Source organism: Triticum urartu, chromosome 6 (genome assembly GCF_003073215.2).
Source record: "Triticum urartu cultivar G1812 chromosome 6, Tu2.1, whole genome shotgun sequence".
Lineage (NCBI taxonomy): Eukaryota > Viridiplantae > Streptophyta > Magnoliopsida > Poales > Poaceae > Triticum > Triticum urartu.
Genome location: NC_053027.1, coordinates 450,150,400 through 450,222,488, shown reverse-complemented (window position 1 = coordinate 450,222,488; position 72,089 = coordinate 450,150,400). Strand labels below are relative to the sequence as shown.

The window sequence follows — 72,089 nt, the reverse complement described above, 5'->3', positions numbered from 1 at the left end:
GGTGAGATCCAGTGGTGCAGAGGAACTTGGTGCAGTGACGTCATGCGCTGAAGTTGGAGGAGGTGAAGTTGCATCATCTTGGTCATCGATGACTACGGTCGCAGCTGAGGACGAGTATTCAGAGTCTTCAAGTGAGGGAGTCCGACGCAAGTGAGCATTTCTGGGAGGAGTTGAGTCAAACTTGAAGCGTTCGGTGAAGCCATCGTCGTGCAGATCAGCTTCAGCACTCAGTAGGGTCAAACTCCTCCACGACCTCCGATAGGTTTCATGAGTGACAAAGGCATTCTTGGTGGCAAGATTGCGAATGCGGTTGACATCCACCAAGAGGCTTTGCATCTGACGCTTAAGCCAGTTGTGATGTTTGTCCTGTTTCTGATGCAGCGCGACAAGATGCTCTCGGCCATTGAGGACACGAGATTGTCTTTGAGGCCTTTGCGCAATGGTGCTACCAGTGGCATCAGTTTGAGCACGAGGGGCACGTGTGTTTCCAGCAAGGGGATAAACACGAGACAGTGCTGGAATTCCTTCAATGGGCTGGGTGAAGCTTTGGTGATCAGCAGAGTGAAGATACATGGGATCCTTAGCAGGCTCTGGGTAAATGGCTTCAACTGACAGATCAACCTCGGGCAAGAATATAAGATGATTGCGCGCGGACGGCTGATAGTTGAAGGCTGAGTGACGCTTGATCAGATGCATGACCCATGGAGCATAGAATTTCAACCCAAAGATGCCGGAGCCAGACGCAGCCAACTACCTGATGAAGAAGTCTTGAGCATTGAAGCTGATGCCATTGAAGATATAGAAAACCAAAGTCTTCATTGCTCCTTCAAGCTTCGCTGCAGATGAGTGTCCTTTGACAGGCCATAGAGTCTTCCTGATGATGTGGTAAATGGTGCGAGGCAAGTACTCTAGGTCTTCAACAAAGAACTCAGATGGGTATTCAGCGTCGTGAGGCAGAGGCTTCATCATGCTCAGCATTTGACTCATGTTGGGTTCTGGCTTCTGAAAGATGCTTTCCAAGGCATTTTGATGTTGTTGACAACCTGGTTCATAGTATTCACCAGGAGTGTGCAGGCCTGTGAGCTCAATGATATCAAGAGCTTTAGCTTCATGATGGACATTGCCTGTCATCCACTCAAGGACCCAAGTCTTCGGATCCCTGTTGTAGCCTCGAATATGAAGAGTGGCATAGAATTGAAGCAGCAATTCTTCATTCCAGTGCTCCTTGTCAGTGATGAACTGCAACAGACCAGCATCTCTGAAACAGTCCAATGCTTCTTCGAGGCAGGGCAGACCAGCTATAGCTTCAGAGTCAAGGTGCATATGTGGAAATATGCGCCCTTGATTGTATAGGACACGGGAATAGTAGCTGCGCTGCTGATAGCTCCAGAACCGATCTGAGGAAATGCGAGGTCTGGTATAAGGGTTCTTGGAGCTGTTGAAGAAGGTATTATGTGCCACGAAGCCATTCGCATTGAAGACCCCAGGTGAAGTGGCAGTGCCTGGGAAACGTGGAAGTCTTGGCTTGGGCTTTTGGACTTGAGGCCTGTGCTCGACGTGGTACTCAAGTTGTGGACCAACAGCAGGCGGAGGAGTCAGAATGGGCAATCGAACCATAACTGGCTGACCACGATCAAATGCTAGCTCCATTGTGTGAGGTCCTGGAGGGGGAACCGGGGCATTGGCATTGTCTTCATGGGCTTCAGGGGCCACATGTGCTTCAGGTGCATGGACTTCAGGTGCTGCATTGACTTCTGGTGCCACATTGGCTTCTGGCGTCGTACTGGCTTCGGCCATGACAATGTCATTGCCGTCAGCGGCGATATTGGTGGCCGCCTCAGGGTTCTTGACCTCCACTTCAGAAGCTGGAGGGTCGGTCACGTTCTCCTCGAGAACATCATCTTGGTGAGACGGGGGTGTAGCAACTCTTGGGGCTTCTTCTTCATCTTCTTCTTCATTGGCTGATGCAGCCGGAACATCTTCAGCCATTTTGGCTTAGGATTCAGACACGTGCATTGTGGGAGTGACTTGGGGCCTTGGTCCTTTGCGAAGCCTGCGTAATGCGGGCGACGCTTGTGGATATGGAGTGTGCTGGGCCACAAAGTCATCATCATCTTGCACTGTTGGGGTAGTTTGCGGTTGGGGAGAGCTTGGAGTGTCTTGTCTCTGTGGGTGATCAGCCCATGATGCATCCTGAGTAGTTGGCGTCAGAGGACGACCAATGCTGATGAGTTCGCTGTGCGTAAGCACAGGCGATGATACCAATTGGTGCTCGATCTGAGGAAGGACTTCATCATCTTCAACATTGTCATGGTGACCAATGTCTTCAGCAGCGGTGGGGTCAACTGCTGGAATGTCTTCAGCTTCAGGAGCCTTTGTGGAAGCAGGCTCATGAATTACCATCTGTCGTTCTTGATGCGAAGAGGTAGGACGAGCAACCGAGATGGTCTCAACAATAAGGGGCTCTATGGGAGCAGCCCGATCTTTCTTGGTTTTGCACTTCTTCTTGGAGGGAGCGACATCAGAAGCTTCAGGATGTTTCCTCTTTCTGGCTTCAGCCTCGGCAGCCCTTGTCTTCTTTAATTCTGAAGCCACTGTGGGGACCTTAGGGTTCGAGCCTGTCATACTGGCTGGGAAGACAATGGGATGTGCTTCCTGCCTTGTTGCTTCGGGTTTGACCACAGCTGGCTTCTTCTTCTTCTTTGCAGCCATCATGGGATAGATGCCAGGACGCCCAAGAGCCTTGCGCTTTTCAGCTTCATTGTAGGCTTGCACGCACTTGTCAGCCAGACTCTTCATGCGCTCACGAGAACCTTTAGCTTCTTCGCGTTTCTAGAGAAAGGCTTCCTTGAGCTCGTGCAGCATAGTCTTGAAGTTCTTGACATCTTGCACACTGAGCTTTGCCATGTGCTACTTGAACTGAGCTTTCTCATAGTCGATCTTTTGCTTCAGTTCAACGATGCGCTGAGCTAGAGCTAGCTCAGAAGCAATGGCGCCAGAGAAAGCGACGCTGAGGCCAATTGGAAGTTGCAGATCATCAAAGCTGAGATTGGGGGTTTCAAACCACTCATCAATGAAGTTGTGAAGGATTGCTACGTCAAAGATAGGCAAATCATTGAAGATTTCTGCATCTTCTTTGCTCTTGATCAGTTGCTCAAGAGCGTCATCTGCAAGATCTTCATCGCTGGACAGATCAATGGCGTCGTTGCGCAGAATAGCAGCAGCAGTCAGTTCTTGACTCGTGGGTTGCAAGGGCATCTTTACTCTCGAGGGCTTGGAGATGCGTGACAAATCTTCAGAATGCACACTGTGTTTAGGAGGTGCAGTGGCCAGAGGCTTCGCCTATAAGACCTTTGGTGCAGGAGCAGGCTTTGAAGCTTTAGGCTTCTTCAGTTTCTTTGGCTTCGGCGGTGCAGGCGCTTCATCAGATTCAGCGTCATCTGCAGGCTCATCCACGGCTGTCCCTTGAACCATGATATGAGTGATGAGACCTTCCAGGTTGTAGAAGGGCCCAACAAGATTGGGTTCAGCTTCGCGTGTGCCATCAGCACGAGGAGCAGAGGGGCCTGGATTGAAGTCCAAGCCTCGTGACTTCTTGTTCTCTTTGGCTGAGTTCCTGGCAAACTGAAGGTTGCGCTTGAACAGATTATCATCGCGGCACCACAGTAATGAAGATGGGTCTGCATCCGCAGGCTGCGGTCCACGGACCATGCAAGGATAGAAACCTTGTTCAATGGCTTCAGCTCTGGACTTGGGTTGAAGATTTCTGTATAGAATGTCTCCCCATGGTAGTTTGATGGCAGTCTTCTCAGCATACTCCTGGGTCACGAACCTGTACTTGAACCACTGTTCTGCCCAATATCTTCGAATCCATTGGATTCGAGTTTTTCGCTGATTGTAGTCCTACTCTGGATCTGTCTTGTACAGCTCATAGAGGTCAGGAGGCAAATCTCTTGAGGTGTTGCCACGGTGCTGTCTGCCACCCTTTCTTGTAGGTTTCTCTGGTGCCATGAAGCTTAAACTGAAGGGCTTCAACACGTTTAAAGGCTTCAAAGGCTTCCGCTTTCTGGTCAAACAGGAACTGGCTTTGGGATAGTTAATGTGATGCTGTAAGAATTCTGCAAACGAATGCAGACTATGAGAACCAAGGGATTCTCCCACGGACATGTACCTGTGACAGCATTAAGGTGCGGGGGAAGGGGAAGAGGTCATATGCATTCTTAGAAGATTTTGAAGATAAATCAGTTTAGAAGACATTGACCTCATAGTGCGAAGACATTTACTCATAGATAGAGAGTTGGTTCCAGATTTGTACGAATCCACAAATAAGTACAAGTGAGGAATCTAACTACTTTGTGAAGCATAAGTGAACATACTAGGCATATTATGAGATGCAGTATGAAATAGATCAAACTTGTGTGAATAGAAACTGCTTGTGGTAGAAAGTGATGAATCTATAGGATCGAAGGGGCCGTAAAAAGGAAGTTTTATTTACCACATGAAGAATTGCTAGACGCAGTGGGAGAGGAGGCCGAGCAGTTCGATCGTCCGTGCCCTAACTTGGCGACGGAGGACACCTACGGCGACGGCGGAGAAGACAATGTCTGCGGCCGGCGTGAAGACGGCGTTGGTGAGGTCGCGGCAGCTAAGCGCTTCGTCGTCGGCATCGTCGAGGGCTAGCGGTGGCGCTAGGGTTTGTGTGAGAGTGGAAGAAAGGATAATGACTGTGGTGAGGCGTGTATTTATAGGGACAGGGACGGCACAGTGTTCTTACACAGGTGCCCCTAGCGATTCACATCTGAAGGACACGTGGCCATGATGCAACATATCGGAGGTTGTTCCACATTCCCACGCACGCCTGTATTGTCGGGTGGTTGTTCCCACTTCTCCGGGTTTCAGGTGAAGGAATTAGCATTGAAAACGGACTTAATGTTTGTCTCTGTATCTTCTGCTGACTAGGACGCAGAGAAGACATTCGACAGTTTCAATAGAATGCATATGATTTGGACAGATTGAGTTTGAGATAGAAAGCATAGAGAGATTAGGGTCCGATCACATTCACTTAGTTCAAAAGATTCAACAAGGAAGACGTAGCTATAAGTGAATGCTGTAGAGGACAGAACACTAGTATGTATATATCAGAAGAAAATCAAGTCAACATAGTGAACATAATCATGAAGACAAGTTGAAAATGAAGACAAACAAAATGTGAAGACATAGCACATGTAACGCCATGGGTAAAACACTTCAAACAGAAGAATTTGGTGGTGGCGTTACCCACCGTATAGGAAGTATTAGACCCAGACACGGCGCACAATTATCGTGGCGCTCCGAAGTCAAATTCCACGTTAATGTATTCACACTCAGAATGTAAGTCTTCATTGATTGAAGATATACTTTACTTCATGTGTTGCACATCTAAGTCATCAACATGCATAAGTGTTAGGATATGTGCCCGATCACAGGACATTTGAGGATTCCAAGATATTTAGCTCACACCGTAACTTGCAAACCTCTTCTCATCCAAGGGCTTGGTGAAGATATCTGCCAATTGCTCTTCAGTGTTGACGTGTATGATATCAATGTCTTCCTTCACAACATGATCTCTGAGAAAGTGATGACGAATTTCAATGTGCTTTGTCTTCGAGTGCTGAACTGGATTGTTGGCAACCTTGATGGCGCTTTCGTTGTCGCAGTAGAGTGGCACTTGCTTTAAGTGAATGCCATAGTCTTTGAGTGTTTGCTTCATCCATAGAAGCTGAGTGCAGCAAGATCCACCAGCAATGTATTCAGATTCAGCAGTGGAGAGAGATACACAGTTCTGCTTCTTTGAAGACCAACATACAAGTGATCGTCCTAGAAAATGACATGTGCCTGATGTAGACTTGTGATCCACCTTGTCACCAGCATAATCAGCATCCGAGAATCCAACTAGATCAAACTCTGAGCCCTTTGGATACCATAATCCTAGTGCTGGGGTGTGAGCCAAATATCTGAGAATTCGCTTCACAGCTAAGTGATGCGATTCCTTTGGTGCCGCTTGGAACTGGGCACACATGCAAACACTAAGCATGATATCTGGCCTAGATGCACATAAATAAAGTAAGGAACCAATCATGGAGCGGTATACCTTTTGATCGAACTCTTTACCATTGTCGTCGGGACCCAGATGATGTTTGGCTGGCATTGGCATCGTGTAGCCTTTGCAATCTTGCATTCCAAATTTCTTCAGGCAATCTTTGAGGTATTTCTCTTGAGATATAAAGATGTCGTTGCGTTGCTGACGTATTTGAAGACCAAGGAAGAACTTCAGCTCACCCATCATGGACATCTGATATTGCTCTTGCATCATATATCCAAACTCGTCAGTGTATTTCTGATTGGTGCAGCCGAAGATAATGTCATCCACATATATTTGGCACACAAACAGTTCACCATCATATGTCTTCGTGAAGAGAGTGGGGTCGAGGGAACCAGGTTTGAAGCCTTTGCTCTTCAGGAAGTCTTTGAGTGTGTCATACCAAGCCCTAGGGACTTGTTTGAGGCCATACAGTATCTTGTTGGGCTTGTACACCATATCAGGATGTTTTGGATCTTCAAAGCCAAGCGGTTGTGCAACATACACTTCTTCATCAATCTTGCCATTGAGAAAAGCGCTCTTCACATCCATTTGATGCAGAAGAATGTTATGATGATTTGCATAGGCCATCAGTATGCGTATGGCTTCAAGTCTAGCCACATGAGCAAATGTCTCATCGAAGTCAATCCCTTCAACTTGAGTATATCCTTGAGCAACGAGACAAGCTTTGTTTCTGACAACTTGACCATGATATATCTTGCTTGTTGCGATATATCCATTTGGTGCCTATTATATTGTGCTTGCGAGGACCAGGACGCTTAACCAGTTCCCATACATTATTCAGCTCAAACTGTTGAAGCTCTTTTTGCATAGCTTGAATCCATTCAGGTTCCATGAAGGCTTCATCAACTTTCTTGGGTTCAGATATTGAGACAAATGCAAAGTGCCCACAGAAATTTGCTAGCTGTGTTGCCCTTGAACGAGTGAGTGGACCTGGTGTATTGATGCTATCAATTATTCTCTCAATCTGTACTTCATTTGCAACACGAGGATGTACAGGACGAAGATTTTGCTCTTGCTGATCATTGTCATCGTTAGAAGGATTGTCTTCAGGCTGAGCATTGTCTTCAGGTTGATCATTGTCTTCAGGTTGATCAGGTGTGAAGGTGATAATTTCCTCTTCAGGCTGAGCTTCAGAAGGTATGATTTCTCCAGTTCTCATAAGTTTGATTGATTCACTGGATGGAACTTCATCTAGCACATTTGGCAGGTGCTCTCTTTGCAAGCCGTTGGTCTCATCGAACCGCACATCCACAGTTTCAACCACTTTATAGTGAAAGAGGTTGAAGACTCTGTAGGAGTGCGAATCCTTTCCATATCCAAGCATAAAACCTTCATGTGCTTTTGGTGCAAATTTTGAAGTGTGATGTGGATCCTTGATCCAGCACCTGGCACCAAATACTCTGAAGTAACTGACATTTGGCTTCTTGCCAGTAAGGAGCTCATAGGATGTCTTGTTCAGAAGCTTGTGAAGATAAACACGGTTGATGATATGGCATGCAGTATCAATGGCTTCAGGCCAAAATTTTCTTGGAGTCTTGTATTCATCAAGCATCGTCCGAGCCATCTCAATAAGTGTTCTGTTCTTGCGTTTGACGATGCCATTCTGCTGTGGCGTGGACAGAGCTGAGAATTCATGTGTGATGCCCAAAGTATCAAGATATGTATCTAGGCCAGTGTTCTTGAATTCAGTGCCATTGTCACTTCTGATGTGCTTTATCTTGACGCCATAGTTGTTCATGGCTCGATTGGTGAAGCGTCTAAAGACATCCTGCACTTCAGTCTTGTAGAGGATTATATGCACCCAAGTATATCTTGAATAATCATCAACAATGACAAAGCCATAGAGACAAGCAGTAGTAGTAAGAGTTGAGTAATGAGTGGGACCGAAAAGATCCATGTGGAGCAATTCGAAGGGTTGAGTCATTGTCATAATTGTTTTCGAGAGATGCTTGGCCCTTGTCATCTTTCCTGCTTCACAGGCACCGCATAAGTGATCCTTCTTGAACTTGACGCCCTCGATGCCTATGACATGCTTCTTTCTTGCAAGAGTGTGCAAGTTCCTCATGCCAGCATGCCCTAGCCTCCGATGCCAGAGCCAGCATTCTGAAGCTTTTGCTAGAAGACATACGGCAAGTTGTGGTCCTGCTGAGAAATCTACCACGTACAAATCATCTTTCCGATACCCTTCAAACACTAGAGACTTGTCAGATTCCATTAGAACAAGGCAACGATATTTCCCAAACATCACAATCATGTTTAAATCGCAAAGCATTGAGACAGACATTAAGTTGAAACCAAGGGATTCAACAAGCATGACTTTATCCATGTGTTGATCCTTTGAGATTGCAACTCTACCTAGACCCAATACCTTACTTTTACCAGTGTCAGCAAATGTGATGTGACTTTTGTCAGATGGACGTAAGGTTGAGTCCATAAGAAGGCTTCGCTTGTCAGTCATGTGATTGGTACACCCACTATCAATAATCCATTCTGAAGCAGCCGGTGTCGTACCCTATAGTGCAGTTAGGGGGATAGGCTTCACGAAGAGAATTGTGAAGCAAAAACATTTGACGAGCCAGTGGATTATGAAAGCTTAGATCGAGATTAGGACTGATAGGGCAAGTAGCAAGCAACTCGGGAACAAAGTACATAATAAGACCATTTGGGAATTTGATCTTGCGCCCTACAAGATGTTTAAGGTCCCCAGCAATAGCTTCAGATGATTTTGGTTTTCGGCTGGAGACCTTTCCCTGCAAAAGAGAGTTAAGCTTTCTTAGCCACCCACATCTTCAAGGGTGGCTTCGAAGCAATGAGTCTAAGTGCAGCATCTGAGAAATTTGGCTTTGGAGCCCTAGCAAAAAGTCTTGCAGGTGGACAATAGTACTCATAAGAATAAGCAGAATAGTTCTTGGTCTTATGAACATGGCGGTTTGATGAAACACGCTCATATTCACAGGCCTGAGTATGGCTTCCCTGCAAAACATTTGCGTTAGTGCGACTCAGGTGAGTCCTCTGTCTATATGAAGCCTTTGGACCGTATGAAGCCTGTGGTCTGGGGTTTGTCTTCTTCACTTGTGGTGTCAGGATGACATTCACAGGAAGATTCTCCAAACACCTTTTCGGCACCCAGACCTTCTTCATAGGCGGTCCATTCCTGCAGTTAGTACCAATATACCTGGCAAACACTTCAACCTTCTGATTCTTAAACAGTTTATAGTTTGCATCAAAGGATTCATCAATAACAATGGGATTAGCACAAGTGAAGCCAGATAGGGTGGATGGATCCACTAAAGGTCCCGTTGCAGCAACCCATGTGGTTTTGGGGTACTGCTCAGGTTTCCAGTAAGAGCCATCAGCATTCATTTTCCTTTCGAACCCAACACCCTCTTTCCTAGGGTTTCAGTTCAGGATCTGCCTTTTGAGGACATCACATAGTGTCTGATGCCCTTTGAGGCTTTTGAACATCCCTGTTTCAAGCAATGTCTTCAACCTAGCATTCTCATCAGCAATAGCAGTGGCATCCTCAGCAGAGGGGTTAGTTGGCACATTAGCAGTTGAAGATATTGCAATAGTAGCAGCAGTAGAACAACCAGCAACAAAAGTAGCGTTGTCATGCTCAATACATTTAATACATGGTGGTTCAAATCCTTCCTGAGCTGAACTGGTCTGTTTGGCGCGAAGTGACTCGTTTTCCTTTTGAAGATCTTCATGAGCCGCTCTCAATTTCTCAAGATCCTGCTTCCTTTGAAGATAATCATAGGAAAGCTTTTCATGAGTTGTTGAGAGCGTTTCATGACGACTTTCAAGTTCCTCATACTTAACGTGAAGATTTTTATGTCTTCAATTAAGGACTGAGATCGAGTCATTTCAGCGTCTAACAGGTCATCACTTTTGTCTAATAGTTTTTGAATATGTTCCATAGCTTTCTGTTCTTCAGTTGCAATTTTAGCAAGTGTTTTGTATCTGGGCTTGGAACCACAATCAGAGTCATCTTCACTGGAAGTTTGATAGTGAGTAGTGCGTGTGTTTACCTTGGCACAGCGTGCCATGAAGCAGTAGGTAGGAGCGGAGTAGTCCTTGTCATTTGCATCGGTGTCGGTGACGGAGTCATTGTCTTCAGTGTTGAAGATGGACTTGGCAACGTAGGCTGTAGCCAGACTTGCCACACCAGAATCGGACTCCTCCTCAGACTCCACCTCCGTCTCCTCAGAAGCGGACTCCTCCTATGAATCCATTTCCTTGCCAACAAACGCATGTGCCTTGCCAGATGAGCTCTTCTTGTGTGATGAAGACTTTGAGGAGGACTTGGAAGAAGACTTTGAGTATTTCTTCTTCTTCTTGTCGTCAGAATCATACTCCTTGCTCTTCTTTTTCTTCTTGTTCTCATTGTCCCACTGCGGACACTCAGAGATGTAGTGGCCAGGTTTCTTGCACTTGTGGCATTGTTCTCTTCTTGTAGTCATGAGCAGAAGCTTCATCATTCCTTGAGCTTGATCGTGAAGACTTTCTGAAGCCTTTCTTCTTGGTGAATTTTTGGAACTTCTTCACAAGCATAGCAAGCTCCTTTCCAATGTCTTCAGGATCATCAGAACTGCTGTCAGACTCTTCTTCAGATGAGGAAACAGCTTTTGCCTTCAAGGCACGAGTTCGCCCATAGTTGGGACCGTAGATGTCTCTTTTCTCAGAAAGTTGAAACTCGTGTGTGTTGAGCCTCTCAAGTATGTCAGACGGATCAAGTGTTTTAAAGTCAGGACGTTCTTGAATCATTAGGGCTAGGGTGTCAAATGAGCTGTCAAGTGATCTCAGGAGTGTCTTAACAACTTCATGCTTGGTGATCTCAGTGGCGCCGAGGGCTTGAAGCTCATTTGTGATGTCAGTGAGTCAATCAAACGTGAGCTGAACATTCTCATTGTCATTTCTCTTAAAGCGGTTGAAGAGGTTGCGAAGGACACTGATTCTCTGATCTCTCTAGGTTGAGACGCCTTCGTTGACCTTGGAGAGCCAGTCCCAGACTAGCTTAGATGTTTCCAAAGCACTCACGCGGCCATACTGTCCTTTCGTCAAATGACCACAGATGATGTTCTTGGCAGTGGAGTCCAGTTGAACGAACTTCTTGACATCAGCAGCGGTGACACCTTCACCAGCCTTGGGAATGCCATTCTTGACGACATACCATAGGTCGACATCAATGGCTTCAAGATGCATGCGCATCTTATTCTTCCAGTAGGGATATTCAGTTCCATCGAAGACTGGGCACGCGGCGCAGACTTTGATTATCCTTGCAGTCGACATAGCTAAAACTCCAGGTGGTTAAACCGAATCACACAGAACAAGGGAGTACCTTGCTCTGATACCAATTGAAAGTGCTAGTGATCGACTAGAGGGCGGTGAATAGGCGATTTTTCTGAAAGTCTTCAAAACATGGAAGTTTCGAAGACAAACGATAGAAATAAACCTATTACCATGCAGCGGAAGGTAGACTACACTAGGCAAACCATAGTCAAGTATTCAATGGAGTGAAACAGCTAGGCAGTAAAGATCAGGTAGGAAGATATAGTGAAGCGAATTAGAACAAGCAGTCACTCAGTGAAGACTAAAGATAAAGCAATCATACAATGACTTCACAAGTACCAACAGTAAGTAAAGGGAAGGGAAGGATGAAACCAGTGACACGTTGAAGACAATGATTTGTTGGACCAGTTCCAGTTGCTGTGACAACTGTACGTCTGGTTAGGGAGCCTGAGATTCAACTCAGAAGACCTCGTCTTCACCTTATTCCCCTTGAGCTAAGGACACCCAGTCCTCGCCCAATCACTCTGGTAAGTCTTCAAGGTAGACTTCCAAACCTTCACGGACTTCGTTCACCGGTGATCCACAATGACTCTTGGATGCTCAGAACGTGACGCCTAACCGGCTGGAGGATTCATAGTCCTCAAGTGTAATAAGTCTTCAGATCACACAGACAGGAAGACTTAAGTGATGCCTAACACTCTTTGGCTCTGGGTGTTTAGGGCTTTATCCTCGCAAGGAATTCTCTCTCAAAGGCTTCGAGGTGGGTTGCTCTCAAACGACAAAAGCCGTGTACTAACTCTGAGCAGCCAACCGTTTATGGTTGCAGGGGGTGGGCTATGGAGCGCGAAGACTTAGCAGTTTCGTCGTTCTGTGTTTTTCCTTGCTGAGTCATAGGAACCACCGTACCTTTTGTCATCACCCCCTACAACCATAAACGGTTGGCTGCTCAGAGTTAGTACACGGCTTTTGTCGTTTGAGAGCAACCCACCTCTAAGCCTTCGAGAGAGAATTCCTTGCGAGGATAAAGCCCTAAACACCCAGAGCCAAAGAGTGTTAGGCATCACTTAAGTCTTCCTGTCTGTGTGACCTGAAGACTTATTACACTTGAGGACTGTGAATCCTCCAGCCGGTTAGGCGTCGCGTTCTGAGCATCCAAGAGTCATTGTGGATCGCCAGTGAACGAAGTCTGTGAAGGTTTGGAAGTCTACCTTGAAGACTTACCAGAGTGGTTGGGCGAGGACTGGGTGTCCTTAGCTCAAGGGGAATAAGATGAAGACGAGGTCTTCTGAGTTGAATCTTAGGCTCCCTAACCATACGTACAGTTGTCACAGCAACTGGAACTGGTCCAACAAATCATTGTCTTCAACGAGTCACTGGTTTCATCCTTCCCTTCCCTTTACTTACTGTTGGTCCTTGTGAAGTTATTGTATGATTGCTTTATCTTTTGTCTTCACTGAGTGACTGCTTGTTCTGATTGGCTTCACAATATCTTCCTACCTGATCTTTACTGCCTAGCTGCTATTAGTCATTGTGCTTTCACTCCATTGAATACTTAACTATGGTTTGCCTAGTGTAGTCTACCTTCCGCTGCATGGTAATAGGTTTATTTCTATCGTTTGTCTTCGAAACTTCCATGTTTTGAAGACTTTCATAAAAATCGCCTATTCACCCCCCCTCTAGTCGATCACTAGCACTTTCAATTGGTATCAGAGCAAGGTACTCCCTTGTTCTGTGTGATTTGGTTTAACCACCTGGAGTTTTAGCTATGTCGACTGCAGGGATAATTAAAGTCTCCGTTGCGTGCCCCGTCTTTGATGGAACTGAATATCCCTACTGGAAGAATAAGATGCGCATGCATCTTGAAGCCATTGATGTCGACCTATGGTATGTCGTCAAGAATGGTGTTTCCAAGGCTGGTGAAGGTGTCACCGCTCCTGATGTCAAGAAGTTCGTTCAACTGGACTCCACTACCAAGAACATCATCTGTGGTCATCTGACCAAAGGACAGTATGGCCGCGTGAGTGCTTTGGAAACATCTAAGCTAGTCTGGGACTGGCTCTCCAAGGTCAACGAAGGCGTCTCAACCTAGAGAGATCAGAGAATCAATGTCCTTCTCAACCTCTTCAACCGCTTCAAGAGAAATGACAATGAGAATGTCCAGCTCACGTTTGATCGACTCACTGACATCACAAATGAGCTTCAAGCCCTCGACGCTACTGAGATCACCAAGCATGAAGTTGTCAAGACACTACTGAGATCACTTGACAGCTCGTTTGACACCCTAGCCCTGATGATTCAAGAACGTCCTGACTTCAAAACACTCGATCCGTCTGACATACTTGAGAGGCTCAACACACACGAGTTTCAGCTTTCTGAGAAAAGAGACATCTACGGTCCCAACTATGGGCGAACTCGTGCCTTGAAGGCAAAAGCTGTCTCCTCATCTGAAGAAGAGTCTGACAGCAGTTCTGATGATCCTGAAGACATTGGAAAGGAGCTTGCTATGCTTGTGAAGAAGTTCCAAAAATTCACCAAGAAGAAAGGCTTCAGAAAGTCCTCACGATCAAGCTCAAGGAATGATGAAGCTTCTGCTCATGACTACAAGAAGAGAACATGCCACAAGTGCAAGAAACATGGCCACTACATCTCTGAGTGTCCGCAGTGGGACAATGAGAACAAGAAGAAAAGAAGAGCAATGAGTATGATTCTGACGACAAGAAGAAGAAGAAATACTCAAGTCTTCTTCCAAGTCCTCCTCAAAGTCTTCATCACACAAGAAGAGCTCATCTGGCAAGGCACGTGCGTTTGTTGGCAAGGAAATGGATTCAGAGGAGGAGTCCGCTTCTGAGGAGGCGGAGGTGGAGTCTGAGGAGGAGTCCGATTCTGGCATTGCGAGTCTGGCTACAGCATACGTTTCCAAGTCCATCTTCAACACTGAAGACAATAACTCCGTCACCGACACCGATGCAAATGACAAGGACTACTCCGCTCCTACCTACTGCTTCATGGCACGCGGTGCCAAGGTAAACACACGCACTACTCACTATCAAACTTCCAGTGAAGATGACTCTGATTGTGGTTCCAAATCCAGCTACAAAACACATGCTAAAATTGCAACTGAACAATAGAAAGCTATGTAATATATTCAAAAACTGTTAGACAAAAGCGATGACCTGTTAGACGCTGAAATGACTCGATCTCAGTCTTTAATTGAAGACATAAAAAATCTTCATGTTAAGTATGAGTAACTTGAAAGTCGTCATGAAACGCTCTCAACAACTCATGAAAAGCATTCCTATGATTATCTTCAAAGGAAGCAAGATCTTGAGAAATTGAGAGCTGCTCATGAAGATCTTCAAAAGGAAAACGAGTCACTTCGCGCCAAACAGATCAGTTCCGCTCAGGAAGGATTTGAACCACCATGTATTAAATGTATTGAGCATGACAACGCTACTTCTGTTGCTGGTTGTTCTACTGCTACTACTATTGCAATATCTTCAACTGCTGATGTGCCAACTAACCCCTCTGCTGAGGATGCCACTGCTATTACTGATGAAAATGCTAGGTTGAAAACATTGCTTGAAATAGGGATGTACAAAAGCCTCAAAGGGCATCAGACACTATGTGATGTCCTCAAAAGGCAGATCCTGAACCGAAACCCTAGGAAAGAGGGTGTTGGGTTTGAAAGGAAAATGAATGCTGATGGCTCTTACTGGAAACCTGAGCAGTACCCCAAAACCACATGGGTTGCTGCAAAGGGACCTTTAGTGGATCCATCCACCCTATCTGGCTTCACTTGTGCTAATCCCATTGTTATTGATGAATCCTTTGATGCAAACTATAAACTGTTTAAGAATCAGAAGGGTGAAGTGTTTGCCAGGTATATTGATACTAACTGCAGGAATGGACCGCCTATGAAGAAGGTCTGGGTGCCGAAAAGGTGTTTGGAGAATCTTCCTGTGAATGTCATCATGACACCACAGTGAAGAAGACAAACCCCAGACCACAGGCTTCATACGGTCCAAAGGCTTCATATAGACAGAGGACTCACCTGAGTCGCACTAATGCAAATGTTTTGCAGGGAAGCCATACTCAGGCCTGTGAATATGAGCGCGGTTTCATCAAACCGCCATGTTCATAAGACCAAGAACTATTCTGCTTATTCTTATGAGTACTATTGTCCACCTGCAAGACTTTTTGCTAGGGCTCCAAAGCCAAAGTTCTCAGATGCTGCACTTAGACTCATTGCTTCGAAGCCACCCTTGAAGATGTGGGTGGCTAAGAAAGCTTAACTCTCTTTTGCAGGGAAAGGTCTCCAGCCGAAAACCAAAATCGTCTGAAGCTATTGCTGGGGACCTTAAACATCTTGTAGGGCGCAAGATCAAATGCCCAAATGGTCTTATTATGTACTTTGTTCCTGAGTCGCTTGCTACTTGCCCTATCAGTCCTAATCTCGATCTAAGCTTTCATAATCCACTGGCTCGTCAAATGTTTTTGCTTCACAATTCTCTTCGTGAAGCCTATCCCCCTAACTGCACTGTAGGGTACGACACCAGCTGCTTCAGAATGGATTATTGATAGTGGGTGTACCAATCACATGACTGGCAAGCGAAGCCTTCTTATGGACTCAACCTTACGTCCATCTGACAAAAGTCACATCACATTTGCTGACACTGGTAAAAGTAAGGTATTGGGTCTAGGTAGAGTTGCAATCTCAAAGGATCAACACATGGATAAAGTCATGCTTGTTGAATCCCTTGGTTTCAACTTAATGTCTGTCTCAATGCTTTGCGATTTAAACATGATTGTGATGTTTGGAAAATATCGTTGCCTTGTTCTAATGGAATCTGACAAGTCTCTAGTGTTTGAAGGGTATCGGAAAGATGATTTGTACGTGGTAGATTTCTCAGCAGGACCACAACTTGCCGTATGTCTTCTAGCAAAAGCTTCAGAATGCTGGCTCTGGCATCGGAGGCTAGGGCATGCTGGCATGAGGAACTTGCACACTCTTGCAAGAAAGAAGCATGTCATAGGCATCGAGGGCGTCAAGTTCAAGAAGGATCACTTATGCGGTGCCTGTGAAGCAGGAAAGATGACGAGGGCCAAGCATCTCTCGAAGACAATCATGACAACGACTCAACCCTTCGAACTGCTCCACATGGATTTTTCGGTCCCACTCATTACTCAACTCTTACTACTACTGCTTGTCTCTATGGCTTTGTCATTGTTGATGATTATTCAAGATATACTTGGGTGCATATAATCCTCTACAAGACTGAAGTGCAGGATGTCTTCAGACGCTTCGCCAATCGAGCAATGAACAACTATGGCGTCAAGATAAAGCACATCAGAAGTGACAATGGCACTGAATTCAAGAACACTGGCCTAGATACATATCTTGATACTTTGGGCATCACACATGAATTCTCAGCTCCGTACACGCCACAGCAGAATGGCATCGTCGAACGCAAGAACAGAACACTTATTGAGATGGCTCGGACGATGCTTGATGAATACAAGACTCCAAGAAAATTCTGGCCTGAAGCCATTGATACTGCATGCCATATCATCAACCGTGTTTATCTTCACAAGCTTCTGAACAAGACATCCTATGAGCTCCTTACTGGCAAGAAGCCAAATGTCAGTTACTTCAGAGTATTTGGTGCCAGGTGCTGGATCAAGGATCCACATCACACTTCAAAATTTGCACCAAAAGCACATGAAGGTTTTATGCTTGGATATGGAAAGGATTCGCACTCCTACAGAGTCTTCAACCTCTTTCACTATAAAGTGGTTGAAACTGTGGATGTGCGGTTCGATGAGACTAACGGCTCGCAAAGAGAGCACCTGCCAAATGTGCTAGATGAAGTTCCATCCAGTGAATCAATCAAACTTATGGGAACTGGAGAAATCATACCTTCTGAAGCTCAGCCTGAAGAGGAACTTATCATCTCCGCACCTGATCAACCTGAAGACAATGATCAACCTGAAGACAATGCTCAGCCTGAAGACAATCCTTCTAACGATGACAATGATCAGCAAGAGCAAAATCTTCGTCCTGTACATCCTCGTGTTGCAAATGAAGTACAGATTGAGAGAATAATTGATAGCATCAATGCACCAGGTCCACTCACTCGTTCAAGGGCAACACAGCTAGCAAATTTCTGTGGGCACTTTCGCATTTGTCTCAATATCTGAACCCAAGAAAAGTTGATGAAGCCTTCATGGAACCTGAATGGATTCAAGCTATGCAAAAAGAGCTTCAACAGTTTGAGCTGAATAATGTATGGGAACTGGTTAAGCGTCCTGGTCCTCGCAAGCACAATATAATAGGCACCAAATGGATATATCGCAACAAGCAAGATATATCATGGTCAAGTTGTCAGAAACAAAGCTTGTCTCGTTGCTCAAGGATATACTCAAGTTGAAGGGATTGACTTCGATGAGACATTTGCTCATGTGGCTAGACTTGAAGCCATACGCATACTGATGGCCTATGCAAATCATCATAACATTCTTCTGCATCAAATGGATGTGAAGAGCGCTTTTCTCAATGGCAAGATTGATGAAGAAGTGTATGTTGCACAACCGCCTGGCTTTGAAGATCCAAAACATCCTGACATGGTGTACAAGCTCAACAAGGCACTGTATGGCCTCAAACAAGTCCCTAGGGCTTGGTATGACACACTCAAAGACTTCCTGAAGAGCAAAGGCTTCAAACCTGGTTCCCTCGACCCCACTCTCTTCACGAAGACATATGATGGTGAACTGTTTGTGTGCCAAATATATGTGGATGACATTATCTTCAGCTGCACCAATCAGAAATACACTGACAAGTTTGGATATATGATGCAAGAGCAATATCAGATGTCCATGATGGGTGAGCTGAAGTTCTTCCTTGGTCTTCAAATACTTCAGCAACGCAACAGCATCTTTATATCTCAAGAGAAATACCTCAAAGATTGCCTGAAGAAATTTGGAATGCAAGATTGCAAAGGCTACACGACGCCAATGCCAGCCAAACATCATCTGGGTCCCGACGACAATGGTAAAGAGTTCGATCAAAAGGTATACCGCTCCATGATTGGTTACTTACTTTATTTATGTGCATCTAGGCCTGATATCATGCTAAGTGTTTGCATGTGTGCCCGGTTCCAAGCGGCACCAAAGGAATCGCATCACTTAGCTGTGAAGCGAATTCTCAGATATTTGGCTCACACCCCAGCACTAGGATTATGGTATCCAAAGGGCTCAGAGTTTGATCTAGTTGGATTCTCGGATGCTGATTATGCTGGTGACAAGGTGGATCACAAGTCTACATCAAGCACATGTCATTTTCTGGGATGATCACTTGTATGTTTGTCTTCAAAGAAGCAGAACTGTGTATCTCTCTCCACTGCTGAATCTGAATACATTGCTGCTGGATCTTGCTGCGCTCAACTTCTATGGATGAACCAAACACTCAAAGACTATGGAATTCACCTGAAGCAAGTACCACTCTACTGCGACAACGAAAGCGCCATCAAGATTGCCAACAACCCAGTTCAGCACTCGAAGACAAAGCACATTGAAATTCGTCATCACTTTCTCAGAGATCATGTTGTGAAGGAAGATATTGATATCATACACGTCAACACTGAAGAGCAATTGGCAGATATCTTCACCAAGCCCTTGGATGAGAAGAGGTTTTGCAAGTTACGGTGTGAGCTAAATATCTTGGAATCCTCAAATGTCCTGTGATCAGGCACATATCCTAACACTTATGCATGTTGATGACTTAGATGTGCAACACACGAAGTAAAGTATATCTTCAATCAATGAAGAATTACATTATGAGTGTGAATACATTAACATGGAATTTGACTTCGGAGCGCCACGATAATTGTGCGCCGTGTCTGGGTCTAATACTTCCTATACGGTGGGTAACGCCACCACCAAATTCTTCTGTTTGAAGTGTTTTACCCATGGCGTTACATGTGCTATGTCTTCACATTTTGTTTGTATTCATTTTCTACATGTCTTCATGATTATCTTCACTATGTTGACTTGATTGTCTTCTGATATATACATACTGGTGTTATGTCCTCTACAGCATTCACTTATAGCTATGTCTTCCTTGTTGAATCTTTTGAACTAAGTGAATGTGATCGGACCCTAATCTCTCTATGCTTTCTATCTCAAACTCTATCTATCCAAATCATATGCATTCTATTGAAACTGTCGAATGTCTTCTCTGCGTCCTAGTCAGCAGAAGATACAGAGACAAACATTAAGTCCGTTTTCAATGCTAATTCCTTCACCTGAAACCCGGAGAAGTGGGAATGACCACCCGACAATCCAGGCGTGCGTGGGAACATGGAACAACCTCCGATATGTTGCATGATGGCCATGTGTCCTTCATATGTGAATCGCCAGGGGCACTTGTGTAATAACACTATGATGTCCCTGTCCCTATAAATACACGCCTCACCACAGTCATTATCCTTTCTTCCACTCTCGCACAAACCCTAGCGCCACCGCTAGCCCTCGACGACGCCGGCGACGAAGCGCTTAGCTGCCGCGACCTCACCGACGCCGTCTTCACGCCGGCCGCGGACATCGTCTTCTCCCTCGTCGCCGTAGGTGTCCTCCGTCGCCAAGTTAGGGCACGGACGATCGAACTGCTCGGCCTCCTCTCCCACTCCGTCTAGCAGTTCTTTGTGTGGTAAATAAAACTTCCTTTTTACGGCCCCTTTGATCCTATAGATTCATCACTTTCTACCACAAACAGTTTCTGTTCACACAAGTTGGATCTATTTCATACTGCATCTCATAATATGCCTAGTATGTTCACTTATGCTTCACAAAGTAGTTAGATTCCTCACTTGTACTTATTCGTGGATTCGTACAAATCTGGAACCAACTCTCTATCTATGAGTGAAAGTCTTCGCACTATGAGGTCAATGTCTTCTAAACTGATTTATCTTCAAAATCTTCTGAGAATGCATATGACCTCTTCCCCTTCCCTCGCACCTTAATGCTATCACAGGTACATGTCCGTGGGAGAATCCCTTGGTTCTCATAGTCTGCATTCGTTTGCAGAATTCTTACAGCATCACATTAACTCTCCCGAAGCCAGTTCCTGTTTGACCAGAAAGCGGAAGCCTTTGAAGCCTTTAAACGTGTTGAAGCCCTTCAGTTTAAGCTTCATGGCACCAGAGAAACCTACAAGAAAGGGTGGCAGACAGCGTCGTGGCAACACCTCAAGAGATTTGCCTCCTGACCTCTATGAGCTGTACAAGACAGATCCAAAGGAGGACTACAATCAACGAAAAACTTGAATCCAATGGATTCGAAGATATTGGGCAAAACAATGGTTCAAGTACAGGTTCGTGACCCAGGAGTATGCTGAGACGAATGCCATCAAACAACCATGGGGAGACATTCTATACAGAAATCTTCAACCCAAGTCTAGAGCTGAAGCCATTGAACAAGGCTTCTATCCTTGCATGGTCCGTGGACCACAGCCTGCGGATGCAGACCCATCTTCATTACTGTGGTGCCGCGATGATAATCTGTTCAAGCGCAACCTTCAGTTTGCCAAGAACTCGGCCAAAGAGAACAAGAAGTCACGAGGCTGAGACTTCAATCCAGGCCCCTCTGCTCCTCGTGATGATGGCACACGCGAAGCTGAACCCAATCTTGTTGGGCCCTTCTACAACCTGGAAGGTCTCATCACTCATATCATGGTTCAAGGGACAGCCGTGGATGAGCCTGCAGATGACGCTGAATCTGATGAAGCACCTGCACCGCCGAAGCCAAAGAAACTGAAGAAGCCTAAAGCTTCAAAGCCTGCTCCTGCACCAAAGGTCTTACAGGCGAAGCCTCTGGCCACTGCACCTCCTAAACACAGTGTGTAGTCTGAAGATTTGTCACGCATCTGTAAGCCCTCGAGAGTAAAGATGCCCTTGCAACCCACCAGCCAAGAACTGACTGCTGCTGCTATTCTGCGCAACGATGCCATTGATCCGTCCAGCGATGAAGATCTTGCAGATGACGCTCTTGAGCAACTGATCAAGAGCAAAGAAGAAGCAGAAATCTTCAATGATTTGCCTCTCTTTGACGTAGAAATCCTTCACAACTTCATTGATGAGTGGTTTGAAACCCCCAATCTCAGCTTTGATGACCTGCAACTTCCAATTGGCCTCAGCGTCGCCTTCACTGGTGCCATTGCTTCTGAGCTAGCTCTAGCTCAGCGCATCGTTGAACTGAAGCAAAAGATCGACTATGAGAAAGCTCAGTTCAAGAAGCACATGGCCAAGCTCAGCGTGCAAGATGTGAAAAACTTCAAGATTATGCTGCACGAGCTCAAGGAAGCATTTCTCAAGAAACATGAAGAAGCTAAAGGGTCTCGTGAGCGCATGAAGAGTCTGGCTGACCAGTGCGTGCAAGCCTACAATGAAGCTGAGAATCGCAAGGCTCTTGGGCGTCCTGGCATTGACCCCAGAATGGCTGCAAAGAAGAAGAAGCCATCGACTGACACATCTGCACCTTCAAGGCAGGAAGAACCCCGCATTGTCTTCCCAAGCAGCATGTCTGGCTCGAAGCCAAAGGTTACTTCCACCGCTTCCGAATTAAAGAAGACAAGGGCTGCTGAGGCTGAAGCCAGAAAGAGGAAACATCCTAAAGCTTCTGATGTCGCTCCCTCCAAGAAGAAGCGCAAAACCAAGAAAGATCGGGCTGCTCCCACAGAGCCCCTTATTGTTGAGCCCATCTCGGTTGCTCGTCCTAAATCTTCACATCAAGAATGACGGATGGTAGTTCATGAGCCTGCTTCCACATAGGCTCCTGAAGACATTCCAGCAATTGCCCCCACCGCTGCTGAAGACATTGGTCACCATGACAATGTTGAAGATGATGAAGTCCTTCCTCAGATCGAGCACCAACTGGTATCATCGCCTGTGCTCACGCACAGCGAACTCATCAGCATTGGTCGTCCTCTGACGTCAACTGCTCAGGATGCATCGTGGGCTGATCACCCACGGAGACAAGACACTCCAAGCTCTCCCCAACCGCAAACTACCCCAACAGTGCAAGATGATGATAACTTTGTGGCCCAGCACACTCCATCTCCACAAGCGTCGCCTGCATTACGCAGGCTTCACAAAGGACCAAGGCCCCAAGTCACTCCCACAATGCACGTGTCTGAATCCGAAGCCAAAATGGCTGAAGATGTTCTGGCTACATCAGCCGATGAAGAAGAAGATGAAGAAGAAGCCCCAAGAGTTTCTACACCCCTGTCTCACCAAGATGTTGTTCTCGAGGAGAACGTGACCGACCCTCCAGCTTCTGAAGTGGAGGTCAACAATCCTGAGGTTGCCACCACTAACACCACTGAAGCCAATGACGTGGTCATGGCTGAAGACACTGTGAAGCCTGCACCTAACACTGTGCCAGAGGCCAATGAAGCCAATGATGCACCTGCAACAGATGTGCAGCCTGACGTCTCTGTTGATGCCACTGCTCCTGTTCCGCCACCAAGGCCACATACTATTGAGCAAGCATACAACTATGGTCAGCTCATCACTGTCAAATGGCCTCTTCTTGTTCCTCCACCTGCTGCTGGTCCCCAATTTGACTATCACGTCGAGCGCAGGCCTCAGGTTCAGAAGCCAATGCCAAGGCTGCCTAGGTTTCCAGGCACTGCATCTGCACCCGGATCGTTCAATATCAATGGCTTCAAAGCACACAACACCTTCTTCAATAGCGCCAAGAACCCCTACTCAAAGGCAAGAATATATTCTGATCAGTTCTCGAGCTATCAGCAGCGCAGTTATTACTCATGCATCTTGTACAATCAAGGTCGCATTTTTTCCCATATGCGTCTTGACACTGAAGCCATAACTGGTCTGCACTGTTTGGAAGAAGCGCTGGATTGCTTCAGAGAATCTGGTTTGTTGCAGTTCGTCACTGACAAGGAGCACTGGAATGAAGAATTGCTGCTCCAATTCTATGCCACTCTTCATATCCGTGGCTACAACAGGGATCTGAAGACTTGGGTCCTTGAGTGGATGACAGGCAATGTTCATCACGAAGCCAAAGCCTTTGATATCATTGAGCTCACTGGCCTGTCCACTCCAGGAGATCTTTATGAACCTGGTTGTCAGCTTCACAGTGCTGCTACGGAAAGCATTTTTCACAAGCCTGAACCCAACATGAGTCAGATGCTTAGCATGATGAAGACTTTGCCTCCAGATGTTGAATATCCTAAGGAGTTCTTTGTTGAAGACCTTGAGTATCTGCCACGCACTATCTATCACATCATAAGGCGAACTCTCTGGCCCATCAAAGGACATTCTCCACATGCAAAGCTGGAAGGTGCAATGAAGACTTTGGTCTTCCATATTCTTCACGACAAAAGCTTCAATGCACAAGACTTCTTCATCCGCCAACTTGCTGCATTTGGATCTGATCTCTTTGGCTTGAAGTTTTACGCCCCATGGATTATGCGTCTGATCAAACTACACTCAGTTGTCACTTATCAGTCCTCTTCTCGCAATCATTAGATTTTTCTGCCTGACGTTGACATGTCAGTTGAAGCCATCTATCCAGAGCCTGCCAAGGAGCCCCTTAGTCTGCAGAATGCTGATAAGCAAAGTTTCTCTCAACACATTGAAGGCGACCCAGCAGTCACTCGTGTTTATCCTCTGGCTGGTACTACCCGTGCACCTCATCGTGCTCTCACTGAAGCCACTGAAAGCACCATTGCACAACGGGCCACGAAGCGATCCTGTGTTCTCAATGACCGAGAGCTTCTGGTTGCCCTTCATCAGAAACAGGATAAGCATCATGACTGGCTGAAGCGCCAAATGCAAAGCCTCTTGGTGGACGTAAACAGGATTCGCAACCTTGCCACCAAGAATGCCTTTGTTGCCCATGAAACTTGTCGGCGTACATGGAAAGGGCTGACGCTTATGTGTTCTGAAGATGATCTTCAAGAGGATGGTTTCTCTGAACGCTTCAAGTTTGACTCAACACCTCCAAGAAGGACCTTGCTGCGGCGTACTCCGTCTCTTGAAGACTCTGAGTTCTCCTCCTCTGCTGCAACAGTGAATGCACGTGTCATCGATGATGAAGACGATGCTACTTCACCACCTTCGGCGCGAATCACCACTGCACCGAGTTCGTCTGCACCTCCAACCAAGTCCGACGACCCTGCTGCTTCACCAACTCCTCATGGGAACGAGTAGGTGCTCTATGTCTTCAAACCTTTTTGGTCCTTACTGACAAAAGGGGGAGAAGCATATGAGTTTGATAGTCTTCAAGCGGGTCCATATGGGCGGTGGTTTTATATTTTGCCAAGTGCTTACAACTCTCGTTTTCGATACATTTGGTTCTTTGAGTTGTAACGCTTAAACTCGATGGTCGTCTGCTACTTATTTGTTATTCTGTGATGCGATGATAAATTCCGCATGTGCGATGATAAATTCTGCACTTAGATCATTTTGCAGACGTCCATTTTTCATTATGCATGTCATTATCTTCACATACTTTTCATGCATGATGAATTGTCATCATAAGTTGAAGAGGATCTCCACAAGTACAACCTGCCATGTGCATTTGCATACCAAAAGCAAATTACTTATATGCACATCTTCAGGGGGAGCCTTTACCACTTATGAAGACAATAACCTATCCTTTACAATTTCACAAATTTTATTCCCCGTTGAAAACTTCAACCAGTTTGTCATCAATCACCAAAAAGGGGGAGATTGTAAGTGCATCTAGTGCCACCCCTAGTTGGTTTTGGAGTATTAACGACAAACCTGGTTGAGGGACTAATGTGTTTGTGAGAATTGCAGGATAACACAGGTAGAAGTCCCTCATTGATTCGATTTTCCTACCAGAGATGACCCCTAAAAATGTATGAAGACATTGAAGTCAAAGGTGGTATGTGAAGACATTCACATTGAAGACTATGACAAGAGAAGACATCGCGTGAAGTCTATGGAGCGCGAAGACTTAGCAGTTTCGTCGTTCTGTGCTTTTCCTTGTTGAGTCATAGGAACCACCGTACTGTTAAGTGGGGTCCAAGAGAACCAGTCAGAATGACTGAAGTGATGCTTAACCAAAATCCTATGTCTTCGAATGAAGACTATGAGAGCAAATCTTGTCCAGAGTTGGATAAGTCAGCTTTGCTTGTAGCTCAAGTAAAGTTGTTGTGTGTGTTTGAAATCTGACCGTTGGAACACGTGTCAGTTCCTTAGTGACCAAGGGTCATTTCGGACAAATCAGGTCGGGTTGCCTAGTGGCTATAAATAGCCCACCCCTTACAACCATAAACGGTTGGCTGCTCAGAGTTAGTACACGGCTTTTGTCGTTTGAGAGCAACCCACCTCGAAGCCTTTGAGAGAGAATTCCTTGCGAGGATAAAGCCCTAAACACACAGAGTCAAAGAGTGTTAGGCATCACTTAAGTCTTCCTGTCTGTGTGACCTGGAGACTTATTACACTTGAGGACTGTGAATCCTCCAGCCGGTTAGGCGACGCGTTCTGAGCATCCAAGAGTCATTGTGGATCGCCGGTGAACGAAGTCTGTGAAGGTTTGGAAGTCTACCTTGAAGACTTACCAGAGTGATTGGGTGAGGACTGGGTGTCCTTAGCTCAAGGGGAATAAGGTGAAGACGAGGTCTTCTGAGTTGAATCTCAGCCTCCCTAACCAGACGTACAGTTGTCACAGCAACTGGAACTGGTCCAACAAATCATTGTCTTCAACGAGTCACTGGTTTCATCCTTCCCTTCCCTTTACTTACTATTGGTCCTTGTGAAGTTATTGTATGATTGCTTTATCTTTTGTCTTCACTGAGTGACTGCTTGTTCTGATTGGCTTCACAATATCTTCCTACCTGATCTTTACTGCCTAGCTGCTATTAGTCATTGTGCTTTCACTCCATTGAATACTTGACTATGGTTTGCCTAGTGTAGTCTACCTTCCGCTGCATGGTAATAGGTTTATTTCTATCGTTTGTCTTCGAAACTTCCATGTTTTGAAGACTTTCATAAAAATCGCCTATTCACCCCCCTCTAGTCGATCACTAGCACTTTCAAGAACCATTCAGCATTTTGGATCCATCAATGAACATGGTCCAGTGCTCTGAGTGAACTTGAGTCGGCAGTTGTTGTTCGATCCACTCAGCGAGGAAATCTGCTATTGCTTGGGACTTGATAGCTTTCTTTGCCTCAAACTTGACATCCAAGGGAAGGAGTTCAATCGCCCATTTTGCCACTCGTCCAGTTGCGTCTCTATTGTGCAGAATCTCTGACAATGGAGCGTCACTGATGATTGTAACAGAGTGATCAGAGAAATAGTGTGCAACCTTCTTCGTGGTCATGTAAATTCCATAAACGAGCTTCCGATAGTGCGGATATCTCTGCTTTGACGGAGTCAGAACTTCAGAAATATAATAAACTGGGCGCTGAACTTTGTAGGCTTTTCCCTCTTCTTCCCGCTCGACCGTAAGTACTGTACTGACGACTTGTACAGTGGCTGCTATATAAAGCAGTAAAGGCTCTTTGCTGATTGGGGCAGTAAGCACCAGCTGGGTGGAAAGCAGGGCTTTTAGCTCTGCAAATGCTGCATCAGCTTCAGGAGTCCACTCGAACTTATCTGATTTCTTCATCAGTCGGTAAAGAGGCAGTGCCTTTTCACCGAGGCGAGAAATGAATCGACTTAGGGCGTCCAAGCAACCAGTAAGCTTCTGGACATCATGCACACGCACAGGGCATTTCATTCGGAGTATAGCACCCACTTTCTCTGGGTTAGCATCGATCCCTCGTTCGGAAACGAGAAAACCGAGTAATTTTCCGCCCGGAACTCTAGACGTGCACTTTGATGGATTAAGCTTGATATCATACCTTCTGAGGTTGGCAAAGCTTTCAGCAAGGTCAGTCAGTAGGTCGGAACCTTTACGTGACTTGACCACAATGTCATCCATGTATGCTTCCACATTCTGACTGATCTGAGTGAGCAGGCACTTCTGAATCATCCGCATGAATGTGGCTCCAGCGTTCTTTAGACCGAATGGCATTGTGACATAACAGAAGCACCCAAACGGGGTGATGAAAGTTGTCTTTATCTCGTCGGGTCCGTACAGACGGATCTGGTGATACCCGGAGTAGGCGTCCAAAAAGGACAAATGCTCGCACCCCGCAGTTGAATCGACTATCTGGTCGATGCGAGGGAGAGGAAAGTGATCTTTCGGGCAGGCCCAATTGATATGCTTGAAGTCAATGCACATGCGAAGTGAGTCGTCCTTCTTTGGGACCATGACAACATTGGCTAACCACTCGGAGTGGTAAATCTCTCGGATAAACTCAGCTGCCAAAAGCCGAGCCACCTCTTCACCGATTGCCTTTCTCTTCCGTACGACGGACCGTCGAAGATGTTCTTTGACTGGTTTCACTTTTGGGTCGACTCGCAAACGATGCTCAGCCAGTCCCCTAGGAACACCCGGCATGTCCGAAGGTTTCCATGCAAAGATTTCTCAGTTCTCACGGAGGAACTGGCTGACCGCTTCTTCCTATTTGGAGTCGAGTGTGGTTGAAATGTGAGTTGGAGCAGCATTGGGGTCTGTCGGGTGAATGTGAATCGACTTCGTTTCACCAGACGACTGGAATGCTGAATCTGTGACTGGATTCTTGGCCCGCAACAAATCACTCGGATCTGCATTTTTGTGGTATTCTTGCAATTCTGCCACGACCATCTGTGCATCGGTGATCTTTGAACCCTTCTAGAAACACTCTTCTGCCTTCTTCCAATTACCACTGATAGTGGTCACCCCTTTGGGACCAGGCATCTTCAATTTGAGGTACATGTAACATGGTCGAGCCATAAAACATGCATAAGCTGGCCTGCCCAGAATGGCATGATAGGCACTCTGGAAATCCACAACTTCAAACGTCAACTTTTCTTTGCGGTAATTCTTGGAATCACCGAAAACCACGTCGAGAGCAATCTGGCCGAGTGATGCAGCCTTCTTGCCTGGAATGACCCCATGGAAACTCATATTGCTTTCACTGAGCTTGGACATCGGAATGCCCATTCCCTTCAACGTCTCTGCATACAGTATGTTCAGGCCACTTCCACCATCCATCAGGACCTTTGTCACTCGGGTGCCTTCGACCACCGGGTCGACCACCAGTTCTTGACTCCCAGGGGTGGCTATGTGCGCTGGATGATCAGACTGGTCGAATGTAATGGCAGTTTGTGACCACTTCAAATAACTGGGTGTCACCGAAGCGACCATGTTCACTTCTCTGTTGATGACTTTCAATTGACTTTTGCTCTCAACGTCAGCAAAAATCATTAGAGTGGAATTCACGTGGGGATAACCATCATCTTCTTCTTCCTCACCCTCAGCCTTGTCTGCTTCCTTCTCCTTTTCCTTGGGTTGTTTCTCTCGGAATTGCTAGATTAGGAGTCGACACTGCCGAGTGGTGTGTTTCGGATAAATGAAATTACCCTCTTCATCTTTTTTGGTGTGGATGTGGCACGGCAGATCCAAAACGTCATTTCCATCTTGATCTTTTACTTTCTTGGGGTTCCACGGCCCTTTGGGCTTCTCCTTGAACTTTCCTTGAACCACGGCTAAGGCTTCACCAGGAGCAGCTGGCTCGGCCTTGCGCTTCTGTTTCCGACCGGAGTTTCCTCCTCTGGCTTCATGGGCGACTGCTTTGTGCTTGCCACTCCGGAGTCGTTCTTCTTCACCATTGGCATACTTGGTGGCAATTTCCATCATCCGAGTAAGAGTCATATTTCCTGTCCGACCGAATTTCAGATTCAACTCCCGATACCTGACACCTTCCTTAAAGGCACAAATTGCCTGATGATCAGACACATCCTCCACCGTGTGGTGCGGGGTGATCCATCTCTGGATATAATCCCTCAAAGTTTCATTCGGTTTCTGAACATAACACTGTAATTCTGTCAAACCTGCCGACCGTTTGCAAGTGCCCTCGAATGTTCTGACAAACACTCGGGTGAGATCTTCCCAAGTATAAATACTGCTAGGTGCCAACTGATTCAGCCATGCTCAAGTCGAGCCCTCCAACATCAGAGGAAGGTGTTTCATGGCCACTTCATCATTGCCGCCACCAATCTGGACAACCACTCGGTAGTCCTCAAGCCAAGTGTCAGGCTTGGACTCACCAGTGAACTTACTGACTCCAGTAGCCAACCTAAAGTTGGGGGGAATCATTACAGCCCTGATGGCTCTGCTGAAGCACTCTGGACCTGAGACATGCACCCTGCTGCTGGTTTGCGGATCCCTGTCATGGCCCTCTCGGTGAGCTCTGTTTCTGTCGACCAAGCCCTGAACGAGAATAGATCTCGCATCAAAGCCTGGCTCCCTGGGGTCGACTGGAATCCCTCGCCCAACACTGTGAGGGCGCCTGTCTTCATGTTGCCGAGGCACGTACGACCCACTCCTTGGGGGATGCGTGGGCACTCGACGACGATCATCGCGATCGACTCGGTGATCATACTGCTCACGGTTTCTGTACTGATCTCGTCGATCTCCACGTCCTTCACGCCTCGGGGGCAATCTTGGGCTGTGGGCCGACTGAACTGTGTCTGCAACCACGGATCTGTTATGGATCCTATTCTGCGATTGAGATACGGCTGTATTCTGTTCTCCCGCCACCCGGAGCAAAGCTCGGATCTGCACCAGACCTCGGCCAGCTTCTGACTGGGAAGGTTGGATCGACTCCGCTATTCGGGCAGCAACTGCTAGATTCTGGATCGGGGTTCGGTATACCTGAGTCGGAGGTGGAAAAAGTTGGCGTCGAATGGATTCGGGAGCACGCTGCCGAGCGCGATCGTCGAGTTCGCGCTGGAGGTTCTCCAATCGAGTGCACTCAGCCAGCTAAGCGCGCCTACTCCAAGGCCTGGGCCTCAGGGGTTTCTCCAACTATAGGAGTATACAGTGCATCCATGTTCCGGCGACGAAGTTCCTCCCTCTACTGCGAAGAGAGGGGTTCGGGGCGGTACTCTTCATGAATGCGCGACGGATCGCCGTCCCCATCACCTCCGTCTTCACGGGTGAAGCCAGGAGGACCACGTGGTCCATTGACCATCAAAACTTCTGTCGCTGGGTCGCTATTGTCGCACTCGGATGCAGTCTCTACGGATCCAGTCGACGGATCGAACAAGCCATAGAGAGTTTCGTCGGGCTCGATTGCCGCGACTTGAGGGGTGGCCGACTGGCGGGCCACCGCATGCCTCACCCACCGCTGAAGCCTCAATCGACCGGAACGTTTGCTCCGGCGGGCCGCAGGGAGGGGGAAAGCTGCTGGAGCCGACTGATACTGAGTCGACGGCTGCCGCAAGAGGACGCCGCGGACGCATGCGCGAAAGTGCGTCGCCCCGCGGGCGGGGAGTGCGTCGACGTCGAGTGGAGCCTCCTGAAGCCAAGCGGAGTCGTCGGCGACAAACACGAGCGCGCCGAGACGGATCTCGCGGCCCTCAGCCAAACCTCCGCCTGGAACCATGATGAAGGGGATCGGAAAAATTGCAACTTCTCCAACAAGTCGCTAAGACACCTGCCCCAAGGTGGGCGCCAACTGTCGTGGTTCTAAGCCTGACAGTAGAATAGGGGGTAGGAATGTAGAGGCAAGATCCTAGCTACGGAGGAGCTGTACACGTGAGTTTTACGAGTTCAGGCCCTTCTCGGAGGAAGTAACAGCCCTACGTCTCGGAGCCCGGAGGCGGTCGACTGGATATACGCGTGTGGATTACAAAAGGTGCGAACCCTTGTCCCAGAGGAGAGGGGTGGCTTATATAGAGTGCGCCAGGACCCCAGCTCCCCTCCGTTACACAGGGTTCAATGTTCATAAAGGAGTAGCATTACTGGTAACGTTCGGAGTAAAGTGCTATAAATGACCATAAAGCTATGACTTAAATCTCGACCGTTGCGGAGTGAGCGTCTTCACATCTTCTGACGGTCGAATGGTTGTTTGCATGGTCGAGTGTCTTCAAGGCTATCGAGTGGAACATAACTTCATGGTCGAGTGGATGATGATTTCTCTCCGACTGCTTCTGGTTCTTTTAGAGTTGTCCTTGGGGAGGGCATCTTGGACAGATCCATGACCCTACCCTAGGTACATAGCTTCGTCAATGCCCCCGAAGACAATGACTGATGCATCCAAGAACAAACCCCCTGTCTTTGCAAACAGTTGTGACTGATCCAACACCCTCGCCTCTCGCGGGTCATTAATTTGATCCCCACAACGGTTAACTTTTCTTTCATGGCCTCTATGAAGCCCAATCGCTTATCTGGCAGCCCAAAAGAGAAGGGCCATGCCAGATATTTGAAAACATGGTTGACAGCCCACAGAAGACATAAGGCGTGCGCGGGGATGAAGACGACGTACATAACTTTTTTTAGAACGAAACCTCTGTGCACACAACAATTTTGTGGCCGATCCCTGCCCGACAAATGATCATGTGGCTTGCTCTGATTTGCTTTTGGGTATCGATGGTTAGATGTGCACCATCGTCTGCATGTCGGGGGCAGAACATCGGTCACATATCAACTGACGGGCGAAATGTTTTTTTAAAGAACCCCGCCATGTATTAATTAACTTAAAATGTTCGTACAATCATTCATTTTAAACTTTGCCACGCAAGGCGGAACATAATGAAAAAGAAAACCATCAGATCTTTTATCAAAACTAAACTTTGCAATCTTGTGAGCCACCAGATTTGCCCTCCTGTTGATAATCTGTAAAGTCACCAGCATCTTTGAGACATTTACCACCTCCTTCTTTAGATCAACAAGGCAAGACCTGTCCATACAATCTCTTCCAAGAACAGAGGCCACAGAGGAGCAATCAATTTCCAAAATGACGGACATGTCAAGTGTCATACCAATATACAGGCCGGACAGGGACGCTCTAAGTTATGCTTGCTCGACGCTATAGCAAGCTCCAATATAATACCAGGAAGAAATAATAACTTGTCCACAATGGTTTCTCACAACCACCCACACGCTCGCAGTTTTAATGGCCTCCACAAAACTTGCGTCGACATTAATCTTGTAGAACTCTGAGGTGTGGGGCTGCCAAGGAATAACCTTCCTCTCCATGTTAGTGGTTTGCTGAAATTTCACCTCCACTTGCTTACCTTTACTGCACATCTCCACCTGCAATTTAGCATGACAAGACGAGAAAGATGCCCAATAATTTTCTACAAAGCTCACTGAGGTTGAAATGGATTCCATTCCCTTACCAAAGATCAAATCATTCATCAGATGCCAAACTCTCAGAACATGAATATAATTTGCTCATGTACAGACGAATTTAATTGATCCAATAAAATAAGGAACCATTCCAGCCTAGAATATTTGAAAATCTCCTCGGTCGGTAAATTTCACACTTCCATCAGCGCCATACGAAATGCACGAGCCTTGGGACAACTCACCAACGCGTGAAAAATACATTTTGGTGCGCTAGCAGCGCACATAAAAAACTTTTGGTCATGGCAAGTGGAAGCAGTAGCTACTCTTTTTTTAGGGGAAGCAATTACCTACTTAGAGCATCTCTAGCAGACCCCGTATAACGCGCGAACCCGCATAATTTCGGCGAGTATACGGGTTCGGCCCGATTTCTGGACAGAACAGAGCCCGTATACTCGTCCAGCCCGTAAATTTTTTTACCGCGACCCGCAAACCGCACCTCCGAAGCCATATATAGGGCATGTACAATGGTTCTATCTTAGCAATGCCACATAAGATAAATGATGAGGTGGAGGAGAGAGAAATCATAAGAAAAGGCTTGTCTTCTCTTATTTAAGAAAAGACACGAGATGATCTCTTAGCACAATATGTCTCAACACATTTTTAGGAATAACTAGTTATTGAAGATAAGGCTAAGAGATGACCCATTGTAGACATGTTTTTCTTATCATATCTAAATTACATGCAAGACTTAAGATAAGACTATCTTATCAACCATTGTACATGCCCTAACTACGGGTTTGCGGGGTAGATACGGGTCGAAACCCTGTCCCCCCGCCGTCGCATTTCCTTGCGATTCCCCACTCCCTCCCTCGCATTTCTCGCCACCCGTGAGCCCCGTTCCGCCTCCAGCCGCCATGAGGGGTGGTATGTGGAGCTCCGACCGCAGCTCCAGCAGGGGCTACGACCCCGAGCGCGAGCGGTGTGTCCGCGCGAACGGCGCGGGGAAGCACATGATCAGGAAGTGGACCAACCAAGGCCTCCAGCTGCCGGCAAGGCTCCTCCGTCGCGAGACGGAGGAGTACGACCGTCGACACGGGAGGATGCCCTCCTCGGCCGCGGGCTCTTCCTCTGCCGCGTGGCTCACCTCTAGTGCGGCGCTTCTCCTCGTGAAGAGGGAACCGGAGGAGCGCGAGATATTCATCGTCAAGCGGGAGCCGGAGGAGATCCCGTGCCGAGGCGTCATCAGTCCCGAAGATTTCGTCAGCGGCGATGTCGAGGCGGTCGCGGCCGTGATTGCCGCACGGAGCTTGCAAGAGGAGGGGGAGCGTCGCCGCTACGACGAGGAGATCCAAGAGCTCATTTTCAAGCACGCGGTCACGACCAATCTCGCCGCGAAGGAAAAGGACGATGAGTGGCGGCGCGTCCGCGAGGAGCAGAAGAAGATGTACATCGACCTCGTCAGCTCCGACAAGGAGGACTGACCGACGACTGAGCTCCTCCACCGCGTCGGCCTCGCCGCCGCGAGCTCCTCCATTTTGGTAGCCGCGCGAGCCCGCAAATCCCCCCCCCCCCCCCCCAGTAGTAGATCAATGTAGTATATGATGAATTATGATCAATGTAGTATGTAGCTGAATTGTGAATGATCAATGTCGTTGCAATTTCTCTCGTGAAAGCTTTTTTTTAATCTACAGTTTCATATACGGGGTCTATTCTGCAACGCACGATTTCGCCTCGCAAAACAGATGTTCCGTGGACTGTAAACGTGTTATGCGGGTCGACATTATACGGGGTCTATTAGAGATACTCTTATGGATGGTATATGACGCGAAGTTCAACCAACTTCAAGAGCAAATACCATGACTGACGAAAAATGCGGAGAAACGGATAAATGCTTCAGGTACAATTATTTCCATCTACTCAAGAGCCACGCCCATTGTTAATAAATGACAATTTTCTTACAAGTCCGACTATCTCTATTTTTGATCTTGTTTATACTCTGTCAGTATCCGATTCGGCGATTCCCATGGCTGCTTTTGCTGGACTGGAGTAACGAACTAGTAGCAGTAGTACTTATTCAGTACCATGATACCATGATGACGTACTTACGAGCCTTCTCCCAAGCGCACAACACTTGCAGGATTAACAGCGGTGACGACACCATTACGCCACGTTGTCTTCACGCATGACTCATAGCGTTGTTGTTTTGCTTACAGACGCTAGTGCCGAACACGTACTGAATACTGGCGCCAGTTTGGTCTGCACTGTTCGCTTGTGCACTTGTGCTGTAACACAGTTGCTCACTTCACTCTGACGTAGAAAAACCAAAGAACAGCACACGTTCTCGACCGCCCATGCGTCCGCATCTCGCCGGCGCTCAAGTCGAGGCTCAACTTGCACCGTAATTTACAGGGCTGCATGGTCGATCCAGGCCATGATGGACGGTCCACGCCGTGCGTCTTATCTGCTAAGCATAAGCAGACACTCCGAATTCTCTACTGCACTAAACTGAACCGGAAGACCGAGACGGAGACGCGCTGTCCTCGCCTACTCATGACCCGCGCGGAAGACCCCGCGTCCCGACGCGCTGGCCCCCACCCGCCAGCCTCCGCGCAGAGGCATCTCTCGGAGATCAGGGACGTACGGAGGATGCCGCGGGCGGGGGTGGAGACAAGCGGAGGGGACGACCGGCGACCCCGGGCTGGCCTGGCCGTTGTCCCTTCCCGTGGCCCGTACGCGAGCTGGCGCGGACGGATCTGTTCCGCTCCGCGTCCGCACGGAACGGCGCAAACGCCATCGCGCCCGTGGACGCGCGCGGGGCCTGTCTCGGAAGGGAAGAAAATGGATTTGGACATGATCGCCTTCATACGGTGCTCGCAAAGATTCCATATGCTCTTCGTGCTTTTCTCGCCCCGTCGTGTAGACGTGTACCAGCGCATCATTGCGTCGACCACGTGCGTCCAATGCCGCCTAGCTCGATCGTCTGCCGATATGATGCCTGCAGTCGGCATATGCGCGCGCGACCGAAGCAAGAAACTTGGTCAGAAACGGCGATGATTGATGCTAGCCAGCCACGGTAGACAAGTGACCTATACCGAGCACCTAACGGGCTTGCAAGTGATCGAGTGAGTAGAGGCAATAATGGTGCTGATATAGTACGAGTTTTGGCGTTGCCATGCATGCACGGGAAGGAATTTCACAAAGTCGGGAATGATCCCGTGCCCGTGCTAGCTAGCTACTGTAGAAAGGGCACCGGACAATTTAAGTTGCCGTATGGACCATGCAGTCCAGGTTGCCCCGGCCGCAATGCACGGGCGGGCGCGCATGCGAGCCAGACGGACCCTACGTACTCTCTCTCACGTTCCCATCCAACCACAACTGGCTGTCGCGCATGCATGCATGGCGTTCGTCTCCAGTCCCCATCGGTCCAACTCCTAACCGAAGCAACGCACGCCCGATCTATCTTCTGGTAGTCTGGAACGTACACGCCTACGTGCTCGGGCTTGTCGTAGGCGGGAATCCGCGCTGGCTTTGTAGCAAACGCAGTTGCATTGCACGTGAGAAGAACGGAGACAAAATATACTCCACGGAATAACACAAAGAACTCTGTTATACGGGCTCACTCACGTAGTACGTACAATAATAAGCTAGTGGCAGTTCCAAATTTCCAATGCTAATTAACCGGAAATTAAATGAAATGACATAGTATGTTGAATCGAGGAAGCACACTTCGGAGCGTTTACACGCGCCATGCTGACGGTGATGGCGAGTGGTGGTGGCGCGGAGGGGTCCTCGGAGGCATGGGCGGCCTTCCGGCGGCGGGCTCCTCGCGGCGGGTGTGCTTGTGGGGCGGGGCGGTGGCGGGGGCGGGCACGTAGGAGGCCGCGAACACGGCCTCCCAGATCTCCGCGAAGGCGCGGAGGATGACGTCGTGGTGGTGCGGCGCGTTGAGGGTGAGGAAGCGGCGGAGCATCTGCCGCAGCTCCTCCCCGGCGATGATCCCGTTCTCCACGATCATCTGCACCATCGACTGCCGGAAGTCGCTCAGCGGGTCCTCGGACTGCTTCACCACCGCCACGCTGCCGTCGAGCCCCACTTCCACGCAGGCCTCAACAGTCGTCCCCGGTTCGACGCTGTCACCGGCGCGGCGATCTTTAGCGCCGCCCGTCTTCAGGTCGCCGCTTTTCATGGTCGCCTGCTTGTGCTCCAGTGGCGGCGTCGAGGCTTTCTTGTCGCGGCTGCGGTGGCTCTTCCGGCCCCACGACACGACGCTCTGCTCAAGCTCGTTGAGCTCGCGCAGCAGGCCGGAGAAGCTCTGCGTGGCTGCGGAGCTCTCCCTCTTGAAGTGGCCGTCGTCGCCGCAGTCGAACTCCGCCACGGCGTCCTCCCATAGCAAGGACGAGGAGGAGGCAGAGGTCAGAGTGTCCGTCGTCGTCGACGCCGACGGGTTGGCCCTCCCGCCCCTGTGCCGAGTCTCGGTTGTGGTCGATGTACCCGCGCCGGACGGCGAGGGCGACGCAGAGACCACCGACACGCTCTTGGCGTCCTTGCAGCCACACCCGAGCGCGAACCCGGCGCCGCCGTGGCGCTTCCTGACCGAGATGCCGGGGCTCAACATTCTTTCTGCTCTTGTCCTTCGGGAGTGCGCGCGTGTGGTACGGTGCTACTACCCGGAGGGACTTGCTCGTGTGAGGCACTGAGGCTAATTGCGCAGCGCTCTAGGTTCTCGACTTTTGGTTTATCTTGCTGGGTCGGGGCTTTATATATAGAAGAAGTGTGCATCGCTCAGCTAGGCAGCTAGCCCCCGCACTGTACGCATGGACGCGAACGATCCACTTTCGTTTCTAGATAAAGAGGCGCTTTATTAACTGTAAGGGCATCTCCAACGCAAATGTAACCCGTAAATTTTCTTTTGCATTCGTCCACGGACTGGGAAACGCCATCCAACACTAGCAGCATATATTTTAAACTTTTTTCAGAAAACCGAATAAAATTCATGCAAGCACGGCCAAATTTTATATAAACATTGCGGATTTCATACAAAGCGGAGGAAAACGATTACATTTTTTACATACTTTAACTTAAAAAGTAAAACTATGTGCACGCACGGTCGCCCAGAGCTCCACTCTCATAAGACGAATACACTAAATTAGTCTACGGCCCGGCCGCGACGAAGCCCTTAAGCTTGTCTTCCCCATGTCCGTCAACCCGCTCATCGGACTGTCGGGAGTCCCGGAGGGATATTCTTCCCCCGTATATTTCCTATGTCCAGCTGCGCCGCTCATTGGAGTGACGAAGACGGTGCTGCCGGAGAGGAAGGGTGCTTCGAGGAAGGGTACTTCCGTGAAGCTCAGGCAGGTGCTCGGGATGGTCTAAGATAAAGAAGAACCGGACATGTCACCGGCGACGCACCGGCGGGGCCTTCCTGAGACTCAATCGGCGGCGGCCTCCTGTGTTCAACCTCTCCTCGATAATGGCGGAGGGTGCAGGCATGCGAGTCGTCACCTTGTCGACATCCGTGCACGTGGCTTCTTTCTCAGTGTTCATAGCACGGCTACGCGCGCGTCGACGGCGGATGGCACGGTCGCAGGCACTGGATGCGGCGATGCCCGTGCCGATGTGGAGCAACTCGCCATTCCTTATCGAGCTGGCCTGAAGTGGCGAGTTGCTGAACCATGCGTCGGCTTAGGTGAGGGAGGTGGCTGGCATGCCTGTCAATATGACGTGTTTCCTATTTGACAGGCATGCGCAACACTCAATGCTGAGCCAAGTCTTTGCCGGATGAGGACGATGTGGCTTTTTTTTAGCATCAGTACAGACACAAGCGCTCATATACACGCGCATACACTCACTCTTATGAATGCACACACGCACATCCTACCCCTATAAACATCTCCGAGAGACTGAGTCGGCATATCATCTTGAGATTTACGAATTCACTGTAGGCGCCTCGTCGTCGACGGAAATGTCTCCTTCCACTAAAAACGCATCGCTGGAAATCCTGAAATAAATCCAGGAATAATAAGAACATCAAGATTTGAACCCTGATGGGTTGGGAATACCACTGTCCACCTAAGCATCTCAACCACGGGTTGGTTTGCGAGGACGATGTGGCTGGTCGCACCGTTTCATTGGGGCATTTTTCTCGTTTTGATGCAAGTGAGACTAGCAACGCTCGAACTTGAGACAGGTACGCCGAACTCGGCTGAGGTGTTGCTGGCGAGGACTCGCCTGTACCTTGTCAAAGGCTAGGCCGACGCAGCTCGTCGCGACGGAGCAAAGGAAGGGCTGGAGAAGGAGATGATTGAAGGTGAAAGATGAAGGAGAGCCGTTGGATGCGGATCGAATGGAGAGGGGAAAAGTAACAGAAATTGTCTTTTTTTTCCCAGTGGCATATAGTCGGCCCTTGAAGAAGATGACGAAAGAGGATCAAAGCCGTTGGGTGCCAAATCCAACAGGTCATCTCCGACACACACACACGCGCGACGTGCCGACGTAACCATCAAACGATTCCTCTCGAACAGAAAGCTACAACAGTTGTACAATTAATTGCAAGTCCGTTCGCATGTGCCATGGATAATACACGCACTGTTCTTCTCACCCGACGGTCCGCTGGTCCCTGCAGGGAATGTATCTTGGTACAGTGCTTGTGGCCCACCAGATGCCCGTAGCATATTTCAAAATATTTTAAAAATCTGAAAAAAATAAGCACGCTCACACAACATCGGTGTATCCTGCAATGTTTTGAATTTTGATATGAAATTTTATGACAACATACATCGATATAGTGTCAATATCCTAAATCTTGTTTCACAGATTTTTGAACATTTTGAAACGTCGTCTGATGCACTTACGCACCAGATACATTCCTGGTTCCTGCAAGGTGCAAATGCATATATATATAGATTGAGTTGTCCGGACATACTTTGCCATTCAATGTTGTCCTGCATCAGTCCGCGGATCAGCCCACGTGTTTGTTTTCTCGCAAAACGGAAGCAACTAGGGAGGATTTGCGGGTGGACCTCCGTCATGTAGGACTCCGACACCCTCCGCCCACCCAAAACCACACCCGGATCCCATATCTCCATCCCTTCCCCTTTCTCTGCATCCGCTTCCTCCCTGGTCGACGTCGTCATTGTACCACCCCGGTCGCCCGCCAAGCCCGTGTCGGACCTCCGTGAGCACCGCCGCTCCACCCGGTCGCCACGCCGCTTTGCGTACACCGTCCTTCCACACCTCTCTTCCGTCCACCGCGCAGGTACCATCGCCCCTGCTGCGGATGTCATCCGTGGGGGTTACCATGCCCGACAAGTGTTTGATGAAATGCTCGTGCAAATTTGTAACAATTTTTCTCCTTTCTTTGAATAAATGGATTCGAACATGGAGTATATCTACGAGCACTACGTTTAGTCGTACAATGAGGAGGATTTTGTGAATGAAACGACGATGATGCAGGCAGTCCTTGCGGACACGGAGCGTGTGGAAGAGTGTGTTCTCAATTTCAAGGAAACGATCAAGGGTTATCGAGTGTTGAATCAGAATAGGGCACGGGGTCATTTGATGCAGATGGATGACTACTTTGCCCCCCCATTGCCCTATTCCCGGATATTTTTTGCCTGCGCTTTCGGATGTGGGAAAATGTGTTCGATCGCCTCTACAATGGCGTCCGGGCCTACGATGACTACTTCATCCTAAAAAAGGATGCCATAGGAAGAATTTGATTCTCTGGTTACCAGAAGTGCATGACTGCATTGCAGATGCTTGCCTATGACCCAGCTACAGATTCGTTAGACATGTACACTCGGATGTCAGAGAGCACATGCGAAAACACCGTGCTAAGGTTTGCTACTGCGGTAGTTGAGGCGTTTGGATCTCAGTACTTGAGAGAACCAATCGTCTCAGACACCGAAAGGCTCATGACAAAGCAAGAGGGTGCCCACGTATGCTTGCATCTCTTGATTGCATGCACTATAGATGGAAGAACTACCCAAAATCTCTACATGGGCAATATTAGGGACATGCTTAGAAGCCCAACATCATTCTTGAAGTAGTTGCATCACAGGACCTCTGGAATTGGCACATTTTCTTTGGCACTTTTTGGTCTCACAGTGACATCAATATGCTACAACGGTCTCTATTGATTGTTAGGTTGACTGGAGGACAAACTCTTCCGTTCAACTATACTGTCAAATGGGCATGACTACAACATGGTCTACTATCTGATTGCAGTATCTATCCTCTGTGGGCGACTTTCGTCAAGACCATCTTTGAGCTAGTTGGTGAGAAAATAGCTCACTTTGCCCAAAGATAAGGAGGTAGAAAGGATGTGCAGAGGGCATTGGAGTGCTCCATGCTTGTTTTGCAGTTGTTGGTGGATCTGCTAAACAATGGGATCCAGAAAACTTATGAAAGGTGATGACATATTGTGTGATCATGCATAAAATGATCATAGAGGACATGGGTGAAGACGCTACAGGAGGTCTGAAATTTTAGAACATGGGTGATCTTATCCAACTTTCAAATCAAAATCTGGCCATGTTTGATGAGTTTATGTAAATGCATTAACAAATTCGGCATCGGCCAACTCATGAGCAACCTAATGAAGATATGATTGACCATCCATATGTAGTTAAAGGGGACAATCAGAACATACGTGCGAGTCAAATTCATGTTTGGACTATTTTATTTCAAAACTTAGTCGGATTGTAATATTTACATTCAACTACTGTCGCTTTATGTTTTCACTCATCAAAGATTGATATGCTATATGTCGAGGACAGGATAGGATAGCCGGCTCCCATGTCCGTATCCGTGTACTAGTCTGGATCAGTCCGCGGACAAATAATGTGTCCGAAGGAGGCCCGGCGTTGAAGATGCATATGCCCTCAAAAAGAGAACTCTGCGTGCCGACGTGCCGTTGCATGCCGACCTCCCTAGTCCGGCGGATGACAAGCAACGTTTCTTTGGCTGTTTGGCCATGTTGCTTCAGGCAGTTAAATGTAATCTGCCGCACCCGGCGCAGCCCAACGAAGTCGAGAACGCAATATCGTACATTAGGACCAGGGTTGAGCCGCCAAAATCTGAGGCCCTGTGCCACGCTATAAAATGAGTCTGGTGCCAATAATTTTTTTTAGAACTGTGATAATATATACTCCCTCCATTCACTGTTATAAGATGGTTTAGATATTTTATAATATATACTACATATAGATTGAAATGAATGAACGGACACACTAAAATGCGTCTAAATACATTTGATTCAGAAAAAAGTTAAAACATCTTATAATAGTGAATGAAGGAAGTAGATCATAATATATTACCTAGCGATATCAAATATAAAGAATCATACCTATTCTTGGTTAAATAGTCTCCCCTTAAATAACATTGTACTTTTAGTGTTTTAAATGTTCATCTCATAATTATCTTTTCCAATACTTCACTCTGAAGTGCTATATTTTCCAATACTTCACTCTGAAGTGCTATTGTGGCCAAATCAGCAAGTCTTTTTTATGACATGACCTAATATTGATTTTTGAAACACTTGATGCCTAGTATATAAAAGTTGAAGATTTAGAAGAGTAAAATTAGCTGCTCTACAAGTTTTGGTCAAAACGAAACAAGAGGCAGCAAGTGAAACCCATAGTTAGAGCTCATGGAGTAAATTGCCAAAAAAAAACACCACAATTGTGCATGTCAAATAAAACACAATGCAAAAAACCATCGATTTTGAGTAATCTGTTTATGAAAAGCACTAAACACTCAAAAACAAGCATTGTTTTATGCGAAATATGACATGTGGGGCCCACTGTCAGAGCTGACGTGGCACCAAAATCTAACGCCGTCCGCTGAAACGTTAAGTTAACAAAGGACCCACCCGTCAATAGACTGCGCATATACTTCACCCTATTGTGCATTTTATCGAGCACGTTGTGTGCCGGTCGTCCACCACCCTCATGCTACCTCTTGAGCATGCGTTGGTTTTTCCTTGAAGAGGAAAGGGTGATGCAGCAAAGTAGCGTAAGTATTTCTCTCAGTTTTGAGAACCAAGGTATCAATCCAATAGGAGATAACACGCAAGTCACCTAGTACCTGCACAAACAATCAAGAACCTTGCAACCAACGTGATAAAGGGGTTGTCAATCCCTTCACCGTCACTCGCAATAGTGAGATCTGATAAAGATAGTAAGATAAATATTTTTGATATTTTTGTTGTATAGATTGGAAAGTAAAGATTGCAAAATAGTAAACGAGATGCGATGTAAATAAAAAGAGATGCGATATAAAAAGAAAGAGACCGAGGGCCATAGGTTTCACTAGTGTCTTCTCTCATGATAGCATGTATTATGGAGGGTGAACAAATTACTGCCGAGCAATTGATAGAAGAGCGCATAGTTATGAAAATATCTAGGCAATGATCATGAATATATGCATCACGTCCGTGTTAAGTAGACCGAAACGATTCTGCATCTACTACTATTACTCCACACATCGACCGCTATCCAGCATGCATCTAGAGTATTAAGTTCATAAGAACAGAGTAATCTTTAGGCAAAATGACATGATGTAGAGGGATAAACTCAAGCAATATGATATAAACCCCATCTTTTTATCCTCGATGGCAACAATACAATACGTGTCTTGCTGCCCCTATTGTCACTCAGAAAGGACACCACAAGATTGAACCCAAAGCTAAGCACTTCTCCCATTGCAAGAAAGATCAATCTAGTAGGCCAAACTAAACCGATAATTTGAAGAGACTTGCAAAGATATCAAATCATGCATATAAGAATTCAGAGAAGAACCAAATATTATTCATAGATAAACTTGATCATAAATCCACAATTCATCGAATCTTGGCAAACACACCGCAAAAAGTATTATATCAAATAGATCTCCAAAAACATCGAGGAGAACTTTGTATTGAGAACCAAAGAGAGAGATGAAGTCATCTAGCTAATAACTATGGACCCGAAGGTGTGTGGTAAATGTTGGGGATCGTTGCAGAAATTAAAATTTTCTACGCATCACCAAGATCAATCTATGGAGAGACTAGCAACGAGAGAGAGGGGAGTGCATCTTCATACCCTTGAAGATCGCGATGCGGAAGCGTTACAAGAACGCGGATGAAGGAGTTGTACTCGCAACGGTTCAGATCGCGGTTGATTCCGATCTAAGCGCTGAACAACGGTGCCTCCGCGTTCAATACATGTACAGCCCGGTGACGTCTCCTCCTTCTTGATCCAGCAAGGGGGAAGGAGAAGTTGGGGAAGAGCTCCGGCAGCACGACGGCGTGGTGGTGGAGCTTTCAGTTCTCCGGCAGGGCTTCGCCAAGCTCAACGGAGGAGGAGGGGGTGTTGGAGAGGGGGAGGGCTGCGCCTTGGATGTGGTCCTGCTGCCCTCCCTCCACCCCTCTATTTATATGGCGAATGGGGAAGGGGGTTGGCCCCTCTAGATGAGATCTAGAGGTGGGCGACGGCCAAGGGGAGGGGGCTTGCCCCCCAAGCCAAGGGGACACCCCCCTTTAGGGTTCCCCCCAACCCCAGGGGCATGGGCCCTAGGGGGGGGTGGCGCCCAGCCCACTTAGGGGCTGGTTCCCTTCCACATACAACCCATAGGGCCCTCCAGGGCAGGTGGACCCTCCCAGTGGACCCCCGGAACCCCTTCGGTGGTCCCGGTACAATACCGATAAACCCCCGAACACTTCCGGTGACCGTATGATGACTTCCCATATATAAATCTTCACCTCCGGACCATTCCGAAACTCCTCGTGATGTCCGGGATCTCATCCGGGACTCCTAAAAACATTCCGTAACTGCATACTATTTCCCATAACAACTCTAGCGTCACCGAACCTTAAGTGTGTAGACCCTACGGGTTAGGGAATCATGCAGACATGACCGAGACATCTCTCCGGCCAATAACCAACAACGGGATCTGGATACCCATGTTGGTTCCCACATGTTCCATGATGATCTCATCGGATGAACCACAATGTCGGGGATTCAATCAATCCCGTATACAATTCCCTTTGTCTACCGGTATGATACTTGCCCGAGATTCGATCGTCAGTATCCCTATACCATGTTCAATCTCGTTACCGGCAAGTCTATTTACTCATTCCGTAACACATCATCCCGTGATCAACTCCTTGATCACATTGAGCTCATTATGATGATGTCTTACCGAGTGGGCCCAGAGATACCTCTCCGTCACATGGAGTGACAAATCCCAGTCTTGATTCGTGCCAACTCAACAGACACTTTCGGAGATACCCGTAGTGTGCCTTTATAGCCACCCAGTTACGTTGTGACGTTTGGCACACCCAAAGTATTCCTACGGCATCCGGGAGTTGCACAATCTCATGGTCTAAGGAAATGATACTTGACATTAGAAAAGCTTTAGTAGACGAACTACACGATCTTGTGCTATGCTTAGGATTGGGTCTTTTCCATCACATCATTCTCCTAATGATGTGATCCCGTTATCAACGACATTCAATGTCCATGGTCAGGAAACCATAACCGTCTATTGATCAACGAGCTAGTCAACTAGAGGCTCACTAGGGACATGTTGTGGTCCATGTATTCACACATGTATTATGATTTCCGGATAACACAATTATAGCATGAACAATAGACAATTATCATGAACAAGGAAATATAACAATAACCATTTTATTATTGCCTCTAGGGCATATTTTCAACAGTCTCCCACTTGCACTAGAGTCAATAATCTAGTTACATCATGATGAATCGAACACCCATAGAGTTCTGGTGTTGATCATGTTTTGCTCGTGGATGAGGTTTAGTTAACGGATCTGTGACATTCAGGTCCGTATGCACTTTACAAATATCTATATCTCCATCTTGAACATTTTCACGAATGGAGTTGAAGCGACGCTTGATATGCCTAGTCTTCTTGTGAAACCTGGGCTCCTTGGCCAGGGCAATAACTCCAGTGTTGTCACAGAAGAGAGCCATCGGGCCCGACACATTGGGAATAACTCCTAGGTCGGTAATGAACTCCTTCATCCAGATTGCTTCATGTGCTGCCTCCGAGGCTGCCATGTACTCCACTTCAAATGTAGATCTCGCCACGACGCTTTGCTTGCAACTGCACCAGCTGACTGCCCCACCATTCAAAATATACACGTATCTGGTTTGTGACTTGGAGTCATCCAGATCTGTGTCGAAGCTAGCATCGACGTAACCCTTTACGATGAGCTCTTGTCACCTCCATAAACGAGAAACATATCCTTAGTCCTTTTCAGGTACTTCAGGATATTCTTGACCGCTGTCCAGTGTTCCATGCCGGGATTACTTTGGTACCTTCCTACCAAACTTACGGCAAGGTTTACATCAGGTCTGGTACACAGCATGGCATACATAATAGACCCTATGGCCGAGGCATAGGGGATGACACTCATCTTTCCTCTATCGTCTGCCGCGGTCGGGCATTGAGCCGTGCTCAATCTCACACCTTGCAATACAGGCAAGAACCCCTTCTTGGACTGATCCATATTGAACTTCTTCAATATCTTGTCAAGGTACGTGCTTTGTGAAAGACCAATGAGGCGTCTCGATCTATCCCTATAGATCTTGATGCCTAATATATAAGCAGCTTCTCCAAGGTCCTTCATTGAAAAACACTTATTCAAGTAGGCCTTTATGCTTTCCAAGAGTTTTATATCATTTTCCATCAATAGTATGCCATCCACATACAATATGAGAAATGCTACAGAGCTCCCACTCACTTTCTTGTAAACACAGGCTTCTCCATAAATCTGCGTAAAGCCAAACGCTTTGATCATCTCATCAAAGCGAATGTTCCAACTCCGAGATGCTTGCACCAGCCCATAGATTGAGCATTGGAGCTTGCATACCTTGTCAGCATTCTTAGGATCGACAAAACCTTCCGGCTGCATCATATACAATTCTTCCTTAAGGAGACCATTAAGGAATGCCGTTTTGACGTCCATTTACCATATCTCATAATCATAGAATGTGGCAATTGCTAACATGATTCGGACGGGCTTCAGCTTCGCTACGGGTGAGAAGGTCTCATCGTAGTCAACCCCTTGAACTTGTCGATAACCCTTAGCGACAAGTCAAGCTTTATAGATGGTCACATTGCCATCCGCGTCCGTCTTCTTCTTAAAGATCCATTTATTTTCTATGTCTCGCCGATCATCGGGCAAGTCTGTCAAAGTCCATAATTTTTTTTCATACATGGATCCTATCTCAGATTTCATGGCTTCAATCCATTTGTTGGAATCTAGGCCCGCCATCGCTTCTTCATAGTTCGAAGGCTCACCGTTGTCTAACAACATTATTTCTAGGACAGGGTTGCTGTCGGTGTCAAAACCGGTGGATCTCGGGTAGGGGGTCCCGAACTGTGCGTCTAAGGCGGATGGTAACAGGAGGCGGGGGACATGATGTTTACCCAGGTTCGGGCCCTCTCGATGGAGGTAATACCCTACTTCCTGCTTGATTGATCTTGATGATATGAGTATTACAAGAGTTGATCGACCATGAGATCGTAGAGGCTAAACCCTAGAAGCTAGCCTATGGTATGATTGTTTTCCTACAGACTAAAACCCTCCGGTTTATATAGACATCGGAGGGGTCTAGGGTTACACAGAGTCGGTTACAAGGAAGGAGATCTACATATCCGTATTGCCAAGCTTTCCTTCCACGCCAAGGAGAGTCCCATCCGGACACGAGATGAAGTCTTCAATCTTGTATCTTCATAGTCCAACAGTCCAGCCAAAGGATATAGTTCGGCTGTCCGAAGACCCCCTAATCCAGGACTCCCTCAGTAGCCCCCGAACCAGGTTTCAATGACGATGAGTCCGGCGCGCAGATTTGTCTTCGGCATTGCAAGGCGGGTTCTTCCTCCGAATACTCCATAGAAGATTTTGAACATAAGGATAGTGTCCGGCTCTACAAAACAAGTTCCACATACCACCATAGAGAGAATAATATTTCCACAAATCTAATCTGCTGACACGTTTAGCAACATGACATCATGCCATGGCCCGGTCATTATTCAAACCGTTTTTCTCAACCAGCACTACACATATCGCAAGGCGGTTTTCTTGACACGTCTTGTCGAAGCAGAGATCGTGTCCCCTTATCACGGGATTCTCATCAATACGGGTATGGGTAACCCAACCGCGCCATCAATTATGGCATTCGTGGAATAAGCGATTTTACCAGGTAAGTGGGGAGGCACATCGCCTCTTCCGCCCTTATAAAGGGACAAAGATTCACCCTTTTTACCCACGCCTTCTTCCTCCTTGCTTATCCATTCTCGCACACTCGAGCTCCAGTGCCCAAGTTCGTGTCTTTCTCCTTAAACCACTCCAAGCATGTTCGGAGCGGGAGGCAAGTGGATGGTCTCCTCCATCACGGAGGATAACATCACAAAGCTACGGGAAGCCGGATATCTGGCCGCGGACATCACGCACCGGCTGCCAGATGCGGGGCAGATCATCCCTACGCCCGAACCCCATGAGAGGTTAGTTTTCCTTACCCACTTTGTTCGCGGACTGGGATTTCCCCTTCACCCGTTTGTCCACGGGCTCATGTTCTACTACGGGCTGGATTTTCATGATCTGGCCCCCAATTTCATCCTCAACATCTCAGCGTTTATCGTCGTGTGTGAGGCCTTCCTCCGCATCAGGCCCCACTTCGGCCTGTGGCTGAAGACCTTCAATGTTAAACCGAAGGTGGTGGTCGGCCAGCAAGCAGAGTGTGGAGGCTCCATGGTGGGCAAAATGCCTAATGTCACCTGGCTCGAAGGCTCCTATGTGGAGACCATAAAGGGGTGGCAATCGGGGTGGTTCTACATCACCGAGCCGCGCGACACCAACTGGGTGGCGGCCCCCGAATTTCGATCTGGAATCCCCACGCGGCTCACTTCCTGGAAAGAGAAGGGCCTGTCCTGGGGTTCCCCGGTAGAGCTAACCGGGCTCCAGACCTGGACCAAGAACATGATGAGCAAGAAAATCAAGCTCGTCAACATGGTCTAGGTCATGCTCTTCCGCCAGATCCTCCCGTGTCAACGACGGGTATTCAATTTGTGGGAGTTCGACCCGGCCAAGCACCAGGCGCTGCGAGAGCTCTTCGACACGACACACAAGGACGTCTGGAAGGTGCTGTTCAAGGGCGCCGAGGTACCTCCTCCCCTTACCGAGGACCACAGACTCAACGCAAAGTGCCATGCCAATCCGGTAAGTTTTTATATCTCACAGGGTATTTATTTGCCCCAGTTTAATCATGTGCGAGATCTAAGCTTCCATGCCATTAACAGGACTGGGTAGAGACAGCGGAGCAGATTGATTGCCCAGCCCCCCTGCCTGAAGATCCTGCAGATGCTCTCCTAACGGAGATGCTGGTTCCGGCACCTTACGAGGTGCCGGTGAAGAAGGCCAAGAGGAAGGCCACGGGGACCCGAAAGGGTCTCCGGCGCAAGGTTATATCAGACTCATCATCCGATAACTCCGAAGCGCACTCCTCCCACGAAAACGAGGAGGAGGAAGAGGAAAGTTCTCCCCCCCTCATCCAGGGGAGACAAGAAAAGGAAGGCCGCCACAACCGGGGAGGCCGAAGGGTCCAAGAAGGGAAGGACCCTCCTTCCGGACTGCTCCACGACGGCCGCCTACAGCGACGACGAGTGGTTACCCAGGGACAAGCCTCTGGCGAAGTCGTAAGTATCCGGATACCATAGTAATTCATGGTATGTTTTATTGCACTGCTTCTCCTTACGCCGAATATGATTATGCAGTCCGTCCCGAGCCCGTCTCGATGTATCTTCGTCGGACGGTTCTTTGGACTCGTCGGATATGAATAGAGATTCACTTCCGACCGCCTCCACCCCTTGCCCTATGGACAACGTCGAGGTGTTGTCTCAAAAGGCACCGAGCCGAGGGGAGGTAGTCCTGGGGGCGCCTCGAGGCGACCTTCCGGACCCTGGGCACAAAGGGAGCAAGACTCCCACGGGCTCCAAGTTCGGCCTCCAGCCGAACACTGCGCCGGAACCTTCGGTGGTTTCGGACTCCGGCAGGCGACCCCCCGTTAAGAGGGGCAAGCCGCCCGTGCCTGTGGCCTCTGTCCATCCAGAGGCATCGGACAACTTGCTGGAAGCGCTTCGCGGCACTTCCATCGACGAAGAGCACCGCACTATCATGAGTGCGGTGATCGAGAAAGTTCAGTCCACCAAAAACGGACTAACCGAAGCTTGTGCCAGCCTCCTAACAGGCTTTCAGGTAAGCAATCAAAATATAGGAAAATATTACCACATAGACAGTAGGCTCTGATGCTCTGTTTGGCGTTCGCGAAGAAAGGCCGAATAGAGGATCAAATAATGACTCAGGAATCTAATCAAAATATGTCTATGTGCATATGCAGGCTTCACTGCTGGCCGCTGCCGCACGTACTGCGGAGGTCGCTGCACTGAAGCAGGGCCTTGAGGGGTCCAAGGAAGAGCTCGGCCTTACCAAGAGGCAGCTCGAGGAGAGCAAAGGTAAGCAATACCTTGTCTATATATTAAAAAGAAATTCGGTTGTAAAGTAATAGGATCATCATGAATTTGCCAGGGGCCATGACCGAGGTGGCGACCCTAAAGAAGGCGCTGTCCGAGGCCGAAGACAAAGCGGCCAAGGAGCGCATTGAGCGAGAAAAGCAAGAAGCCCGGGTAGGTGAGGTGCAGCAAGAGCTCGAGGCTCTCGCCAAAAAACACGAGTCCTTGGAGCTTGACTCTAAGACGTGAGAGTCCGAGCTTGCGAAGGCGCTCGAAAGCGCACAGAGCGCTAAGGCTGAAGCCCACAAGGCCCTCCAGGAGATTGATGCGGTGAAGAAGATAGCAGCGGGTAAGGAATTCATTATGCAAAGTAAGCATGTGAAGGAAACTTTCCTTTTACTTACCTGAGTTCGGAGCTCTCCAGGAGCGTTCGCAGATCTTCCCCGCAGTGTACTGGATGCCGCGGAGTTTTACCGAGCTGAGGAGGGGAGCTCAATGGAAAAGTTGTTCTGGTATCAATATACTGGGACCGAACACCCAATTCCCTTGAGCGACCAGCTGAAGCAACTGGTCGAGCTTCACAAGGTGGCCGAACAGGCCATGAAGGGTCTTATAGTCCAGATGTGGCCTGGCGATCCCCTGCCTAGCAGCTACTTCGGTCTGGTGAGGCGGCTTGTGGATTCCTGCCCACGACTTGAAGTCATAAAGCGGTCCGTCTGCATCGAGGGTGTGCGCAGGGCTTTTGCCCGGGCGAAGGTGCACTGGGCGAAGCTGGACGCCGTAAAGCTGGTGAAGGAGGGGCCGCCGGAGGGCAAGGAGCATCGCTGCCCCGAAATGTATTATGACAGTGTCCTGAAGGGTTCCCGCCTTGTGGCGGAGGAATGTGCTAGAGATGTAATTTTTGAATGAACATGCTCATGTGATCCTGTAATGTGAAACGAGTTCATTTGCACTATGCAACACTTTTTGAATTTAAAATATTACCTTCTGTGCGGCCGTTTATAAAATCTGAGAGTTGGCCAGTCATCGGCTTCTGCCCCCATGTAACTAGTACTGGGGTGTTCGGGATAAACCTGAGCACTCTTTATCCCAATTTTGGGTCCTTCGAGGGAGGTGTTCAGCACAACGAACCAGGCAATTGGATTATAAGGCTTTATCACTCTCACTTAGTCATAGAAGTCTACAATTTTAAATTTTGGCGAAGCCCCTAGTATTCGGAAGGCCGAATTTGGGGCACTATATACTTCTAAGTCGGGCAAGGCCAACTCCTCGCCTGAAGCGGAAAAAGTCTTTAAGGACTTGAGACCTCTCGAACAGCGACCAGCTCTCGCCTTATCATGACAGTCAGTTTTCGGCTTTCTCTACTGAGGTGCTCGTCTGGAAGAACCGGGACACAATCGCAGTAGTTCTCTCAGCGCTACCTTAGCTGATATAGCGGAACGTAAGGTACCAAAACATGGGAGCCGGGCAAACCCAACTATTGACCCAAGACATGATTCGGAGCTGATGCATATAATGCTATAAGTTCGGGGTGCCGCACTTTCGAACGTGTTCGGACTTCTCACGCCGTATTATGCGGTAAACGAAAGCCCCTGGCGTACTGACCGTACCAGAATGTACGGGTGCAAGTTGTCGTAAATGAACATATAAGAAAAAATGGATGGATAAGGCAATAATAGACTAATGCTATGCATTGTTATTTAAATAATACGTCGAAGCGTACTGATACAAGTAGTGCAATAAGCAAAAAATAGGACTATTTGACATGTCCTATCCAAGGGCAAGCTGCGTATGGGTAGTAAAAAGCGGGTATATCGATTGTTATTAGAGACCACCTGGGGGTTCCCTTGTACGTCTTAGCTTCTTGCCTCCTTGGTTGTTCCTTCCCGTAATGTGTCCGGCAATCATACTGCCGGAAAGGGCTTCCAGAGAGTAAGGTCCTGAAAGAGAAAAAATGATAAAGGTATGCAGCCCCTAGGGAGGTTAAGCCGCATTGCGGGACGTGCCCTGATCGTGCCCCCGCCTATGCCCATGGTATTTTCAGTGCGTAATTATGTACGCACGGCATGGATTTCGTCCCTTGACTGGGACTGGGATGGGGGCCTAATTGCTAGGCGAGCTCTGAACGTGCCAGGCGACCTGTTGCAGGTTACTCCGGACTCGCTTGACGGTGTCCGGGGGCTGTATCGCCGAATTGGCGGTTTGCCTTAAAAGGCTGCTTTGTGCTTCTGCTGCGAGGGCCGAAGTGTGCTCTTCCGTGCGGAGCAAGCGTTCTGTGTTTCTATTGACCGTTATGACCCCCCTAGGTCCTGGCATCTTGAGCTTGAGGTATGCGTAATGCGGTACCACATTGAATTTTGCAAATGCGTTTCGCCCGAGCAGTGCGTGATAGCCACTGCAGAACGGGACGATATCGAAGATTAACTCCTCGCTTCGGAAGTTGTCTAGAGATCCGAAGACCGCTTCTAGTGTGATTGAGCCCGTGCAATGGGCCTCTACACCTGGGATGACGCCCTTAAAGGTGGTTTTGGTGGGTTTGATCCTCGAGGGATCTATACCCATTTTGCGCACTGTATCCTGATAGAGCAGGTTCAGGCTGCTGCCGCCGTTCATAAGGACTCGAGTGAGGTGAAATCCGTTGATGATGGGGTCTAGGACCAATGTGGCGGATCCGCCATGACGGATACTAGTGGGGTGGTCCCTGCGATCGAAGGTGATCGAACAAGAGGACCATGGGTTGAACTTTGGGGCGACGGGCTCCATCGCATATACGTCCCTTAGTGCACACTTCCGTTCCCTCTTGGGAATGTGGGTTGCGTATATCATGCTCACCGTCTTCACTTGTGGGGGGAACCTCTTCTGTCCTCCCGTGTTCGGCGGCCGGGGCTCCTCCTCGTCATCACTATGCAGCCCGTTGTCCTTGTTTTCAGCATTCAACTTGCCGGCCTGCTTGAACACCCAACATTCTCTGTTGGTGTGATTGGTTGGCTTATCGGGAGTGCCATGGATTTGACACGAGCGATCAAGTATGCGATCCAAACTGGACGGGCCCGGAGTACTTCTTTTGAATGGCTTTTTCCGCTGACCGGATCTAGAGCCTCTGAATCTGGCATTGACTGCCGTATCATCGGCGTTATCGCCGTTGTTGCGGCGCTTGTGTCTGTTACGACATGGTCTGCCGTTGACATCTTTGGTATTCGAAGTGCCCGGATTCCTTGATGTGTTGTTGCTGCGAGCCAGCCAGCTATCCTCGCCCACGCAAAAGCGGGTCATGAGTGTCGTGAGGGCTGCCATAGACTTCGGCTTCTCCTGGCCGAGGTGCCGGGTGAGCCACTCATCACGGATGTTATGCTTGAATGCCGCTAAGGCCTCTGCATCCGGACAGTCGACAATTTGCTTTTTCTTAGTTAGGAACTGTGTCCAGAATTTCCTGGCCGATTCCCCTGGCTGCTGAGTTATATGGCTCAAGTCATCAGCATCCGGTGGTCGCACATAAGTGCCCTGGAAGTTGTCAAGGAATGCGCCTTCCAAATCCTCCCAACTGTCGACGGAGTCTGCTGGCAAGCTATTTAGCCAATGCCGAGCTGGTCCTTTGAGTTTTAGTGGGAGGTACTTGATGGCATGCAGATCATCTCCGCGAGCCATGTGGATGTGGGGAGGAAATCCTCAATCCATACAGCGGGATCTGTTGTACCATCATACAATTCGATATTTACGGGTTTAAAACCCTCCGGGAATTCGTGATCCATAAATTCATCAGTGAAGCATATGGGGTGTGCGGCGCCTCTGTGTTGGGCTATATCACGACACAGTTCATATGAGTCTTGTCTGCTGTATTCGGCCCGACCGGATTTACTTTTAGTGTATTTGGCGTGACGGTCATCGTCCCGCGTTGGCGCGCGCCCCCGAGACCCGTATATCGACCTTGCATGTTTTGCCGTGCTTTCCAATACGTCTCGCAGGTCCCGTGTGTTGCCCCGGGCCTTGATTTTTTTTTTGAGTGGCGGCGGGGTGCAGGCTGAACTTCAGGCTGAAATGCCTCTCTGGCTCGGCCACGAGGTGGCCGGTTAGCCGCATCGTACACTGGTGATGTAGGTTTCAATGCTTCCTCCTCGAGTCAGGGTAGCGACATGCACTTTGGGTAACTCTTGGAGGGGCGCTCGAGTTTGTATTCCTCGGCTGCAAGGACTTCAGTCCATTTGTCTGCTAGCAAATCTTGATCAGCTCGAAGCTGTTGTTGCTTTTTCTTCAAGCTATTTGCTGTGGCTATAAGCCGGTGCTTGAAGCGCTCCTGCTCGACGGGATCCTCAGGCACGATAAATTCTTCATCGCCGAGGCTCACCTCGTCTTCGGAGAGAGGCATGTAATTGTCCTCCTCCGATTCTCTATCTGCTGCCTGCTCTGGAGGGCTAGCTTGTTCACCCTCCCACTCTAAATCGTGCTGGAGGGGATTGTTGTCGTCTTCGGCACTATCCGGAGTGTTATTGTCTCTTGTGCCGGTATCACTACTTTTGCTATGGCGGGACTTAGAGCGGCGCCACTGACGTCGATGCTTGGGTTGCTTCTTGGAGGGGTCATCCCCCGCTGTCTCGTCGCCATTGCCTTCTTTGGGGGTGTCCACCATGTATATATCATATGATGAGGTGGCGGTCCAGCGCCCTGTGGGTGGTGGTTCCTGTTCGTCTCCTACATCGTCGTCCATACCGTCGATGTCTTTGGATTCGAAGTCGAGCATGTCGGTTAAATCGTCGACAATGGCTACTAAGTGGGTGGTGGGTGGGGAGCGAATTTCTTCGTCGTCCGCATCCCATTCTAGCCGGATATAGTTCGACCAAGGTTCTCCTGACAAGGAGAGAGACCTTAATGAATTTAGCACGTCGCTGAAAGGTGAGTGCTGAAAGATATCCGCGGAGGTGAACTCCATGATCGGCGCCCAATCGGATTCGATAGGCACGGACGCAGGCGGCTCAGAGTCCGTGGCTGGAGACGAATCCAGTGGTTCGGCAACACGGCTCTCGTAAGGGGTGAAGTCAGTATCCGGCTCCATCGCCACTGAGAGTGCGGCCTCCATGGCGGGGTCTATCCCCCCATCCTCGGATGGCGCGATTTGCTCCAGATTGAGGCCTGGAGTAGTTGCGGGTGTGATCTCCCGAACACTGTCCGACGACAGAGTTACGTCATGCTCATCGTGATTGTGCGGCGCACCTGACATGGGCCCGAATCCGTCTAAGATCAAGTCTCCGCGGATGTTGGTAGTGTAGTTTAAGTTTCCGAACCTGGCCTGATGGCCAGGGGCGTAGCTCTCGATCTGCTCCAGATGGCCAAGCGAGTTGGCCCGCAGTGAGAAGCCGCCGAATACGAAGATTTGTCCGGGGAGGAAAACCTCACCCCGAACCGCATCGTTACTGATGATCGAAGGAGCCATCAAGCCTTATGGTGACGGCACAATGGAACTCTCAATGAAAGCACCAATGTCGATGTCAAAACCGGTGGATCTCGGGTAGGGGGTCCCGAACTGTGCGTCTAAGGCGGATGGTAACAGGAGGCGGGGGACACGATGTTTACCCAGGTTCGGGCCCTCTCGATGGAGGTAATACCCTACTTCCTGCTTGATTGATCTTGATAGTATGAGTATTACAAGAGTTGATCGACCACAAGATCGTAGAGGCTAAACCCTAAAAGCTAGCCTATGGTATGATTGTTGTCCTATGGACTAAAACCCTCCGGTTTATATAGATACCGGAGGGGGCTAGGGTTACACAGAGTCGGTTACAAGGAAGGAGATCTACATATCCGTGTTGCCAAGCTTTCCTTCCATGCCAAGGAGAGTCCCATCCGGACACAGGATGAAGTCTTCAATCTTGTATCTTCATAGTCCAACAGTCCGGCCAAACGATATAGTCCGGCTGTCCGGAGACCCCCTAATCCAGGACTCCCTTAGTTGCCATACCATTCTGGTGTGGAACGTGTCCTTGTGGACCTACAAAGTTCAGTAGCAACTTGATCCTGAGTTCCTTGATCATCATCATTAACTTCCTCTCTAGTCGGTGCATGCACCACAGAAACATTTTCTTGAGCTGCGCTACTTTCTGGTTCAAGAGGCAGTACTTCATCAAGTTCTACTTTCCTCCCACTTACTTCTTTCGAGAGAAACTCTTTCCCTAGAAAGGATCCTTTCTTGGCAACAAAGATCTTGCCTTCAGATCTGAGGTAGAAGGTATACCAAATAGTTTCCTTAGGGTATCCTATGAAGACGCATCTTTCCGACTTGGGTTCGAGCTTTTCAGGTTGAAGTTTTCTTGACATAAGCATCGCATCCCCAAACTTTCAGAAATGACAGCTTAGGTTTCTTCCCAAACCATAATTCATATGGTGTCGTCTCAATGGATTTCGACGGAGCCCTATTTAAAGTGAATGCGGCAGTCTCTAAAGCATAACCCCAAAATGATAGTGGTAGATCGACAAGAGACATCATAGATCGCACCATATCTAATAGAGTGCGATTACAACGTTCGGACACACCATTATGCTGAGGTGTTCCAGGCGGCGTGAGTTGTGAAACAATTCCACATTTCCTTAAGGGCGTGCCAAATTCGTGACTCAAATATTCCCCTCCACGATCTGATCGTAAGAACTTTATTTTCCTATCACCTTGATTCTCAACCTCATTCTGAAATTCCTTGAAATTTTCAAAGGTCTCAGACTTGTGTTTCATTAAGTAGACATACCCGTATCTACTTAAGTCGTCAGTGAGGGTGAGAACATAACGATAACCACCGCAAGCCTCAATGCTCATTGGACCGCACACATCAGTATGTATGATTTCCAATAAGTTGGTTGCTTGCTCCATTGTTCCGGAGAACGGAGTCTTGGTCATTTTGCCCATGAGGCATGGTTCACACATGTCAAATGATTCATAATCAAGAGACTCCAAAAGTCCATCTGCATGGAGTTTCTTCATGCGTTTGACACCAATGTGACCAAGGCGGCAGTGCCACAAGTATGTGGGGCTATCATTATCAACCTTACATCTTTTGGCATTCACAATGTGAATATGTGTAACGTCACGTTCGAGATTAAATAAGAATAAACTATTGACTAGTGGGGCATGACCATAAAACATGTCTCTCATATAAATAGAACAACGATTATTCTCAGATTTAAACGAGTATCCATCTCGCATTAAGCGAGATCCAGATACAATGTTCATGCTCAAGCTGGCACTAAATAACAATTGTTGAGCTTTAAAACTAATCCCGTAGGTAAATGTAGAGGTAGCGTGCCGACGGCGATCACATCGACCTTGGAACCATTCCCAACGCGCATCGACACCTTGTCCTTCGCCAGTCTCCGCTTATTCCGCAGCTCCTGTTTTGAGTTACAAATATGAGCAACTGCACCGGTATCAAATACCCAGGAGCTACTACGAGTGCTGGTAAGGTACACATCAATAACATGTATATCATATATACCTTTGGTATTGCCGGCCTTCTTATCCGCTAAGTACTTGGGGCAGTTCCGCTTCCAGTGACCGTTTCCCTTGCAATAGAAGAACTCAGTCTCAGGCTTGGGTCCATGCTTTGGCTTCTTCCCGGCAACTGGCTTACCGGGCGCGGCAACTCCCATGCCGTCCTTCTTGAAGTTCTTCTTACCCTTGCCTTTCTTGAAACTAGTGGTTTATTGACCGTCAACACTTGATGTTCCTTTTTGATCTCCACCTCCGCTGATTTTAGCATTGAATATACCTCAGGAATGGTTTTCTCCATCCCCCGCATATTGAAATTCATCACAAAGCTCTTGTAGCTAGGTGGGAGCGACTGAAGGATTCTGTCAATGACCACGTCATCCAGGAGATTAACTCCCAGCTGAGACAAGCGGTTGTGCAACCCAAACATTTTGAGTATGTGCTCGCTGACAGAACTATTCTCCTCCATCTTACAACTGTAGAACTTGTCGGAGACTTCATATCTCTCGACCCGGGCATGAGCTTGGAAAACCATTTTCAGCTCTTGGAACATCTCATATGCTCTATGCTGCTCAAAACGCTTTTGGAGCCCTGATTCTAAGCTGTAAAGCATGCCGCACTGAACCAAGGAATAATCATCACTACGTGACTGCCAGGCGTTCATAACGTCTTGAGTTGTTGGGAAAACAGGTGCTTCACCTAGCGGTGCTTCAAGGACATATGCTTTCTTGGCAGCTATGAGGACAATCCTCAGGTTACAGACCCAGTCCGTGTAGTTGCTACCATCGTCTTTCAGCTTGGTTTTCTCTAGGAACGCGTTGAAGTTGAGGGCAACATTAGCGTGGGCCATTTAATCTACAAGACATATTGCAAAGATTTTTAGACTATGTTCATGATAATTAAGTTAATCTAATCAAATTATTTAATGAACTCCCACTCAGATAGACATCCCTCTAGTCATCTAAGTGATACATGATCCGAGTCAACTAGGCCGTGTCCGATCATCACGTGAGACGGACTAGTCATCATCGATGAACATCTTCATGTTGATCGTATCTTCTATACGACTCATGTTCGACCTTTCGGCCTTCCGTGTTCCGAGGCCATGTCTGTATATGCTAGGCTCGTCAAGTCAACCTAAGTGTATTGCATGTGTAAATCTGGCTTACACCCGTTGTATGCGAACGTTAGAACCTATCACACCCGATCATCACGTGGTGCTTCGAAACAACGGACCTTAGCAACGGTGCACAGTTAGGGGAACACTTTCTTGAAATTATTGCGAGGGATCATCTTATTTAAGCTACTGTCGTTCTAAGCAAATAAGATGTAAAAAATGATAAACATCACATGCAATCAAATAGTGACATGATATGGCCAATATCATTTTGCTCCTTTTGATCTCCATCTTCGGGGCGCCATGATCATCATTGTCACTAGCATGACACCATGATCTCCATCATCGTGTCTTCATGAAGTTGTCTCACCAATTGTTACTTCTACTACTATGGCTAACGGTTAGCAATAAAGTAAAATAATTACATGGCGTTTTCAGTATGGCTCCTGCCGGTTGTCATACTCATCAACATGCAAGTCGTGATTCCTATTACAAGAACATGATCAATCTCATACATCACATATATCATTCATCACATCCTTTTGGCCATATCACATCACACGGCATATGCTGCAAGAACAAGTTAGACGTCCTCTAATTGTTGTTGCAAGTTTTTACGTGGCTGCTATAGGTTTCTAGCAAGAACGTTTCTTACCTATGCCAAAACCACAACGTGATATGCCAATTTCTATTTACCATTCATAAGGACCCTTTTCATCGAATCCGATCCGACTAAAGTGGGAGAGACAGACACCCGCTAGCCACCTTATGCAACTAGTGCATGTCAGTCGGTGGAACCTGTCTCACATAAGCGTACGTGTAAGGTCGGTCTGGGCCGCTTCATCCTACGATGCCGCCGAATCAAGATAAGACTAGTAACGATAAGTAAATTGACAAAATCGACGCTCACAACAACTTGTGTTCTACTCGTGCATAGAAACTACGCATAGACCTAGCTCATGATGCCACTGTTGGGGATCGTTGCAGAAATTAACATTTTCTACGCATCACCAAGATCAATCTATGGAGAGACTAGCAACAAGAGAGAGGGGAGTGCATCTTCATACCCTTGAAGATCGCGATGCGGAAGCGTTACAAGAACGCGGATGAAGGAGTCATACTTGCAGCGATTCAGATCGCGGTTGATTCCGATCTAAGCGCCGAACAACGGCGCCTCCGCGTTCAACACACGTACAGCACAGGGACGTCTCCTCCTTCTTGATCCAGCAAGGGGGGAGGAGAAGTTGGGGAAGAGCTCTAGCAGCACGACGGCGTGGTGGTGGAGCTTGTAGTTCTCCGGCAGGGCTTCGCCAAGCTCAACGAAGGAGGAGGGGGTGTTGGAGAGGGGGAGGGTTGTGCCTTGGATGTGGTCCTGCTGCCCTCCCTCCACCCCTCTATTTATAGGGCGAATGGGGAAAGGGATAGGCCCCTCTAGATGAGATCTAGAGGGGGGCGGCGGCCAAGGGGAGGGGGCTTGCCCCCCAAGCCAAGGGGGCGCCCCCCTTTTGGGTTCCCCCAACCCTAGGCGCATGGGCCTGATACGTCTCCAACGTATCTATAATTTTTGATTGCTCCATGCTATATTATCTACTATTTTGGACTATATTGGGCTTTATTTTCCACTTTTATATTATTTTTGGGACTAACCTATTAACCGGAGGCCCAGCCCAGAATTGCTGTTTTTTTGGCCTATTTTAGGGTTTCGAAGAAAAGGAATATCAAACGGAGTCCAAATGGAATGAAACCTTCGGGAACGTGATTTTCTCATCAGATAAGACCCGGGAGACTTGGACCCTCCGTCAGGAAAGCCACGAGGCGGTCACGAGGGTAGAGGGCACGCCCCCTGCCTCGTGGGCCCCTCGAAGCTCCACCGACGTACTTCTTCCTCCTATATATATCCACGTACCCCCAAACAATCAGAACAGGAGCCAAAAACCTAATTCCACCGCCGCAACTTTCTGTATCCACGAGATCCCATCTTGGGGCCTGTTCCGGAGCTCCGCCAGAGGAGGCATCGATCACGGAGGGCTTCTACATCATCATCCAAGCCCCTCCGATGAAGTGTGAGTAGTTTACTTCAGACCTACGGGTCCATAGCTAGTAGCTAGATGGCTTCTTCTCTCTTTTTGGATCTCAATACAATGTTCCCCCCCTCTCTCGTGGAGATCTATTCGATGTAATCTTCTTTTTGCGGTGTGTTTGTTGAGACTGATGAATTGTGGGTTTATGATCCAGTCTATCTATGAATAATATTTGAATCTTCTCTGAATTCTTTTATGTATGATTGGTTGCAAGTCTCTTCGAATTATCAGTTTGGTTTGGCCTACTAGATTGGTTGTTCTTGCCATGGGGGAAGTGGTTAGCTTTGGGTTCGATCTTGCGGTGTCCTTTCCCAGTGACAGAAGGGGCAGCAAGGCACGTATTGTATCATTGCCATCGAGGATAACAAGATGGTTTTTTTATCATATTGCATGAAACTATCCCTCTACATCATGTCATCTTGCTTAAGGCATTACTCTGTTTTTAACTTAATACTCTAGATGCATGCTGGATAGCGTTCGATGAGTTGAGTAATAGTAGTAGATGCAGAATCGTTTCGGTCTACTTGTCTCGGACGTGATGCCTATATACATGATCATACCTAGATATTCTCATAACTATGCTCAATTCTGTCAATTGCTCAATAGTAATTTGTTCACCCACCGTAGAATACTTATGCTCTTGAGAGAAGCCACTAGTGAAACCTATGGCCCCCGGGTCTCTTTATCATCATATTAATCTCCGTCACTTTATTATTGCTTTGCTTTTACTTAGCTTTTACTTTTTACTTTGCATATCTATACCAAAAATACCAAAAATATTATTTATCATCTCTATCAGATCTCACTTTCGTAAGTGACCGTGAAGGGATTGACAACCCCTAAGCGCATTGGTTGCATTGAGCTATTGTTTTTGTGTAGGTACGAGGGACTCAAGCGTAGCCTCCTACTGGATTGATACCTTGGTTCTCAAAAACCGAGGGAAATACTTACACTACTTTGCTGCATCATCCCTTCCTCTTCGGGGAAATCCAATGCAGTGCTCAAGAGGTAGCAAGAAGAATTTCTGGCGCCGTTGCCGGGGAGTCTGCACAAAAGTCAACATACCAAGTACCCATCACAATCGCTATCTCCCGCATTACATTATTTGCCATTTGCCTCTCGTTTTCCTCTCCCCCAATTCACCCTTTCCGTTTTATTCACCCTCTCTCTCTCTTTATCCTCCCTCTCTATTTGCCTCTTTTTGCCCGTTTGCTCGTGTGTTGGATTGCTTGTTTGTCGCGATGACTCAAGATAATACTAAATTGTGTGACTTCAGCAATACCAACAATAATCATTTCCTTAGCACTGCGATTGCTCCTCTTACCGATGCTGAATCTTGTGAAATTAATACTGCTTTCCTGAATCTTGTCATGAAAGATCCATTCTCCGGCCTTCCTAGTGAAGATGCCGCTACCCATCTTAATAGCTTCGTTGATTTGTGTGACATGCAAAAGAAGAAAGATGTCGATAATGATATTGTTAAGTTGAAGCTATTTCCTTTTTCACTTAGAGATCATGCTAAATCTTGGTTTTCATCTTTGCCTAAAAATAGTATTGATTCATGGAACAAATGCAAAGATGCTTTTATCTCTAAGTATTTTCCTCCCGCTAAGATCATCTCTCTTAGAAACGATATTATGAATTTTAAGCAACTTGATCATGAACATGTTGCACAAGCTTGGGAGAGAATGAAATTAATGATACGTAATTGCCCTACTCATGGTTTGAACTTGTGGATGATTATACAAAAATTTTATGCCGGATTGAATTTTTCTTCTAGAAATCTTTTAGATTCGGCCGCGGGAGGAACTTTTATGGAAATCACTTTAGGAGAAGCTACTAAACTCCTAGATAATATAATGGTTAATTATTCTCAATGGCACACTGAAAGATCTAATAAAAAGGTGCATGCGATAAAAGAAATTAATGTTTTGAGTGGAAAGATGGATGAACTTATGAAATTATTTGCTAATAAGAGTGTTTCTTCTGATCCTAATGATATGCCCTTGTCTACATTGATTGAGAATTATAATGAATCTATGGATGTGAATTTTGTTGGTAGGAACAATTTTGGTAACAACGCGTATAGAGGAAATTTCAATCCTAGGCCTTATCCTAGTAATTCCTCTAATAATTATGGTAATTCCTACAACAATTCTTATGGAAATTATAATAAGATGCCCTCTGATTTTTAATCTAATATTAAAGAATTTATTTCTTCGCAAAAGAATTTTATTGCTATGATTGAAGAAAAATGCTTAAGATTGATGATTTGGCTAGGAACGTTGATAGAATTGCTCTTGATGTTGATTCTTTGAAACTTAGATCTATTCCACCTAAGCATGATATCAATGATTCTCTCAAAGCCATGAGAATTTCCATTGACGAGTGCAAAGAAAGAACCGCTAGGATGCGTGCTAAGAAAGATGCCTTTATAAAAGCGTGTTCTTCTAGTTCCTATGAGAATAATGATGACGATCTAAAAGTTATTGATGTGTCCCCTATTAAATCTTTGTTTTGCAATATGAATATTGATAATGATGGGACTGAATATGATCCACCTTTACCTAGAAGGCGTTCTAAGAATTCAGAATTTGTTGATCTTGATGCTAAATTTGATAAAAGTGGGATTGAAGAAATTAAAACCCTAGATGTTGCTAAACTCACTATATTGGATTTCAAGGAATTTAATTATGAAAATTGCTCTTTAATAGATTGTATTTCCTTGTTGCAATCCGTGCTAAAATCTCCTCACGCTTATAGTCAAAATAAAGCATTTACTAGACATATCGTTGATGCCTTGATGCAATCTTATGAAGAAAAACTTGAATTGGAAGTTTATATCCCTAGAAAACTTTATGATGAGTGGGAACCTACTATTAAAATTAAAATTAAAAATTATGATTTTTATGCTTTGTGTGATTTGGGTGCTAGTGTCTACTATTCCCAAAACTTTGTGTGATTTGCTAGATTTTCGTGATTTTGATGATTGCTCTCTAAACTTTTATCTTGCGGATTCCACTATTAAGAAAACAATGGGAATAATTAATGATGTTCTTATTGTTGCAAATAGGAATTATGTGCCCGTAGATTTTATCGTTCTTGATATAGATTGCAATCCTTCTTGCCCTATTATTCTTGGTAGATCTTTCCTTAGAACGGTTGGTGCAATTATTGATATGAAGGAAGGGAATATTAAATTTCAATTTCCATTAAAAAGGGAATGGAACACTTCACTAGAAAGAAAATAAAATTACCATATGAATCTATCATGAGAGCCACTTATGTATTGCCTACCAAAGATGGCAATACCTAGATCTATTCTTGCTTGTTATGCCTAGCTAGGGGCATTAAACGATAGCACTTGTTGGGAGGCAACCCAATTTTATTTTTATTACTTGCTTTTTGGTCCTGTTTAGTAATAAATAAATTATTTATCCTCTGTTTTGGTTGTGTTTTTTGTGTTTAATTAGTGCTTGTGCCAAGTAGAACCGTTGGGAAGACTTGGGGAAAATCTTGTTGAACTTGCTGTAAAAAACAGAAACTTTAGCGCTCACGAGAACTGCTGTAATTTTTATTTGGAAAGTGATATTTAGTTAATTATTTTTGCATATTATTAATATATAAATTCCTCATGTCCAGAAATTTATTTTAGAATTTTTGGGGTTCCAGATCTTGCGCTAGCTATAGATTACTACAGACTATTCTGTTTTTGACAGATTCTATTTTTTCGTGTGTTGTTTGCTTATTTTGATGAATCTATGGCTAGTAAAATAGTTTATAATCCATAGAGAAGTTGGAATACAGTAGGTATAACACCAATATAAATAAATAATGAGTTCATTACAGTACCTTGAAGTGGTCTTTTGTTTTCTTTCGCTAACAGAGCTCACGGGTTTTCTACTTTAAGTTTTGTGTTGCGAAGTTTTCAAGTTTTGGGTAAAGATTTGATGGACTATGGAACAAGGAGTGGCAAGAGACTAAGCTTGGGGATGCCCATGGCACCCACAAGATAATCTAAGGACACCTAAAAGCCAAAGCTTGGGGATGCCCTGGAAGGCATCACCTCTTTTTCGTCTACTTCTACCGGTAACTTTACTTGGAGCTATATTTTTATTCACCACATGATATGTGTTTTGCTTGGAGCGTCTTTTATGATTTGAGTCTTTGCTTGTTAGTTTACCACAATCATCCTTGCTGTACACACCTTTTGAGAGAGCCATACATGATTTGGAATTTGATAGAATACTCTATGTGCTTCACTTATATCTTTTGAGCTTCATAATTTTGCTCTAGTGCTTCACTTATATCTTTTAGAGCACGGTGGTGGATTTGTTTTATAGAAACTATTGATCTCTCATGCTTCACTTAGATTATTTTGAGAGTCTTATTAGCATGGTAATTTTCTTAAAATCCTAATACGCTTGGTGTGCAAGATTAATAATAAAACTTTCATATGAGTGTGTTGAATACTAAGAAAAGTTTGATGCTTGATGATTGTTTTAAGATATGGAGGTAATAATATCAAAGTCATGCTAGTTGAGTAGTTGTGAAATTGAGAAATACTTGTGTTGAGGTTTGCAAGTCCCGTAGCATGCACGTATGGTAAACGTTATGCAACAAATTTGAAACATGAGGTGTTATTTGATTGTCTTCCTTATGAGTGGCGGTCGGGGATGACCGATGGTCTTTTCCTACCAATCTATCCCCCTAGGAGCATGCGCGTAGTGCCGAGGTTTTTGATGACTTGTAGATTTTTGCAATAATTATGTGAGTTCTTTATGACTAATGTTGAGTCCATGGATTATACGCACTCTCACCCTTCCATCCTTGCTAGCCTCTTCGGTACCGTTCATTGCCCTTTCTCACATTGAGAGTTGGCGCAAACTTCGCCGGTGCATCCAAACCCCGTGATATGATACGCTCTTTCACACATAAACCTCCTTATATCTTCCTCAAAACAGCCACCATACCTACCTATTATGGCATTTCCATAGCCATTCCGAGATATATTGCCATGCAACTTTCCATCATTCCGTTCATCATGACACATTCATCATTGTCATATTGCTTAGCATGATCATGTAGTTGACATAGTATTTGTCGCAAAGCCACCACTCATAATTCTTTCATACATGTCACTCTTGGTTCATTGCATATCCCGGTACACTGCCGGAGGCATTCATATAGAGTCATCTTTGTTCTAGTATCGAGTTGTAATCATTGAGTTGTAAATAAATAGAAGTGTGATGATCATCATTATTAGAGCATTGTCCCAAGTGAGGAATAAAAAAAGAAAGGCCATAAAAAAGGCCCAAAAAAAGAGAAAGGCCATAAAAAAGGCCCAAAAAATGAGATAAAAAGAGAGAAGGGACAATGTTACTATCCTTTTACCACACTTGTGCTTCAAAGTAGCACCATGATCTTCATAGTAGAGAGTCTATCATGTTATCACTTTCATATACTAGTGGGAATTTTTCATTATAGAACTTGGCTTGTATATTCCAATAGTGGGCCTCCTCAAGTGCCCTAGGTCTTCGTGAGCAAGCAAGTTGGATGCACACCCACTAGTTTCTTTTGTTGAGCTTTCATACATTTATAGCTCTAGTGCATCTGTTGCATGGCAATCCCTACTCCTTGCATTAACATCAATCGGTGGGCATCTCCATAGCCCATTGATTAGCCTCGTTGATGTGAGACTTTCTCCTTTTTTGTCTTATCCACATAACCCCCTCATTATATTCTATTCCACCCATAGTGCTATGTCCATGGCTCGCGCTCATATATTGCGTGAAATTTTATAGGTTTGAGATTACTAAAGTATGAAACAATTGCTTGGCATATCATCGGGGTTGTGCATGATGAGAGCATTCTTGTGTGACGAAAATGAAACATGACTAAACTATATGATTTTGTAGGGATGAACTTTCTTTGGCCATGTTATTTTGAGAAGACATAATTGCTTAGTTAGTATGCTTGAAGTATTATCATTTTTATGTCAATATGAACTTTTGTCTTGAATCTTTCGGATCTGAATATTCATACCACAATTAAGAAGAATTACATTAAAATTATGCCAAGTAGCACTCCGCATCAAAAATTCTGTTTTTATCATTGGGGATGCTTGATACGTCTCCAACGTATCTATAATTTTTGATTGCTCCATGCTATATTATCTACTGTTTTGAACTATATTGGGTTTATTTTCCACTTTTATATTATTTTGGGACTAACCTATTAACCGGAGGCCGAGCCCAGAATTGCTGTTTTTTTTGCCTATTTTAGGGTTTCGAAGAAAAGGAATATCAAACGGAGTCCAAACGGAATGAAACCTTCGGGAACGTGATTTTCTCATCAGATAAGACCCGGGAGACTTGGACCCTCCGTCAGGAAAGCCACGAGGCGGTCACGAGGGTGGAGGGCTCCCCCCTAGGGCGCGCCCCCCTGCCTCGTGGGCCCCTCGAAGCTCCACCGACGTACTTCTTCCTCCTATATATATCCACGTACCCCCAAATGATCAGAACAGGAGCCAAAAACCTAATTCCACCGCCGCAACTTTCTGCAGCCACGAGATCCCATCTTGGGGCCTGTTTTGGAGCTCCGCCGGAGGAGGCATCGATCACGGAGGGCTTCTACATCATTATCCAAGCCCCTCCGATGAAGTGTGAGTAGTTTACTTCAGACCTATGGGTCCATAGCTAGTAGCTAGATGGCTTCTTCTCTCTTTTTGGATCTCAATACAATGTTCTCCCCTTCTCTCGTGGAGATCTATTTGATGTAATCTTCTTTTTGCGGTGTGTTTGTTGAGACCGATGAATTGTGGGTTTATGATCCAGTCTATCTATGAATAATATTTGAATCTTCTCTGAATTCTTTTATGTATGATTGGTTATCTTTGCAAGTCTCTTCGAATTATCAGTTTGGTTTGGCCTACTAGATTGGTTGTTCTTGCCATGGGAGAAGTGCTTAGCTTTGGGTTCGATCTTGCGGTGTCCTTTCCCAGTGATAGAAGGGGCAGCAAGGCACGTATTGTATCATTGCCATCGAGGATAACAAGATGAGGTTTTTATCATATTGCATGAAACTATCCCTCTACATCATGTCATCTTGCTTAAGGCGTTACTCTGTTTTTTAACTTAATACTCTAGATGCATGCTGGATAGCGGTTGATGAGTGGAGTAATAGTAGTAGATGCAGAATCGTTTCGGTCTACTTGTCTCGGACGTGATGCCTATATACATGATCATACCTAGATATTCTCATAATTATGCTCAATTCTGTTAATCGCTCAATAGTAATTTGTTCACCCACCGTAGAATACTTATGCTCTTGAGAGAAGCCACTAGTGAAACCTATGGCCCCCGGGTCTCTTTATCATCATATTAATCTCCGTCACTTTATTATTGCTTTGCTTTTACTTTTTACTTTTCATCTCTATACCAAAAATACCAAAAATATTATTTATCATCTCTATCAGATCTCACTTTCGTAAGTGACTGTGAAGGGATTGACAACCCCTAAGCGCGTTGGTTGCGTTGAGCTACTATTTTTGTGTAGGCACGAGGGACTCGAGCGTAGCCTCCTACTGGATTGGTACCTTGGTTCTCAAAAACTGAGGGAAATACTTACGCTACTTTGCTGCATCATCCCTTCCTCTTCGGGGAAATCCAACGCAGTGCTCAAGAGGTAGCAGGGCCCTAGGGGGGATGGCGCGCAGCCCACTTAGGGGCTGGTTCCCTTCCACATACAGCCCATAGGGCCCTCCGGGGCAGGTGGACCCTCCCGGTGGACCCCCGGAATCCCCTTCGGTGGTCCCGGTACAATACCGATAAACCCCCGAACACTTCCCGTGACCGTATGATGACTTCCCATATATAAATCTTCACCTCCGGACCATTTTGGAACTCCTTGTGACGCCCGGGATCTCATCCGGGACTCCGAACAACATTCGGTAACTGCATACTATTTCCCATAACAAGTCTAGCTTCACTGAACCTTAAGTGTGTAGACCCTACGGGTTCGGGAATCATGCAGACATGACCGAGACATCTCTCCGGCCAATAACCAACATCGGGATCTGGATACCCATGTTGGTTCCCACATGTTCCACGATGATCTCATCGGATGAACCACGATGTCGGGGATTCAATCAATCCCGTATACAATTCCCTTTCTCTACCGGTATGATACTTGCCCGAGATTCGATCGTCGGTATCCCTATACCTTGTTCAATCTCGTTACCGGCAAGTCTCTTTACTTGTTCCATAACACATCATCCTATGATCAACTCCTTGATCACATTGCGCTCATTATGATGATGTCTTACCGAGTGGGCCCAGAGATACCTCTCCGTCACACGGAGTGACAAATCCCAGTCTTGATTCGTGCCAACTCAACAGACACTTTTGGAGATACCCGTAGTGTGCCTTTATAGCCACCCAGTTATGTTGTGACGTTTGGCACACCCAAAGTATTCCTACGGCATCCGGGAGTTGCACAATCTCATGGTCTAAGGAAATGATACTTGACATTAGAAAAGCTTTAGCAGACGAACTACACAATCTTGTGCTATGCTTAGGATTGGGTCTTGTCCATCACATCATTCTCCTAATGATGTGATCCCATTATCGACGACATCCAATGTCCATGGTCAGGAAACCGTAAACATCTATTGATCAACGAGCTAGTCAAATAGAGGCTCACTAGGGACACGTTGTGGTCTATGTATTCACACATGTATTACGATTTCCGGATAACACAATTATAGCATGAAAAATAGACAATTATCACAAACAAGGAAATATAATAATAACCATTTTATTATTGCCTCTAGGGCATATTTCCAACAGTAAACTAGTCACACATCATTGGACAGTTTATGGTGTTGATGTAGAAGCCCTCCGTGATCGATTCTCCCTCCGACAGATCGCCGGAAAAGGCCTCGGATGGGATCTCACGGGTACAGAAGGTTGCGGCGGTGGAAAAGTGGTTTCGTGGCTCTCATGGATGTTTTTAGGGTATAAGAGTATATATAGGTGAAAGAAGTACGTCGGTGGAACTCCATGGGGCTCACGAGGGTGGGGGCACGCCTACCCCCTGGGCGCGCCCTCCTGCCTCGTGGCCGCCTTGCAGACTTCCAGACTTCCACTCCAAGTCTCCTGGATTGCATTTGTTCCAAGAAAGATCCTCGCGAAGGTTTCGTTCCGTTTGATATTCCTTTTCTGCGAAACACTAAAATAGGCAAAAAACATCAACTGGCACTGGGCCTCCGATTAATAGGTTAGTCCCAAAAATAATGTAAAAAAGCATATTAAATCCCATTAAACATCCAAAACAGATAATATAATAGCATGGAACAATCAAAAATTATAGATATGTTGGAGACATATCAAGCATCCTCAAGCTTAATTCCTGCTCGTCCTCGAGGAGGTAACTGGTAAAAACAGAATTTTTGATGTGGAATGCTACCTAGCATAATTATCAATGTAATTTTCTTTATTGTGGCATGAATGTTCAGATCCAAAAGATTCAAGACAAAAGTTTAATATTGACATAAAAATAATAATACTTCAAGCATACTAATAAAGTAATCATGTCTTCTCAAAATAACATGGCCAAAGAAAGTTATCCATACAAAATCATATAGTCTGGCTATGCTCTATCTTCATCACACAAAATATTTAAATCATGCACAACCCCGATGACAAGCCAAGCAATTGTTTCATATTTTTTATGTTCTCAAACTTTTTCAATCTTCACGCAATACATGAGTGTGAGCCATGGACATAGCACTATAGGTGGAATAGAATGGTGGTTGTGGAGAAGACAAAAAGGAGAAGATAGTCTCACATCAACTAGGCGTATCAACGGGCTATGGAGATGCCCATCAATAGATATAAATGTGAGTGAGCAGGGATTTCCATGCAACGGATGCACTAGAGCTATAAGTGTATGAAAGCTCAACAAGAAACTAAGTGGGTGTGCATCCAACTTGCTTGCTCATGAAGACCTAGGGAAATTTTGAGGAAGCCCATCATTGGAATATACAAGCCAAGTTCTATAATGAAAAAATCCCACTAGTATATGAAAGTGACAACATATGAGACTCTCTATCATGAAGATCATGGTGCTACTTTGAAGCACAAGTGTGGTAAAAGGATAGTAGCATTGCCCCTTCTCTCTTTTTCTCTCATTTTTTATTTGGGCCTTTCTCTTTTTTATGGCCTTTTTTCGTCCGGAGTCTCATCCCGACTTGTGGGGGAATCATAGTCTCCATCATCCCTTCCTCACTGGGACAATTCTCTAAAAAGGAAGATCATCACACTTTTATTTACTTACAACTCAAGAATTACAACTTGATACTTAGAACAAAATATGACTATGTGAATGCCTCCGGCGGTATATCGGGATGTGCAATGAATCAAGAGTGACATGTATGAAAGAATTATGAAAGTGGCTTTGCCACAAATACGATGTCAACTACATGATCATGCAACAATATGACAATGATGGAGCGTTCATAATAAACGGAACGGTGGAAATTTGCATGGCAATATATCTCGGAATGGCTATGAAAATGCCATAATAGGTAGGTATGGTGGCTGTTTTGAGGAAGGTAAATGATGGGTTTATGGTACCGGCGAGAGTTGCGCGGTACTAGAGAGGCTAGCAATGGTGGAAAGGCGAGAGTGTGTATAATCCATGGACTCAACATTAGTCATAAAGAGCTCACATACTTAGTCATAAAGAACTCACATACTTATTGCAAAAAATTATTAGTTATCGAAATGAAGTACTACGCGCATGCTCCTAGGGGGATATATTGGTAGGAAGAGACCATCGCTCGTCCCCGACCGCCACTCATAAGGAAGACACTCAATAAATAAATCATGCTCCGACTTCATCACATAACGGTTCACCATACGTGCATGCTACGGGAATCACAAACTTTAACCCAAGTATCTCTCAAATTCGCAACTACTCAACTAGCATGACTCTAATATCACCATCTTCATATCTCAAAACAATCATAAAGAATCAAATTCTCATACTATTCAATGCATTTTATATGAAAGTTTTTATTATACCCATCTTGGATGCCCATCATATTTGGACTAATTTTATAACCAAAGAAAATTACCATGCTGTTCTAATATAAGTGAAGCATGAGAGATCAATAATTTCTATAAAATAAAACCACCACCGTGCTCTAAAAAGATACAAGTGAAGCACTAGAGCAAAATTATCTAGCTCAAAAG

At 46.7% G+C, this 72,089-nt stretch overlaps 1 protein-coding gene across 1 annotated transcript; it reads right to left on the bottom strand.

Moving 5' to 3' along the window:
• Window positions 1-36,212: 36,212 nt before the first annotated feature.
• LOC125512334 (transcription repressor OFP8-like) lies at window positions 36,213-37,370 on the bottom strand. Its single transcript, XM_048677426.1, has one exon. The coding sequence runs from the start codon at window positions 37,261-37,263 to the stop codon at window positions 36,385-36,387; it is 879 nt and encodes a 292-aa protein (XP_048533383.1). The 5' UTR covers window positions 37,264-37,370; the 3' UTR covers window positions 36,213-36,384.
• Window positions 37,371-72,089: the final 34,719 nt, after the last annotated feature.

Bases quoted from the DNA above. Each gene is read 5' to 3' on its own strand.
- LOC125512334 (XM_048677426.1), bottom strand. From the start codon at position 37,263: ATGTTGAGCCCCGGCATCTCGGTCAGGAAGCGCCACGGCGGCGCCGGG.